This window comes from Hylobates moloch, unplaced genomic scaffold, assembly GCF_009828535.3.
Source record: "Hylobates moloch isolate HMO894 unplaced genomic scaffold, HMol_V3 SCAFFOLD_7, whole genome shotgun sequence".
Taxonomy (NCBI): domain Eukaryota; kingdom Metazoa; phylum Chordata; class Mammalia; order Primates; family Hylobatidae; genus Hylobates; species Hylobates moloch.
This window is the reverse complement of record NW_026652282.1, coordinates 117,745,478-117,809,850: the sequence shown is the minus strand read 5'-3', so window position 1 is coordinate 117,809,850 and position 64,373 is coordinate 117,745,478. Positions and strand designations below refer to the sequence as shown.

The window sequence follows — 64,373 nt, the reverse complement described above, 5'->3', positions numbered from 1 at the left end:
GTCTCGCTCTGTCACCCAGGCTGGAGTGCAGTGGCGCAATCTCGGCTCACTGCAAGCTCCGCCTCCCGGGTTCACGCCATTCTCCTGCCTCAGCCTCTCCGAGTAGCTGGGACTACAGGCGCCCGCCACCACGCCCGGCTAATTTTTTTGTATTTTTAGTAGAGACGGGGTTTCACCGTGGTCTTGATCTCCTGACCTCATGATCCGCCCGCCTCGGCCTCCCAAAGTGCTGGGATTACAAGCGTGAGCCACCGCGCCCGGCCATGACTGAAGTTTTGGATTCAATTAGATATAACTACCCTCTGAGTTTTAGAATGCCTAATGAAGTCAAAGAGGAATGCAGTGAAAACCTTGCCTGAGAATATTCTTCAAAGCTTAAACTAAAGAAGTTCCTGGAATAGTCTTCAGGTTGTGCCCTGAATTTAATCATTTAAGACACAGGGAAACTCCATGACATCAGAAAAGAAAAAATAGGCCTACACACCATGCAAGCTTGAGGCTAAAGTTCAACTTGAGGATCAGTGAGGATCTCTGCTTCTTTCATTCTAGACAATACATTTTTAGATCAGACATAAATACTGGAGTCACTCAATATACACTTAGCATGGCAATTGTAGTATTTTTCTAGCACTGAAGAAATGGGTTTTATTGTCTGCTTTAGCTCAGGAATCCTCTCTCCTGATTCTACCAGAGACTCCAGTTTTGAATGCCAGACTGTGGTTAACATGTACTTTTTTGGGGGGAGCGGGGGTGCGGGGAACGAAGTCTCACTCCATTGCCCAGGCTGGAGTGCAATGGCGCAGTCTCAGCTCACTGCAACCTCTGCCTACCAGGTTCAAGCGATTCTCCTGTCTCAGCCTCCCGAGTAGCTGGGATTACAGGCATGCACCACCACGCCCAGCTTATTTTGTATTTTTTAGTAGAGACAGGGTTTCACTATGTTGGTCAGGCTGATCTCCATCTCCTGACCTCAGGTGATCCACCCACCTCGGCCTCCCAAAGTGCTGGAATTACAGGCATGAGCCACCACGCCCTGCCTAACACGTACTTTTAATCTAAACTAATGTATATTTGTGCACACATAGCCGCAGGTCCTTTATAGAACACTATGTATGCACCAAATAAGTTTCAATTAGAGCAAGCTACAGAATCAACTCTCTCCCAATCCCAACAAAAAATGCCAGAGGCCATACATTGAAAGAAATGAATGAAAATTAAAAACAGCTGCACACGGCTGGGCGCCGTGGCTCACGCCTGTAGTGCTAGCACTTTGGGAGGCCAAGGCGGGTGGATCACCTGAGGTCAGGGGCTCGAGACCAGCCTGGCCAACATGGTGAAACCCTGTCTCTACTAAAAAATACAAAAATTAGTCTGGCATGGTGGTGCATGCCTGTAATCCCAACTACTTGGGAGGCTGAGGTGGGAGAATCGCGTGAAGCCAGGAGGCGGAGGCTGCAGTGAGCTGAGATTGCGCCACTGCACTCCAGCCTGGGCGATAGAGTGAGACTCTGACTCAAAAACAAAACAAAACAAAAACTGCACAATTACCTTTCCAAAGTGATTTTATTTTATTTATTATTATTATTTTTTTGAGACGGAGTCTTCTCTGTCACCCAGGCTGGAGTGCAGTGGTGCAATCTCGGCTCACAGCAAGCTCCGCCGCCCGGGTTCAGGCCATTCCCTTGCCTCAGCCTCCCGAGCAGCTGGGACTACAGGTGCCCGCCACCACACCTGGCTAATTTTTTGTATTTTTAGTAGAGACGGAGTTTCACCGTGTTAGCCAAGATGGTCTTGATCTCCTGACCTTGTGATCTGCCCGCCTCGGCCTCCCAAAGTGCTGTGATTACAGGTGTGAGCCACCGGGCCCAGCCAGTGATTTGATTTTAATTAACCTATTTATACTATATATGGATGCTCAATTTATAACACTTGAAGTGTTAAAGAAGGAAGTATAGATTTGATAAAATATTCATTGGGTGTCAAGATTTAGAATTTATCAATTACAATTTATTTTCTGATTTAGTGTTTCCCCAATATAAAACTATATTGGTTTATTTATGAATTCAAAGGTATGCCTAGACTTTTCTTTAAAAAAAAAAATTGGGAAGTGAGGGCCGGATGCAGTGGCTCACATCTTGAATCCCAGCATTTTGGGAGGCCAAGGCAGGAGGATAGCTTGAGGCCAGGACTTTGAGACCAGCCTGGGCAATACAGCAAGACCCCATTCTCTACAAAAAATTAGAAATGTAGCTAGGCATAGTGGTACACGCCTATAGTCCCAGCTGCTTGGGAGGCTGAGGTAGAAGGATCACTTGAACCCAGGAGTTTGAAGCTGCAGTGAGCTATGATGAGGCCGCTGCACTCCAGCCTGAGCAACAGAGCAAGAGCCCATATCTTAAAAAAATTAAAAATAAATAAAAATAAAATAGGGAAGTAGTTACTGTCCTGCATTCTGATTTTGAAGCATTATATTTCAACTCTTCACTTAATCAAAGTGATTACACCGTTAATAGCAGTATTTGGGCTTAAATTCAGTGTTAAAATAGCTGTATCACACTATCAGTCAATATGCAATTACAACGAATCTAGTGCAGCCAGATGCGTGCAATCCAGATATATGCAAACTAGAGATGAAGACTTCCTCAATTTAATGCATATGAGCAAATTATATAGTTAAGCAGGGCTCACTAAAGAATGAATTGCATCCATTTTTACCAGTTGGACCATGTGATTTTTCATTTCAATGTTTCAGAGATGCCTTAAAACTCAGAAGCTTTACAACGCTGAAAGTGGTGTGAAGTTTCAAGAACCCATACCAAAACCAAACAAAAAAAATTATGTCCTTAATGTTATTCCTAAATTAAGACTTTGTTCTCCTCCCCAACTCAATTTCTTTCACAACATTGTCTTATCAGAAAGCCTGTGATAATGCTTCCCTGCAGTCTCATCCACAAGATTAAATCTAAAACCTTGGACATAAAGATTGTGTTTCAGTGTTCAATAACGTAATATTCAATGGAAGAAGCTTCATTTCTCATTCCTGAGATACCAGCAAATCAGGCTCAAAAATCATGGAAGGCTCAGAAATGATCAAGGAATAGACGCCTGATGGAACAGATGCACAGATGCTGTGCTAGAAGAAAAGACAAATGCTAAAGTGCATAATGATTTTGAAAAGACTTCTTTATCAAACATGTCATTTGTTTGAAGGACCTGAGTTGTTGGCATCAGATGTGGGATATCAGCTTGTTAGCAAAGTGAAACATGATGGCAGCTAGATACTGGCGATTGATGAGTCAATTGAAATCACTGATGTTGCTCAACTGAGCATCTTCATTTAATATGTCATTGGCCATAAGTTAATGAAACACCTTCTGTTTTCGGTTATCACCACAGCCAATAAGACATCACATCTCAGAGTAGCTAAATATTTTTTGTAAAGAATAGTGAGGTCTCCAAAGAAATATCAGCTGGCCAACCAATTACACTCTCTTGGTGCTTCACAAGAAAGATATGAGTGTAGTTTTTCTGTGTAAGTTCTGGCTGGGTAACATTAGTGAATCATTTGTAAACAATTCATTTGCACTGGATTTATATCAAAATATTAAAATGCACTGATTTATTTGTACCACAAATAGCCTTCTATGGTTGACTCTGGGACATTACAGAGGGAATTGTTAGCACAATCATTTTGCTCATTTCACCAGTGAAGTTTCTGATGACCTGATTTTTTTTTTTTTTAAAGGACTTTTGGCTGGGAGTGGTGGCTCGTGCCTGTAATCCCAGCACTTTGGGAGGCTGAGGCAGGCAGATCACCTGAGGTCGGGAGTTCAAGACCAGCCTGACCAACACGGAGAAACCCTGTCTCAACTAAAAATACAAAATTAGACAGCCGTGGTGGCGCATGCCTGTAATCCCAGCTACTCGGGAGGCCGAAGCAGGAGAATTGCTTGAAACCGGGAGGAAGAGGTTGCAGTGAGCCGAAATTGCCCCATTGCACTCTAGCCTGGGGAACAAGAGCAAAACTCCATCTCAAAAAGTAAAAAAAATAAAAATAAATGAATAAAAATTTAAAAAGGACTTTTTTTTTTTTTTTTTTTTTTGACAGAGTCTTGCTCTGTCGCCATGCTGGACTGCAGTGGTGCGACCTTGGCTCCATCTCCCAGATTCAATCGATTCTCCTGCCTCAGCCTCCTGAATAGCTGGGATTAAAGGCATGCACTACCACACCCAGCTAAGTTTTTGCATTTTTCGTAGATACAGCGTTTCACCATGTTGCCCAGGCTGGTCTCGAACTCCTGACCTCAGATGATCCACCCGCCTCGGCCTCCCAAAGTGCTGGGATTACAGGCGTGAGTCACCACACCTAGCCTCAAAAGAAATTTTACAAGGCTGACCTCCATGTTTAATTGGGCAGGGTAAATATGAAAGAATCAGGAAGAAAGAGTTAGACAAAGCTGATAAACCAGTGAAGAAAAGCCTCCCAGGCCTCTATAAAACAGCCCATGTTATTTAGCAGTACAGCTTCTCTGGGAAGCCCCAAGTTCCCAAAATCAGTGGGAAGGAAAGAAACACTTCCCACTCAGACAGCTCACTCAGGAAGAGCTGTGTGTTGGTGGTTTTGTTTCACTTTTCTGTATAAATAGACATAATTGAAAACAAAATTCTATAATGCTGTAGTAGAGCATTTCTATGCTGTCTTTCAGTCAAGCCTCAGTTTATTAACATAATATAAAATCAGAGTAACCTTTACAACATAATAAAACCAAAAGTATGGCTGTAAAGTAGTAAGACTAGTGGCTGTTGTCTGTTTTGTTGTTGTTGTTGTTATCTTAAGTGAATCCATCACCTATGGAGTCCATAAATTTATTCGAAGGATGAAGACATTGGTCAAAACATTTCAGGACTCCTCACTTGGAACTGCATTCAGGGCTAGCTTCCAAGCTCCAAAGAAAATCGGTCTCATTACTCTATAGTCACAACTACATAATATGATCATAAATTTGGTAGGGGGAAACTGAATAATTTAAGACATAGATTTAATCTTTTTGTTATATGTGAATATCAACTTTCACATTGTAAAACTGTCACTGAATTCTAATATAAGAATCAAGCTGTTGACTAAAGTAAAAATTTTATTCAATTAAAACCAAACCATTAAATTACCATGTTTACAGATTTTAAGTACACAACTTATTTTTATCTAAGAATAAGTGTTTTCATTGGAAGATAATGAACAACAGGCATTTAATAACATTTTAATTTTATGTGTTTAAATATTCATAGCTATGTTCATAAACCCACATGCCTGATCTAGTGATTATGCTTATGAAATGCAGTATTTCTTACATGCCACAAATCTCCATCCACTTTCTGAAAACTGTATTAAATTTGCAACGCAGTACAAACCACTATATATTTTTAGTAAAATATTCTATGATAGTAAAAATAGGAAACTACCCACAAGCAACAAAACAATAACTACCTGCAGGGGGAAAAGAAGACAACATTTGTTCAGGGACTACTCCGTGACAGGCTCTTTAGGAGACATTTTCTTGTTTAGTCCACAGAACAACCCTAGGAGGTATTATCACAGTGCAGCTGGCTCATGAACAACTCTGTAGCTTACCTTTCCTAGGGCTTTTTCAACAATTCCATTATTATACTCCACTGCCTGTCTGAAAGAACACAGTTCTTGTTCTTAAAAACAAAACAAAACACAAAAATTTTACCAACATTGTTATGGGGCATACAAAAATGTCAGGTGTTAGAAAGCTGAGAGTCAAAGAATCATAGGCTTCCTTGACCTGGCCCTTTCTATTATTCTTGATGTAAATGAACAATTGGAATCACAGGGACATGAGCATGTTTCCTACTACTAAAAAATTATACTATCATCAGTCTACTTACCAAAAATTTCAATAAAATTGGATCTAAAGAACCAATAGTAATATACTCTATCAGGCTGCAATTTTACAATACTTCATCATCACATAATCACGCCAAATAAATAGAATGACAGTCATTCACAGATTACATTAGATTATAGATGTTAAATTTAAAATGAGAAATCAAGTATCTGGAGTTCCAATAATTTTTCTGTAGTGTCTTCATCTTCTCTAACATTACAGTTAATTAATGACAACTTGTGTTTTAATAACACCTATATTCCATGATTCTCTAAGTGTTCTAATCAATGGTTGTGCCAAGTTGTCTGCCCCAAAAACCACTTCAGGGCTTCTGAATAATATACATGTAATGTTGCAATGTCTCCTCCCTGGATGCCACAGAGGCACTCTTTTCACCTTTCAGGTTATCTTCAGCTTTATCTTTCCCTCTCTTTCTCACCCATATATTGGTGTTCAAATACTCTTTTTTCCCTCCAAACTCCTGCATCCTTTCATTTCTTCTAATCACTCCAATCAATCCTTGACTCTGAATTCTTCCCCTGGCCTTCCCAGCACCTGGCCTTGAACCCCTCTGGGAAAACACTGTGAGTTCAAAACAGTTGTTTGGGGTTTGTTCGGCCGGTTCCCCTCCACTCCCATTTATTGCCTAGTGAAAGTGAAAAATGTGAATTGAATATAAATTGTCCCAAGTCAACAGGTTAATCAAAGTTACTTAGGGGCTACTGTCATTTTAATAAAACAATAATCACAAAAATAATTTAAATGGTTTTATTTAAGTCAAACAAAAATTGAAGGGATCCTGGGTATTGCTTTCAGAGCACAAACATGAAATTAACAAAACAACAATTCATGTTTCTAGTTTTAAACACTTTAGTTCTACATATAGAATGGTGGTATTTGAAAAAGATTTTCACCAAGGTCAACACAATGCATGAGATAATGCATACTGGGTTATGAATTAGGCCAGTCTTCACCTCCATCTTCCCATTTATAAATCCTAAATTGGGGGGAGTTTTTTTGCTTTTTCATTTCACAAATGATTGCTCAACACAGGATGAAATACACCAAAAGAAGAAAATAGTCTTTTTATACCTAGGGAAGAAGCTACTACTCTTAAAATGATCACTTCAAGGTAACAGACATCCAAATTGATGTGGTTTTCTTTGAAACCTCATCAGTAAATCATTTCTTGCACAGTAGGTTCGGCATTAACCCTGCATTTAGGATAGGTAGTGTTATGGAGGGCTGGCTGCTGCATACCAACGTCAGTATCAAGTTCTTCGTCAGGAATTAGAGACTGTCCCGGATACCAAGCAGGACAACACTGGCAAAAAAACAAAAAGTGAACTGCAGATAGGTCAAAACAGGCCACATTTCCTCTTAGAAAAAAATGTCATAAAATGTTACATGAATATGTTGTTTTAAACTCTGGTTTATAATAAAACACGATGGAATGTTTTATTTTTAACACCTCAAATTCAAATGGTCTTGACGCAGGTTGTATTTTAATAAAACATATGACACAAGACACACACCCTATTAGAGATCAAATATTATAAATTTGCCATCCGGTGAAAGCTATTGTTATAGTTACTATAAAGCTTACATTTCTCTCCATTCATCAGATGTGTAAATAGGTTGAACTGTCATCAGATTAAAAATATACAAAACTGCTTGGCTTGTTAAATGTTAATGAAAGAGATTTTCTTCAGTTTCAACAGACTTTTTGAAACAAGTTTCTCTAATATTCAAAGGATGTATGTTCCTCTGTTAAAAGTTACCATTAGTCCAAGTGCTCTGAACATTCCCCGGTTTAAATGCTTCCAGCAAACTTAGTGTTTTCCAAGCTGTAAATTTCAATGGTTATGACAGAACCAAACCTCGGTAAAAAACCAGTGCCCTTTGGAGTCGTCATCCAAACAAATACAAGAGCTCTACCAATTTATCACTTGCCCGGTTTTGCAGAAATTCCACTCACATAACTCCTATGAAAATCAACCAGTTTTACCATATCAAATGACCCAAAGAACACCGCAGGTATCCAGGGGAAACAGTCCACCAATGCATCTTAGCTCGACTTTAAAGTCAATTTAAGAAACGATCTGGGCTCTGTAGCTCTTAAAGGGACAAACCCCTGTCTAACCATTGGCTAAAGCTTTTTTAAGTTAATGAACTTTTTATTTTCCACACTTTTGGTACCAAGAGATTTAACCAGAAAAAAGCTCAAACCTCAGGGTTCACACTACAGAATGGAAAAATAGAGTATACAGCAAGCACCATTTACTTCCTTTGATCTCTCAAAGATGTCAATACTCTATTCCAGCGAGGGGGTGGGGAATGGGGGAGTGAGTGAACCGGGGAAGGAAACTTTACCCACAGGAAAAAAAAAATCGGCTTGGTGGCAATTTCAAAACAAGTTTCCAAACTACTGAAGAGGCTCCGGCCTCCTTTGACTTGCAGGAATCACACATAAGAAAAGGACAGAAAATACTACAGGGCATGCTTATTTTAATTGCCCATGGGTTTCCAATGCAAAGCACGACAACTTAAATGCATATTCCAAATTCTTGCTCCAAAGCCGTCCTCTTTGTGCACTGAAAAGGAGGAAAGACAACCCCATCAATTGTTCTCTGCAGATAAAGGCACTGTTTTGCAGATTTCCCCCCAGATCTGGGCCAGCCTTGCTAATGACCTGCCCACCCACCTGGGACCCTTCCCAAGGTGGCCCACGGGAACTGCCCCACACCTTCAGGAGCCCAAATGCGTGACACTGGACAACCCCAAGAGGGCTGACTTTTCCATTTGGCCGTTGGTCTCCACGAAGACCCAACCTGGAAGAGTTCGTGCCGCTTATTTTCCTAGAGGAGCTGAGGTTCAATTACTACACTTTTTAAAATCTTACATTTTTTTTTTCCTCACAAAAGACACATCTGAAGGTGAATCCGAAGCATTTTTCTACGGAGAAAACACGGGCTCGAGATCCCAGAGCTACCAGGGGTTCTTTCAACGCCAGCATTAAGGCAGTTAAGCAAAAGCTGAATTAAAGTTTTCGGAATTCTGGCCTTTTTTCCCCTTAACATAAGATCACCAGCTGTTAGGGCACACACCAAAGCTACAGTGCCAATTTTCATAGGCTCACGTTTAAATGAGATATACAGAAAACGGAGCCTGGGCAATGTGTAGGAGTCGAACTCGCAATGGCACACTTGTCTAACAGCCGGGACATTTTCTTGGAAAATGGTGCCTACGTGTTCATAGGCTTCGCCACTGTCCTGGAAGAGAACATACTGTCCACTCTTGGGGCATTTTTAGGGACTCAAAGGTTCTGTGGAATCCCGACCGGGGCCTGATAACTCGAAATGGCATCCACTACTCATGGGAGCTCCGGGAGGGGGCGTTTTAAGTCGGGCCAGGTGGGTGGGGAGGCCTCTGGCGGGTTTTTTGTCCAAGTCCCATGGGAACCCCAAACCCAAAAAGCTCACGCCAACTTCCCAGGAGAATGCCCAGGAAGAACTTCTTCGCTTCTGCTTTTTTAACAATTTTGCGCTCAACCGCCACGACCTACATTCCCCCGCGAGGCGCCCAGAGCTGAGGAATAACAAGGGAGTTTAAACTACACAACAGTTCTGCAGCCTTTGCTGCGCTTTGCTGCGCTCCGCGGGGGTTCGCATCCGGCCGCCATGTTCACGACTCGAGAGCCGCCCCAAAACCAGCCCCCCTTCCCACATCCCTCTCCTCTCCTCCCCTCCCTCCCAGCTCAACCGAGGCCGCGGCACTGCAAAGCCGCTTTCAACTCTATCCCCAACCCCCTCACTGCAAAATCCGACTCGACGGCTGCGAGGTGTGCGCCTGCGCGCGGCGCGGGGAGGGCGCGGGAGTGGGGGTGGGTGTGGGAGGCCTACGGGCCCCCGGCCGCGGCTTGAAAAGGCCGGAGCCACGGGGAAGCGGGGGAGGGGTTGGGGCCCGGGCCGGAGCCTCCTCTTTCCTCCCAGCGGGTCCCCGCTCTGGCCCTGGCCCGGCTCTCACACGTGCGCGCTAAAAACCCACTTCAAAGTCTGTTCCCGGCACGGGGGCGGCCCCTTTTGCGCCGGCCCCTGGGCACCCGCGCGGGCCGACAACCAGTCCCCGGGCCTCGCCGCCCCCTCTATCCCAGGCGCTGCGAAGAGGCTGGAGGGGCCGAGCGAGAGAGGACGTTCGCTGATGAGCCCCGGGAGCCGCAAGCGGCCTTCGGGTGGACGAATACTTCCCTGCCCCCAACCCCACCGCTTTAGAAAATTGAATTGAACACAAAGTTTGCGGCCAGCGCTAGGCAGTGGCCTTCGGAGCTCACCATTGTTTGGGCTCGTATTGACCCCAGGTCCGGATTAGGCAGAGGCTGATTCCTGCTTTACAGCCCCGCCGGCCTAATGAGGCCGGGAGGCGATGGGGCGCGAAGCGTCCTCGGAGCCCGGGCGACCGCCGGCTTACGGCCGCCAAGGGCCCTGTAGGTGGAGGTCAAAGGGTCAGCGGGCAGAGACCGCGAGAGAATTGACCCTAGGAAATGAGGTCCGTTCCCCCCCGCCCGAGACTCGACAGAGACTTGCAAGAACTTGGTGTGTGGACAGGGACCCCGGGAGCCCCGACGAGGGGCCCGAGGACAGCTGAGCTGGAGCCCCGACTTCCGAAACGCCTGGCCTCGCCGCCTCCGCCCCGGCCCCGGCCAAGGATTCACTGGAGGCTTGGGACTCGAGGGACAGAAACCTGTGAGAGGAAACCAGTCTAGGTGCCAGGATAACCTCTCTCTTCAGGCGATGGGCACGCTGCTGGCGATTCTTCCACAAACTTACATGTTAAGAGGCCCTTCGACTTTGCTCCTCTGTTTTAGGGAGTTTTTTTAAGAAGGGGGAGAGAGAGCCAGGGCGAAGAGGCAGAGACATCAGGCGGGGAGAAGGGAGAAGGGGGAGGAGCGAGGAAGTCCTGAACACTCCAACTTTCCTGGGTTGCTTTGTGAGCAGAGGTCTCTGCTCACTCATGTCCAACTTTAGTAATTTAGATCGACCGGCCTGCTTAGCGTGGACCCTGTCCTGATCTTTAACCTTCCAAAGCTGGATGAAGGGCAAACTTCTGTCTTGCGTGGAAATAGCCACCTCCCTTTGCCTAACAGTGGGAATCTTATGCAAAAATCACTCATTTTGAAAAAGGGACTTTGAACAAAGATCTTACAAGGTGCAAGAGGGAAAGTAACAAGTTGATTACTGAGAGCCTGGCCCATGCCTCAGGCTTGAGCATTTATGATTTTGTTTTGTTTTTTTTTTTTTGTGGGGGGGGGTACTTACTCTCTAAGGTTGTTTACTGAATATTCAAGAATGTAAATGTGCACTCCCAGAGCCAGATTATAGGGGGGAAATCTGTGAAAAGCTTTCTATCAAAATAAGGAGTTTTCTTTACCACAAATGACAAGGGTGGAGGACATGATTTTGAGAAATACGATGCTACACCCAAATTAGAGGTAATCATGTACAGGGGCAAAACTTTTATATTCTCCTAATATTGGTTATCATAATTGTTTTTCATTTAATTGATATCTTCCCCTCTTAGGACCCTCAAGTACTTTCCTGTAAAATTTTATGGTAGAATAATTTCAGGTAACTAAGAAAAGATCAAACTGCTCTTTGTCTCCTGAGGAGATATTTAATACATTTAATTGAAAGGGAGGCAGGTTTTTGGTTGAATCCTGTACCCATGGCTCTACTTCCATGTAAAGTTAGGTTAGATTGAGGGTGGGGGAGGGAACTCATGGAGAAAGTGGTAAATTATGGAAGTTCATTGTACAGTTCAGAAGAAAAATACACTATTTAGATTTCACAATGGAACACACTTAGAGCCAGTCTTATGAATATATATTTTCTGAGAACTTGCTGAGCATTTAAAATGGTCTCTGGTTTGAGGTGAAGGAAAAAGCCTGAAATAGGAATCTGGTCCAGCACCCTCAATGTCAAGGTCAAGATCGGAATGTCTGGGTTGGGAGTGATAGACTGACCAGGTTACCTGCTCATCACATGTGTAGTCATCCCAATCTCTGTTCGTAGCATTCAGGCTTGGATATTGGTGGAAGAAAATGCAAAAGACCCCATTATTCTCCACTAACAAAAAATAGCCTCCAAAGCAATTTGCAATTAGAAACTGTCAATAATTAATTGTCTGTTGACAAAGATCAGTAGATAACTTAAATAGATTGCTTCAACTGCATTCACAGAATCAAAGTTTCTTTTAATCATCAGAAGTTCTGTAAGCATTTCAATTTTAGATTGATTTATTTGAACATGAAAAAAAATCAGGCACCAAATACAAAAATGTTATAACATAAATAAGATGTGCCAAGACTTTATTTCTTCAAAAAGAACAATAAACAAAATTCTAGAATTGAAAATGATCATATATAATACCAAATTGACTGCCACCAAAAACCTAGAGCATTGCCCCTTAAAGGAGGTACTTAAGCCTATTCAATACATTTCTAAATACTTTACAATTTCTTATATCCACCTTTCTGTTATTCATGCAGAGATTGGGCTCTCAATAACAAACAGCACCCTAATAAAAAAGGTCTCAATACTCTACCCACTCCAGCCCCCCAAAATAGCAATCAATTTCTTTTCCATATAACCATTGTAAAAGAACTGTTTGTCCAAACGAGTTGCTTCACTGAAGATTAAATGGATTGTTAACATTTTATCACAAAGCAAACAACCGTTTTTCATTGTTATTGATTTTAATGGAAACAATGCTCTTAACATGTTTGCCTACAAATCATGAACTTTAAAAATACATATTTTGCAATTTTTTTCCCATAGCATCATTTCAGAACTGCTGGTTATTACACCGCTATATAAATGTTATGGATAATTATGAATTGAACTATATACAGCAAACAAATCAGCCTTTGCCTTCCAAAATTGTAAATGGACTATGGTTCTTTTAAGAAGCACTTTAACCATAAGTAAGCAATGCTCAACTGGCCTTACTCATCACCACTGTTTCAGACATAAGCTATCTTTTGAAAATATATAGATAGCTACTAGATAGATTGATAGGCAGATTAGATAAGTCATAGATACAAACATATAAAGGTATATGGGTGATCTCTAGATAGAACAGACAGACATGCATCCTGCCGCAATTTTCATTTTTATGTAAGGTAATAAAGAACTAAGGGACATAAAATTCAGTAGGTTACCTTATGTTTATATATGTAGGGCAGGGATGATTAAATCCAGCTTCTCAGTCTTTGAAGTACAAGATTGAGATGTCATGGCCACTAACTGAATTGATCAGTAATATTTGATTTGCATGCCGAAAATCCAGGACAAACACATTTAAACTCGCAGTTAAACAACCATCTGAGATAGAGATAAAGAAAGGAGAGTCTTCCCAGATGGAAACTGACACTGTAAGGAATTTATACTGTAATAGAAAAATAATTTAACAATTAAAAAAGGGATCTGAGTGAGTTATAAATACCAACAAACAAGATTTAATTTGCTCACATCTCCTCTTTGTAGAAGAAGGCTGTTACAAAACAAGAGAAAGGAGTCAGTGGTTCCAAAATTGTAAATTGTGTTCTTCTTTCAAAACAATAAATTTTTAATGCTAAAGCAGTTATAATCAAAAGCTGTACAGAATTTGTTAGAAAACATTTATCCATAAATATTGTTCAGTTCCCGGCACTTGTAGCAATAATTAAATTACAAACGATAAATATGGCATCAATGGATATGTATTTACAAAAAAAAAAGTTATTACAAAAGGCAACTGTATACTAAACGTCACAATCTGTGTAGAGTAACATCACATCCTCAGCCTGAAAAAATACTGAACAACAGTTTCGACCCTATTAGACAAAAATACATTCACAAGTGTAATGCTTTGAGGAAAAGTTCAAGACATAACAGGACTTTGGCACGGTTTAAGACTGTGAGAGTTTAAACAATCACCACTAAGGCGAAAAAGAATTTCCATCAGTTTAACATCACCACCACCAACAAGCCTTCTATAACTTCCTCTCAAGAAACAGGACAAGTGTTAAAATGAATTGCAGGAGTTTAAGAATGGGGTGTGCAGAGAGCAAGAGGAAGGGGAAGAAAAAGTAGTGTAAAGATTTTGTAAAAAATGCTTCAAATGCCAAAACATTTTCTATCCTGAGAAAAGGGCATGGCTACTTTTGGATCTTGCCCAAAACCTTCCTGGACAATTGCAATTAACAAGATGTAGCCCTATATATGGCCTCTTGCCTTAAAACTCCATTTCCATCTGATTGGTCTCAGTTTTCTTTTAAAAATGCATTTGGTCCATTCTATAGTTAACAGGGTTTGTGTTTGTCCTCAGACGTACCATTCGTTAAAATTAGGAGGAAGTCCAGGGTTGTGGCTGGTGCTAGTGTGAACTGCAGAAGGGGTTTTAGTGGTATCTTTACTGTTTGCAGAAGCTATAGCGGGTGGAGTGGAAGATTCATAGCCTGAACTGGCGGCAGGGGAGGAATCTGACCCTTGAGATTCATGAACCTAAAATTAACATGTATATATTATAATGAATATAATTCCAACTGGCAATGTGCAAGCAAAAACAAGAGAATTCGAGCACTGTAACAACAAGACCGCCCAGTGACCCACTTAAAAGAAAAATGCTGCTTTAAAAAAAAAAAAAAATCCATATTACCGATGTCTAGAAAACCCGGAGATGTTCGCCAAAAACCAGTTTTGCGCCTAAGACTGGTATGGAAAAGGAATAAAGCATTCCGTTTTGGTCATGCCACTTCAAAAATGCTTTCTCCGCGGATGGAGTGAGGTAAGCAGTTTACACTGTGAGGTCCTATAAAATACTAACTCCGGGCCCAGGTTTCACCAAGCCCGTTTCGGCTTGGGAAAGCAGGTACAGAGAAGGTGGCACAGGGGCCCTGAGCGCTGCGAAGTCGCAGACAAATGTGTGGGAATCAGATTGCGCTCCTCGGCCCTATTGTTTTATCCGAAGCCAAAGAGCGAATGAACCACCCACCCTCGGGTTCGGCGCGGCTACTCTCGGTTCCCACCGCGGGCTGAGTCGGGAAGAGGCGGCCACTGCAGCCCCGCAAGCCCAGGCGAGCTCGGCTAGAGCTTTCCAGTAAACAACCGATTGTTCCCTCCGCTTCCTCCCCCTCCCAACTTTGCTCACTCCCGCCCACCCCCCACCCCCACCCCACCCCCACCCCCGCCCGGTCCCCAAAATGGGTTCAAGGTGTCACTGCTGGAGCAAATCGGATTTAACGTGGAGGACAGAGGGTTGGCAGCGCGGGCGCTTCCGTTCCGCGGCCCGGCGTCGGGCCGAGTGTTTACAAACCGCCGACCGCTAATAAAGAGGTAATTACCTTCATGTGTTTGCGCAGGGAGCTCGGGTGCGTGTAGGACTTGTCGCACACTTTGCAGATATAGGGCTTGTCCGAGGTATGCACATGCATGTGCTTCTTACGGTCGCTGCTGTTGGCAAAGCGTCTGTCACAGCCTTCAAATTCACATTTGAAAGGTTTCTCACCTGCAAAAGGCAAAAACCCAAGGGGGGTAAAATACGGTCAGCGCCGAAGTTTCCCAGAGGCAAGCAGCCGGAAACTGAGCTCCCGGCGGTCTTCCCGGAAAGGGAGCGCGGACTGGGGGCTGCTGCTGCCTCTGTTTTCCCTGGAGAGAAATGAAGAGCGTAGGTTGAGCCCGCTGGGTTTGGGAGTGGTGGTCGGGGCGGGGGTGGGGCAGGGCCGGCCCGAAACCTGACCATGTCTTTGTTCTTGCAAGGAGGGAAAGCCCCTGGCTCCTCCGAAGTTTCCCCTAAGTTGTGTTTCCACCCTACCCGACCCAGGGCTCCCAATGCGCGGCCACGTTCCGCCACCATCTCGGCGATGTCACCGAGCCGGGCGGGACAATGGGCCCCAGACAGGACAATCCCGTTCAGCCTCTTTGTATCTTTTAATTTGCCTCTTTCAAATGCAGCGGTTTGGCTAAGCCCGATATTAAAAAGCCTGGGTAGTCGTAGTTAATGTTTGAGGAAAAAAATTAGATAGATAGATAGATAGATAGATAGATCCATCCATCCATCCATCCATCCATCCATCCATCCAGGGGGCTCCAGACAGTTTTACAAGATGTTCTGAACAACCCACGAAACTGCTTTAGCTTTCCTCCCGGAGGACTGAATTGAACCTGGAACTCCAAATAAAAATAGTTTGACAAAAGTATCAGTCATTTAATTAGGAGATGTGCCAATCAAGTGTAAAAAAAAGCGGAAGTAACCGAAAGTTAGTTTTCATTAGCATTTCTATGGTTGCCTTCCACGAATGTGTGCCGAGAGCTAAGTCGCTTGTAAGCAATATGCTCTCAACACATTTGGAGTCCCTTCACGGTAACCCAGAAAGGGAGACAAAAAGAGGCGGCGCCAGTTTGTTCCTGGGCGCGAGAAGGTCCCAATTAGTTCCTGAGACCGCAGAGCAGTCTGCCCGGGAAGTTAGAACTCGGCAAAGGCGCCACGGGACGGGGAGGGCTGGGTTGGATGGTCACTGACAGCGCTTCTTTTTCGAGCGGCCGTTGCGGGGCGTCGCCCCTTTCCCTGGCCGCCACCTCTCTCCCTCGCGCTGTAAGTCCGCTGCGTGACGGGGTATCGCCAGTGGAACCCACGCCCGCCTGCTCTTTTCCCTTACCTGTGTGGGTCCTCTTGTGGATCTTGAGGTTCTCAGAACGGGCAAAGATCTTCCCGCAGCCCGGGAAGGGGCATGGGAAGGGCTTCTCGCCCGTGTGCACTCGGATGTGGTTGACCAGTTTGTACTTCGCTTTGAAAGACTTGCCCTCCCGGGGGCACTCCTCCCAGTAGCAGACGTGGTTGTTCTGCTCCGGGCCCCCCACATGCTCCATGGTGACATGTGTCACCAGCTCATGCATGGTGCTGAAGGTCCGGTCGCAGCTCTTCTTGGGCCGGCTCAGCTGAGCCTCGTCGATCCACTTGCACGACAGCTCCTGCTTGATGGGCTGCCGCATATAACGGAAGAAGGCGCCGGGCCCGTGGTGGGCCGCCACGTTCACGCCCATGTTCATGTTCATGGGGCTGTAGTTAGGAAACTGCGCGCCGGCCGCGTAGGGGTCCGTGCGCGGGCTGGCCACTGGGCGGTATGGGTCAGCACGGCCGAACAGCTCCCCACGCAGCCCCAGGTGGACCTGGTTGTTGTCCACGTGCCCTGTGGGCGACGGGTGCCCAGCGCCCTGCTCATGCAGCCCGGGAAAGAGCAAGTAGCTAGGGGGCTCGGGGATGCCAGCTGGAGCATGCAGGCTGCTCGCCGAGCCGGCGAAGAGCCCGTGCTGCCCGCCACTCGAGGCCGCCTCACTGAGCCCGGAGCTGCGCTGGCGGAACAGAAAGTCGCGCGTTGAGTTGAAGGCGGCAGAGGCAGCGCCACCGTAGCTGGGCACCTGGCTGGCGTGGTGATGATGGTGATGGTGGTGGTGATGGTGGCCCAGGGCGTTGGCGTAGCCCGAACCCTGCGGCGTGAAAGCCGAGCTCTGGCCTGAAGACAGATCGTGCGCCGCGGCAGGGCTCAGCTTGAAGGCGGCGGCGGCGGCGGCGGCGGCGGCAGCGTGGGTTGAGTCCCCGAAGGGATTCAGCCCCATGCCTGCCGGCTCTCGGTTGGGCATCTCGTGGTGGCGCGGCGCGCCGAAGCTGCCCACTCCCAGCCCAGGGAACTGCGGGCCTCCGTCCAGGAGCATCGTCATGGATGGGACGTTCTGGGCACAGGCGATCCGGCCGAAGTGAGAGAGGGTACCGGCGAAGGAGGAGATCTCCGAAGTGCCGTAGTCGGAAAGGGGTGGCGGCGGTTGGACACTGCGGGGAGACCCCCAAGGCGCTACCAGGGGCTGCAACTTTCCGTCACTGCAAGAGTCTCCTGCAGAGGGATAGGAGGGAGGAGGGGAAGAAAGAGCAGGGAGGGGGTGTTGGCGGGGGGAGAAGGAGGGAAGAGAAGGGAGGAGAAAAGACTCTGGGACTAGATCTGGTTTAACAAACTAACAGGCGCGCACAAAGAAAAATAAGCAAAATAGTAAGTGGAGGGCGGAGTTTGCCAATCCTGTCCCGGGCACCCCTCCTCTCCCCGAGTGCAGAGAACCGCGGGGCCAGGAGGCTCCCTGGGTACCGGCCTCCGGGCTGGGCTGCGCCAAGTGGCGGAGCCGGCTAGCGGCCGGCAGGCGGGCAGCGGGCAGTAGGCAGGCTCGTTACTCGCCGCTTGCCGCTCGCCGCGCGAGTCCCAGCCTCTTCGCCTCCAGAGTAATGTCCTTGGACTGATAAAGTCAATCACTCACTCCTAGCACATAAACCGAGCGGGAGGCCGTGAGGCGCGCGCCAATGGGGAGCCAGCTGGCCCGCGGTCACCTGACCTCCGGCCGGACCTCTCATTGGTCGCCGCGAGGCTGATTGGCAGCGCGGAGCGGAGAACATGGCAGCCGCGGCCGAGCGACCCCCGCTGATTGGGCAGCCGCCGGGTGCCTGGCAGGTGAGGCGGCGGCTGCCGGGCGGCCGCGAGTGGGCTCCACCCGGCTTGAGTGGCTGCGGGGAACTGGGGCCAGGCTCCAGCCGGCAAACGGCGGGACGCCGCCGAGCCTCTCGCGGGCCTTCCCCCACCCCTCGCGCGCTCTTTACCCGCTTTGGCCAAAGAAACTCTTTGCCCCGCGAGGATCGGTCCCACTGCTGCGCCGACGGAGGAGACGCGGCGCTCAACGTCCAGTCCCGCTTGGGCCCCTGCTGCTTCACCACCTTGAGAACATGTCCCCTCTGTAGCTGCAGGGCGCAGATCCTGGGGAGAGCGCAGCAGTTTCGCGTTCCCGGTCCAGCCGCTGCGTCCACCCCCAATCACTGCGAGTTCTGATGGCCTCAAGGCCGGGACCCAGGCCAGGATAGTTCGCCGTTTGTGCCCCCAACCTGTCGGCAGCTGTCCGAGACCCAAAGGAGAAGAAACGATTACAATTAGAGCTGATCTCGGTTACTTCCGTCTGCGCTAAGCGTTGAACCTTTAGTTTGTGAGCAGCGGCTGTACTCGCCGCTGCCCACTTCCCGAATTACACACTGGGCACGACACAGCAAACATATACAACGCAGTAAACACAAGCACACAGTAGGAAACAAGCACACAACACAGTAAACACAAGCGCACCACAGGAAACAAACACAACACATGAAATACGCACACAACACAACAAAGTAAGCACATACAACACAGTAACATAAACTACGCACAACACAGTAAACACAGGCACACAACTAAACACAATAGAGCAAATACACATAACAGCAAACATACCCACAAATACAAAACATGCAAAGAATACCTTTAGCCCGTGTACGCAAAACATGCATACAACACACTAAACACATAATAAACACACTAGACACACACAGTATCAGGGTGGTTTCCAAATCACTAGGCTAATCAGCTTTGAATTCTCAACATTTTCAAATGCAAAAGTCGTGTTGGGGGGTGCTGATGCTGAATGGGGACTGTGACATGGAATTTTCTTTCCTCTGAACAGCCAAGGCTTTACTCTCTTCTACTCCTACCCGGAGAAGGTAAAGCATGTAGTGACCTTAGGGACTGCTTACCCCTTAAGGATTTACTTCCAGGAGTGTGTGTGTGAAAGTCCCCTCGCCTTCTGTCTGTTGCGAGGTCTTTCTAGACATAATGACCAGGTTCGGGCAAGGCTATAAATTCACTCATTTTTGTGTCCTGCAAGGCATTTGCAAAGAATGCAGGAGAGTGAGAGTGGAAAGAAAAGGCAGAGAGAAAGATGGCTGTGATTGTCACATCCCTAACCGGACCAAGCCCCAAAGTCTGCGCCTTGAGGCAGCCTCACAGCCTGGCCACCATCTCTCTGTAGGAAACAGAACATCTGATCAAGTTCAGAGGCGCCAGGAGAGACCGCCTCAAGCAGCGCTTTATAACTGCAGCCTTTCACTTCCTGCTCCCCAATCTGCCTGGCCCAGCCAACCCTTCACCTTCTTTCTTAGCCAGTTCGCTGGGAGAAAACCCTACCGGTAGCACATCTTACCGTATTCACCCCCTCCCATCAAACTCGCCCCAATTCTCTCTCCACATCCAGAGCTCTCTCCCCAGGTTGGAAGGTGAGTTCACTGCTGACTTAAATTATTGCGTCTGCCGAACATAGGCTCTCCAAGAATGGTTTCAGTGCCTCTCAGCAGAGGGTTTCTTTGGGGGGTAGGGGGGCGCTGGTGTGTTCAGAGAACAAATATGCTTAAATCATGCAAATGAATCCCCTGGAGTCAGGTTTACAAAAAAGGAGGATTGCCTTTCTCCCCCCCCCCCCTTTCTTTTCACTTTCTCCTTTATTTCCTCTCTTCCTTCTACCTCTGTTCACCTCCCACCAACCCCAACCGCCCTTGGCCAAGTAGTTGCTTTGAAAAAGTTTGGATTTCCTCACTGAGCTGGTCCCGCGGACAGCGGTTCTCGAGACTAGGGGACCGGGAAGGGGCGGCTGTCGAGCTCTGGCCGGGCCAGCGCTGATGCGAGAGTTTCCGGGGAGTCCCACCAGGTACCCCGAGAATCGAGAGCCTGGCGCGATTGCAACTGGGTGAAGGGCTCAGAAGGGGGGCAGCCAAGGGAGCTCATGATGCCCCTATTTGGGAAGGGGTCTCGATCTCAAGGCAGGGGGAAGTTGCCGCCGCTGACCTACCCGGTGCCCAGTGTCCGTTTTGATACGGCCACATTCCGATAATTAATTGCCTCCAGCACGTGCTCTGTAGTCCCTGGAACAAAAAGGCATAATTCAATTAGATCATCAACCGAGAAGTGGGGAGGTGGGGGCCGGGGGATGGATGCTTGTTAAGGGGGCAGACCTGAGGCGACTCAGCCAGGCCAAAATCCCGGGCAATGGAGCCCTTCACGGGACAGCCGGGCCCATCCTGAGAGTGCGGTTCTGAGGGGGTGTCGTTGCTCTGTGGGACGCAGGGGTCCCAGATGCGCGCAAAAGGACGAGGCTGGGGGCTTTGTGAACAGCAGGTCAGAGGCAGGCCATTTCTAATTCGGTTTCAGTTGGTTTGAGTGGGAGTTTCCTTATTTGGGGAGGGGGACCCCTGACCCTTAAAAGAGGGTAGAAAGCAAAATCCCTCCAGATAAAGCTAGTTACTCCACATGAAAACAAAGTCCCCACCCCCAACAAAGCAAATCACTGCTGTTGGGGGGGAAACATCGCGAAGTTTTTCTTATGACTTAGAGCTTGTCTCCTCCCCAAACTTGATTTTCAAGGGGAGACTCTGGGAACAACTTCGGGGAACAGGGCGCTTTGGGGAGCTGAGTCTGAGAACAGAGTGGTGGCGGAAGAGGGAAAGCTAAGAGGAGAAAAGTTTTTCCTACCCACAGGCAGAGGTGAGGGGATGGAGACAACTCTCGTGTTTTCGTTTTTCAGGTGGAGACAGGAGTCACAGCTCTAGTCAGGGAGGACAACTCGAACCCAGGGGTCGTGGTTCTATAGCTGAGGCTCCCTCAGCAGCTTTGGCTTACTAGGGTTTACATGTGTAGTAGGCAACGTAAATTAACCAATAAATCTCTTTTATGTGTCCCCCAGTTGTATGTGGTCGGGTCTAAATATCCACATGTTTGTATGGATAGGAAATATAATGGGATCCTTTCCCTCACACTGAGTTCAAACGATAAATAGGAAAAAGATTTATTTTTATGCCCAAATCTAAAGCAGTAAATAAAATCAGAAAAACTGATCACTTCTAAACCAGCAAAGATTTTGAGCCCGATTTTTAGAATCCATCTTGAAGAAGCAGTAGGGAAACAGAACGTCCTGAGGGGCAGTAGGGTAGAACCGGGTTCTTCGTACAACCCAGAGCCCAACTCCACAGCCCTTTTCTCTTCCGTCGAGCCTCCAAAAAAGCAGAACATATACAGCACATTCTTTCTAAACACATTTTATGTGGTGGACATGAAATTATCCTGATTCGGTGACCTAGTAATTTTCTTTAAGTTCAAGGGAAACGCTGTGATCTTTTCTTCTGTTTTGTATTTAGAAAAGACTTGCAATCTAACACTCGCAACATTTTAAAGACCCTTTAAACCCAGCAAGCGGATTTCCGTTCTGCCAAGGCTTCCTGATTTATTTCAATAAATGAATCTTTGAATCCAGGAAGGGAATTATTCCAAGACCCTGAATTTGGTGCCCCTGTCTCTCCCTAGTGGAGCACAAAGTGTTTCTCATTGCAACATGTCCTTGAAACTCACCATTATTCGCCTTTTTTCCTGGTAAATGACACTTTCTTTACATAAATCCCCACCCTCTCTTCAGAGTCCCAGATCTTTTTAAAAGAAAAACTGCAAGTGGCAATAAAAAATGAAGGGGGAAGAAAGCTGGGAAAAGAATGCATTTTTAACTTCTCTTTATTTTTATGCTAAGATAAAGCACTTAATTGGCATCAGGGGCCAAGCTGAACTATCGATCTCCAGGACCTGCTGACACACTTGCCAACCGAGTGTGTCTGCAGGTTGGCGAGCATAAAATCACACAGTTCCAGATTTTATTGGCCACATCAAAATTTTCACTATGGTCCTATCATTTGACACATATTTTATAAGCCCTAAATACCTTTAAAATTCAATCGAGAATAAACAAATAGATATTGTTAATTAACCCCCCCCCTTTTTTTTTGCCTTTGTCCTCTGAAATACAAGGCATATTGTTGTCCAATGTAATGAAATGCAAACCAGACAGGAATGAGACATTTTCATTGTACTTGTCAATCAGGGCTGTGCAGACAGATATGTATATACTTGAACTTCAGAGACATAGGCTGAAGTAAATAGGGCTGAACTTGAAGGAGGCAGGCAGGGAGTTGAACTAGAAGTATCAGAATCCAGTTTGGAATTATAAAGGGAGTCCCTGAAATATGGAAAATGCAGTGAACCGCCCCACCCAGGTAGTAGGCTGTGGTCCTCAGGCAAATCTGAGTGAAAGGCTTATGATGAGCTGTGGCCTGCTAGGTCCTGCTGCCATGGAATACCTTTACCGCTCTGGGGGTGACCAGGTGTTAGCCCCCAGCTGCACTAGCAGTGGCTCCAGGTGCCAGGAGAGCAAGACACATTGAAAGAGAACTTCTTCCTTGCTTCTAGATCAGAACACCTTGTAGGTGGGGAGTGCCCAGGCAAGAGGAGAGGGGGATGCAGGCAGAGGCTGAGATACACAATGACACATTTGATTTATGTTTACAGGTCCTTCCCCAGACACCTGAAGAGATGGGGGAAGGAGAATCAATTTGGAGAGCCAAGTTTGTCTGACATTTTGGAGGACACATTTACCCAGGACCCCAAGTTCCTTGTAGCTGCTAAATGCTGTACTAGTTCTAAAATGTAAATTAGCTTCAAGGCAATTGGAGAGAAGCCTTAGACTATTCTGAGATATTTGTTCATTCATTTCTTTGCTTTGAGAAAGAATCCTGCCAACGTGATAGGAAAGATATCTCTGGGCCACATTATGGCTTCTGGCAGCAACTCTCATCCTTAGTGCCTAGATCTGGAGCCCCCAGCAACCATTTGTCCCCAAGTTACATTTCCTTAGTCCAGGCCTATTCCACCATTTCATCTTCTTTCTGCCTTCCTCGCTGAGGGGCAGAGGCCGCCTTTCTTTTGCCCAAGCTGAGAGGGAGAATTCCTGATCCCTAGGAAAAATGCTGTCTTCACTCCCAAGGAACTTTGTGTAGTTTAGGAATTGCATTTTGTAAAATCAAATTGCCTGTTGCAATTTGCACTTGGTTTGTGGTTATTCATCTAGTTCTTTCCTAGTGAGGGGATGGGAGGAAAGGGCTTTGACATTAAAACAAAGCATAGGGCCTCCCTTTCCTCCCTTTTTTCTTTCCCCACCAACAAGATAGAGTGGGGGTGAATTAGACTAACTGCTGGTTTGGACGTGAATGGCAGACTATGGTCTGCAAACTGGAGGCCAAATCTGGCCCATAGCCTGTTGTATTTGTATGGCCCCAGGAGCCAAGAATGGTTTTATTTTATTTTATTTTTAAAACATTTTTAAAGGGTTAGAGAGCAGATGTAGAAAAAGAAAGACAAAAAAGGGTGGGAGGGGGGAATTATGCTACAGATACTGAATGTGGTTTGAAAACCCTAAAATATTTTATATCTGGCCCTTTACAGAAAAAGTTTGCTGACCCCTGGACTAGGGGTTGGACTGTAGTGTCAGCAGAGGCTAGGTATTCTTGACCGGTAGATTTTATCCACCATCACCCTCGTAGATTTCCAGCTTCATTTTGCATATGACTTGATTTTTTTTTCCTCAGCCCCACACTTCAGTTATTTTGGGGGATACTTTTGGCTTTGGAGAAAGGGAAAAAGTAGCCAAGGGAGGAGGATCCTCAGGAGAAAGAGGGGATGAGAAGAGAGGAAAAAGAGTGGTGAATATCTCAATCAGTGACTAGGCGACCTCTGACCCTGAGGGTGGTTTTATTGTCTTTCTTCTTTGGCTAGAGATACATAGTTTATTGACCCTTTCTGCGTGACTGAGCCCTCAGGGGCAACGACAGCTCCAAACCAAGCCAGGCATGTGAGGCCAGGAAGCCTGAGGGAAGTGACCCCAATTCCCTAGGCCTGAGGGGGTTGGAGGGACAGAGAGATCGACTCCCTCCCAACTCCACTGCCCCTCCTCTGTGAGGGCCTAGAGTTCACCCAGCTCCCCTTCTCGCCCAGAAACGCTCCCCTCCCTTTCTTCCCAGGACAAATGCCATCAGCTGGTAGACTTGGGCAAAGCATTTATGCTCCTTCTCTGCACTCTTCCCCTTTAAACTATAAAGATATGTTATTATAAAGATTCCACGGTGGGCCGGGCACGGTGGCTCACGCCTGTAATCCCAGCACATTGGGAGGCCTAGGTGAGTGGATCACTTGAGGTCAGGAGTTCGAGACCAGCCTGGCCAACATGGTGAAACCCCATCTCTACTAAAATACAAAAATTAGCTGGGCATGGTGGCAGGCATCTGTAATCCCAGCTACTCAGGAGGCTGAGGCAGGAGAATCACTTGAACCCAGGAGGCGGAGGTTGCAGTGAGCTGAGATGGCGCCACTACACTCCAGCCTGGGCAACAGAGCAAGACTCCCTCTAAAATAAAAAAAGATTCCAGGGTGCTCCCAACAACCCAGCTTACTAGCTACTACCTTAGCTCATCCCCTTAGGTATGTTTCCCCTCTCCTTCATCTTTCCTCCCACTCCGGCCCTATCAGGAATTTCTCTTTAAGGCTGCATAATCCTCAACCCTTGCCCCTCAGACTCAGCTTTGGTAGATTACACTTCACCTTTTGAACCTGGTCCAGACTGGCAAACAATTCTTTCAGACCCAAATAGCCACTCACACAAGTAATGTTGCCAAATTTAGCACATCAAAAACTCAGGACACTCAGTTACATTTGAATTTCAAATAAACAATTTTTTCTTAGTTTAAGTATGTCCCAGTTATTGCCTGGGAGATACTTATACTAAAATATTCTTTATTGGCAATTCAGATTTAATAGGACATCATGTATCTTATCTGGCACTCCTACTTTCAGGAGTATGGTCTAGACAGGCTAAATTGTCACACCCAATGGAGCTCTCACCAAAGTGTAGCCTGACCTTGTGCCACTTGCCAAAGTGTTTTCCAAAGGCTCCATTTGTGGGAAAATCAACTTAGGGACAGGGTGGCCCTGAAGGCCCAAGAAAAGCCCCTGATGAAATTTCTCTTCTGGCTCAGCGGGCCTGTCCTTTCTCATCAAGAGGCCCAGGAGCTACCCTGGCTAGATTGTTACCACAGGACTGGCAGCGGGGCGCTGTTCCCAAACAGTGACTAATTGTGCCTGCTCCTGTCCTAGCCCCTGAAGGAAAGCCCCTTGCGCCACTCACCATGAGGTCTGGTACACTGCAGACATTGAGTACTAGCGTGCTAGGGACCTTAAGATCCCATGCACTGCAGGCCTCAAAGTCCCATTCATTGACCTGATCCTCCTGCCACCCCTGCAAGACCTGAGACGGGTGTTTGCCTTGCATATTCTTTCCTATTTTGCTCAGGTTGTGTGAGCCTGAGGCCCCCTTCTCTTTGCTCTCTAGGGTTCAAGTTTCACCAAGCCTAAAAAATCCTCCTCGCCTTGCCGCCCCTTGGTCCTTCTTTCTCTCATTTTAATGGGTCTGTCTTCAAGAACAGAAGAGCCTGATTTCAGCAAGAATGCCCCCTATGGGCCCTTGAGGGCTATAAACAGGTGGCATCCTCAGAGCTGGAGCCTGTGGTCCCTCTGCTTAGCCCTGCCCTCCCAACCTCGATGCACAAACTTCAGTCCACACTGGGCTGTGCAGAGGCCTCTCTCGAGCCATCCAGGGCTAAAGGTCAAGTTTTCCTGAGGACCAAGGACAGAGTGAAGCAGGTTTTATCAGCAGACATCCGTTCTCCTCTTCTCCTGTTCCCCACCCTCATCACACATTCCTGCATGGAAGTTCCTATCTATCTACCTATTAAATGAAAGAGGAAAAACACATGGCCTACAGTGTCCTTTTCCTCACTCCTATCAGTACAAGTTCCAAAAGCTGAACCTGTCAGCAGCTCAGTGGCCTCAAAAACATTCCAGGAGACTCCTCTCCCCCATCACTTAAATACTCCTTTCCCACTTTAGAAAAGCTCATTAGTTCTTACCTCTTAATTCTTTCTCCTTTTGAAGGTGGTTTTAGGCTCTAAGTTTGTTTGGAGCCAAGGGAGCCTCCACTGTCTACGTATGCAAACTGAAGTTTTTGGTAGTGTTGGCAGCCCGTAACCACTAGTTGTAGTGCACATCTGTACACACTTGCCTGTTTTCCTGAGCTTGCTTGCTTGCTTGCTTTCTTTCTTTCTTTCTTTCTTTCTTTCTTTCTTTCTTTCTTTCTTTCTTTTTGAGACAGAGTTTCGCTCTTGTCACCCAGGCTGGAGCGCAATGGCACAATCTTGGCTCACTGCAACCTCCGCCTCCTGGGTTGAAGCGATTCTCCTGCCTCAGCCTCCTAAGTTGCTGGGAATATAGGCGCCCACCACCACACCCAGCTAATTTTTGTATTTTTAGTAGAGATGAGGTTTCACTATGTTGGCCAGGCTGGTCTCCAACTCCTAGCCTCAGGTGATCCACCTGCCTCGGCATCCCAAAGTGCTGGGATTACAGGCATGAGCCACTGTGCCCAGCTCCTGAGTTTCTAATATGCCCCTGGGTATGGAAGGGGGCCCATTTGCTTTTATTCTCTTTGTTTTTATTTTGTTTGTTTGTTTTGTGTGTGTGTGTGTGTGTGTGTGTGTGTGTGTGTGTGTGTGTGTTTTAAGGATGGAGTTTTGCTCTTGTCACCCAGGCTGGAGTGCAATGGTGCTATCTCAACTCACTACAACCTCCGCCTCCCAGGTTCAAGCGATTCTCCTGCCTTAGCCTCTGGAGTAGCTGGGATTACAGGCATCTGCCACCACACCCGGCTATGTTTTTTTTTTTATTTTTAGTAGAGACGGGGTTTCACCACATATGCCAGGCTGGTCTCAAACTCCTGACCTCAGGTGATCTGCCTGCCTTGGCCTCCCAACGTGCTGGGATTACAGGCGTGAGCCACTGCGCCTGGCAGAAGGGGACCCATTTTCTTAATGCACACACTTAAAAGCTCTAGCTCCCACATGATATGTTGTTTTTGTGATTCTCAATTAGAGAGTTATATTGCAATATTTAGTTTCTGCTATTAAATTTCACATCCCCTCCCTCAATTTGAGAGGGGCGAGAGGTTGCCTGTCCTCTGCTCCAGAAGCAATTGAGTAGAACCAGAAACTCTAGCTCCACATTGGAGTTTCCTGGGAATCTTTGAAATATTCAGATGGCCAGACCAACTCCAGAGCTTCTGACTCACTTGGTCTAGGGAAGGGTGCCATGGCCCTATGTTTGAAACTCCCCAGGTGATTCTAATGAGGGAGCCACTGTGTTCAAGTTAGTCAATATCTAGAGCCTCTTTGCTCCCACCCTGCAGCCTTCCCAGGCTTACATTCTTGGCCCTGGGAATACCACTAAGGTCTGAGAAATGCTTCAACTAGAAATGCTCTAAGAATAAACTTGGGGTTCCCACTCCAGACTGCTATCTCTCTCTATTTATTTTGCCTACCAGATGTTTCCATGAAGAAAAATCCCACCTTCAACTTCTACATTATTCATCCTGCTTTTTAGAAATGACCCTTGTCCTGATCTGAGGTGGAAGAAATAAAGGTGTGGTAAAGAAATGATATGCTTATGGACCTGGAACCATTTATTTTATTTCAACTAAAGGGCTACACTTTTGCTGTTGCAGAACGAAATTTCCCCTGTAAGACAGCAAGGGATGGAGCTACTTGATGAAAAGGGCTGTTCTAATTCTACTACTCCCCCATTTCAACAGATCCACTCCTGACCTCCTTCTAGAAGAAAGAAGGGGAGTGGGGATGGGGAGCATGCCATCTCATTAAGAATTGTTCCCCAGTGATATTTCCTTTGCTGTTTCTCCCCCCACCCTAGGTGGAATCCCAAGAACTGGTGAGGGGAACCTTATGCCTCTCAATTTCTAGATGATTGCAAAAACCAGAACTGTCCAGGTATCATGCAGTTTGGTTCAGGCTTTGAGGACAGCTCCCAGAAGTTGTGGAAGGTGGAGAGAGATGGGAGCAAGCAAGTTGCAGAGTGACTTGAAACTGAACCATTTTTTCCCCTGTGGAAAAACTTTTTATTCACACAAGCAATACATTAGCTGCTTCACTCTTCAAATTATTTCATTTTATTTTTAGAGACAGGGTTCTCATTCTGTCACCCAGGCTGGAGTGCAGTGGCATGATCACATCTCACTGCAGCCTTGACCTACCAGGCTCAAGCAATCCTCCTGCCTCCTGCCACCCAAGTAGCTGGGATCACAGGTGCATGCCACTACGCCTGGCTATTTTTTTTTTTTTTTAATTTTTCATGGAGACAGTATCTCCCTATGTTGCCCAGGCTGGTCTCGAATTCCTGGGCTCCAGCGATCCCCACCTTGGCCTCCCTAAGTGCTAGAATTTTAGGTACAAGCCACCATGCCTGCCCCTTCAAAATGTTTATAGCTTGCCTACTACGTATAAGACATCCTGGGGGTACTGTGGGGGAAGATACCAGTAAATGATGTCAAGATTCAGTCTTGCACCTGGACTAGCAAAACATTGTAGCAGTTTTAGAAGGAATATTTCATAATCCTATGCAGATTACCTGAAACTTTAGGGTAACTGTCAGAGGTTTTCTTTGTCTTTCTTTCTTTCTTTCTTTCTTTTCTTTCTTTCTTTCTTTCTTCTTTCTTTCTTTCTTCTTTCTTTCTTTTCTTTCTTTCTTTTTCTCTCTCTCTTTCTCCCTTCCTTCCTCCCTCCCTCCCTTTCTTTCTTTCTTTTTCTCTTTCTCCCTTCCTTCCTCCCTCCCTCCTTCCCACTCTCTCTCTTTCTTTCTTTCTTTCTTTCCTTACTTTCTTTTCGACAGAGTCTTGCTCTGTTGCCCAGGCAGTGGTGCAATCTCAGCTCACTGCAACCTCTGCCTCCCAGGTTCAAGCGATTCTCCTGCTTCAGCCTCCCAAGCAGCTGGGACTACAGGCACGTGCCACCACGCCCGGCTAATTTTTTGTATTTTTAGTAGAGACAGGATTTCACCATGTTAGCCAGGATGGTCTCGATCTCCTGACCTCGTGATCCACCCTCCTGGGCCTTCCAAAGTGCTGGGATTACAGGCATAAGCCACTGCGCCCAGCCTTTCTTTCTTTCTTTCTTTCTTAGGGTCTTTGTCACTCATTTGGAATGTAGTGGTGCAATCATGGCACACTGCAGCCTCGACCTTCTGGGCTCAGGTGATCTTCCTGCCTCAGCCTCCCAAGTAGCTGGAGACTACAGGCACACACCACCATGCCCAGCTAATTTTTGTATTTTTTGTAGAGACAGAGTTTTGCCATGTTGTCCGGGTTGGTCTCAAACTCCTGGGCTCAAGCGATCCACCCACCTCAGCCTCCCAAAATGCTAGGATTACAAGCATGAGCCACTGTGCCTGGCCCTAGAGCTTCTTTCTTTTTATTCACACATGCCTCTCTTGGTTATGCCTTTTCCTACTCAGATGTGTTACTGGGGTTTGCAGGGACAAATACCCAAATGGAACTGTTATAAAAAGAGTCCGCCGGGTGTGGTGGCTCATGCCTATAATCCCAGCACTTTGAGAGGCTGAGGCAGGTGGATCACTTTAGGCCAGGAGTTCAAGACCAGCCTGGCCAACATGATGAAACCCCATCTCTACTAAAACAATACAAAATTAGCCCAGGTGTGGTGGCTCACACCTGTAATCTCAGCACTTTGGGAGGTCGAGGTGGGTGGATCACCTGAGGTCAGGGGTTCGAGACTAGCCTGACCAACATAGTGAAACCCCATCTGTACTAAAAACACAAAATTAGCTGGGCGTGGTGGCACAAGTCTGTAATCCCAGCTACTTGGGAGGCTGAGGTAGGAGAATCGCTTGAACCTGGGAGGTGGAGGTTGCAGTGAGTGAAGATCACACTATTGCACTCCAGCCTGGGCAATAAGAGTGAAACTCCGTCTCAAAAAAACACAACAAAACAAACAACAACAACAAAAATTAGTCCAGTATGGTGGCACATGCCTGTAATCCCAGCTATTCGGGAGGCTGAGGCACAAGAATCGCTTGAACCCAGGAGGTGAAGGTTGCAGTGAGCCAAGATTGTGCCACCACTGCACTCCAGCCAGGGCAACAGAGTGAGACTCTGTCTCAAAAAAAAAAAAAAAAAGTCCATGTTTTCATGAGGAAAAAAGAAATAAACTTGAATCATTATCTTGGGGAGTGCCTTCTTTTATATTCTATTTGTGTCCTTTCCTGCTGCAACATATAGTCTCTAAGATCAGAAAGTCCATTTAATATTCCTTATATTCCTCATTAAAACAGACTAAAATTACATGGTAAAAATTTGAGGCTCATTATTATTATTTTTAACTTCACGATTCCATAACTCCCCCACAACACACACACACACACACACACACACACACACACACACACACACACAACACACACACACACACACACACACACACACACACACACACACACACAGAGGGCTAGCTATGGAAAAGCATTCTGTAGCTCAATGCCGTACATGAGCTTTACTTCTTGAACTATGGTTTAATTCTGTGGCCATGGTGGGTTTAAGTCATTATTTTGAATGTAATGTTCAAATGAATTGGGAGGCAAACTGCTCTAGGAGTTGGCTTGGCATTACTTTGCCATCACACATGTCACTTAATTTTTGCTGATTGCTTTTATAATATATGTACATCACAAATAATGTAAAGAAAAAGGTCCCTCCAAGGATAATACAATGGAAAGCCTATATTGTGCATATGCCCCGTAATACTGACTTTTGTGATTCATAGAAACCACATATTAAATGAATTATTTTGATTATTATCAAGTGATCTTTGCAGTTGTTTTAAAAGGTCCATCCAGTTATAATCATATGCTTCTTATGTGTGCTATTGCTATTACATGGGGAGGGTGTATATGATTTAAAATGGAGTCTGGCTGAGCATGGTGGCTCACGCCTGTAATCCCACCACTTTGGAAGGCCAAGGCGTGCAGATCACTTGCGGTCAGGAGTTCGAGACAAGCCTGGCCAACATGGTGAAACCCTGCCTCTACCAAAAATATATAAAAAATTAGCTGTGTATTGTGGTGTGCTCCTGAAATGCCAGCTACTCGGGAGGCTGAGGCAGGAGAATTGCTTGAAACCAGGAGACAGAGGTTGCAGTGAGCCAAAATCGTGCCACTGCACTCCAGCCTGGGTGACAGAGTGAGGCTCCATCTCAAAAATGAAAATAAAAAAAATAAATAAAATAAAATGGAATCTGTTCACTTGAAGTCAGGAGTTCAGACCAGCCTGGACAAAATGATGAAACTCCATCTCTACTAAAAACACAAAAATTAGCCAGACGTGGTGGCGCACACTTGTAATCCCAGCTGCTTTGGTGGCTGAGGCAGGAGAACTGCTTGAACCTGGGAGGCAGAGGTTGCAGTGAGCTGAGATCTCACCACTGCACTCCAGCCTGGGCAACAAAGAGAGTCCCTGTCTCCAAAACACTAAATAAATAAATAAATAAATAAATAAATAAATAAATAAAATGGAGTCCGTTACCCTGAGGAACATAATTTCAAACATTTACACAAATCTCAATGTTTAAACAAAAATGTTAAAAAATATTAGGTTGGGCATGGTGGCTCACGCCTATAATCCCAGCACTTTGGGAGGCTGAGGCAGGCGGATCACGAGGTCAGGAGTTCGAGACCAGCCTGGCCAACATGTTGAAACCCGTCTCTACTAAAAATACAAAAAATTAGCCAGGCATGGTGGTGCATGCCTCTAATCCCAGCTACATGGGAGGCTGAGGCAGGAGAATTGCTTGAACCCGGGAGGCAGAGGTTGCAGTGAGCGGAGATCGCGCCACTGCACTCCAGCCTGGGTGACAGTGTGAGGCTCCGTCTTGAAAAAAAAAAAAAATTTGGTGGGAGAAGCAACATTGCAGAACTCTTCAGTTAGTCAAACAGGCCATAGAGGCATCCCATGGCTCAACCTGCTTTCTGTTTCATTGCCTTGAAAGGAAAGACATCTGGAGAAAATTTTCCTGAGCAAAAGGTGGAAAGGAGGCACCCCAGCCACATGGTGGTTGTCCTCATCTCCCTCCCTACTCTCCCCACCACCTGCCCCAAACACACTAGGCAAAAATCCTTGACTCAGTCTCTTCCATTCCCAGTTTTAGTAGAAGAAATACATTTGGACAGGAGAGAAAGCCTTATGTCCAGTCCATGAATTTACTGGGTTGTGTTCTGTGGTTCATTTAGGAGGTCATATCTGCATCTCTTATCTACACCTCCACTCCACCTTCTCACCAGACTGCAGGTTTGTATTGTCTTCAGATCTCACCAGCAGAATTAACAAAACGATGCCCTCTGATTTTAAGGCCACAGACTGCCTACCATCACTACCTACCGGCCTGGGCAGTAGATATTGTTGAGAGAGTACTGCATGAGCTGACTCTATGCCAGGCTCAAGCGCTGGGTTAAGGCTGAGGCCGGGTCTTTGGGGTGTGTGGAGCAGAGAGGGTGGTTGTTGGTAGAACCGAAATCTGCAGAGATTTCCATGAAGTAATCGTGTAGTAAGTACGAGTGAGAGTGTGGGGGGTGTGTGTGTAAGAACAGGCTTAGGTCCACAACACATTCCACCATTAGCTTAACTCTCGTCTTTCTTGAGGCGCCACTTTTGACAGCGCCTGCGGCGCCCGCGCTTTCGGCGAGCGGATGCTTGCGTAGTCTCTTCCTGTGGGTCAGGAATCAGAGAATCCGCTACTTTGGGATCCAAAGAGGGCTAAGTAGCTGGAAATCGGAGCCTGAAAGCCGAGGAGACGGCCAGAACCGCAGGGCTCATCCTGGTGCCTATCGCTCCCCACCACCCTGGCGACCAGAGAGGGCTTGAAAAGGTGGTGCGGGTTGGAGGGGGGGATGGGGGGACACCGGCTGCTGGCTGGAGCTCGCGGGGAGGGGATTAGAGGTTGGCGCCATGCCCAAACTACTCGCACTGCCTTGGTCCCATTCGGTTCCCCAGGGGAGAACCTCCTCCCCTTCCTTTCCTCCTCGTCCCCTCCTTCTCCGCCTCCGTGGGGCGCTCGGGTCCCGCCGCTTTCCGAAGCCCCAACGCCTCAGTCTGCCTATCCTGGCCGCGAGGGCACAGGAGCCTGCAAGCTGGGCTCTGGGGCCAGCCAACCTTCTCGTTTTTCCAAAAGGGAACGAAAGGGCGCAGCGCCTCGCCTTCCTCGCCTGCCACCGCTCGAGAGGGACTGTTTAATTAAAGGAAAACCCGCAATGTATACGACAGATAAAAGCAACGTGCAGAATAAACTAATTAAAACATTGTGTTTGCAACACATTTTATTTCTCTCTCTCCTTTTTTTGATCTTCGCTGTGTCTTAAAGAAATGTCATCGCACCATAAAGCAAGCCGTGAAACGCTATTTCCTTATAGTGTGCGGCGCTTTTCAAAGGCTAGTGTGATATATTTTAGAAAAGGGATCCTGCTGTGAAAGCTTGCGTGTCTTCCCTTTACCAAACTAAGCTCTTGTCAATCACGCCGAGCTCGGTCCAATCACCGAGATCCTTTTTGGAAAGCAGCTCATCCCGCTGTGCTTTTATACCGCGCTCCGCAGCCTGTTTTGATGCATTTTTACCAGCACGTCCAGGGGAATGAATGATGAGGCCGCGGACACTGCTGGCCTGGCTCCCCGAGCGCCCGCCCGGCCCTAACGAGGCGCCGGCGCATTGTGAGCGGCCCAGACTTTCTCACGTGGCGGCCGCTTAGCGGGGTTACCCCGACGTCAACGAGGGTCACTGCTGGTGATCCGGCTGATCAAGGCCGCGCGATCTCCTCTTCCTGGCCTCTAGGGCCTGGATCCGCGAGGCTCAATAGCAGCCCTCCTGGCCCGCTCGCCGGGAAAGGCAAGACCAGGTGCAACCTGACGCTGCACCTCAACTACCAGCAGCCGAGGATCATCTTTAAGATGCACCTCCTCTCCAGAGCTATGGCGGGGAGGAGTCAGGGCCGGTCACTCCCATGTAAGAGGTGTCTCTGTCTTGCCTGGCCCTGGCTTAGGTTAGGGCTTGGTTTTGAACAAGCAGTGGGTCTCTTCTCTCTTCTCTCTCCCTGCCCACAGTTTCGAGGGACTTCCCCACCCTTCCGAGAGAGGCGGTCCCAGCCCCAGAGGGGCCACGAAATGACATGGGCCTCGGCAGAGCTCAGAGCCCTGAACCGGAGGCCCAGCTAGAGACGCCCACAGGCAGGAAGGAACGGGTGCCCCCAGGCCAGGCCAACCATACATTTCCCCAATTGGGACGATTACTGGCCTAATGGACCTCGGAGCCTTAGGGCAGGCGCAGGTGGCACTGAATGGCCAAATACAAACTTGGTTCTCCCGGCGGTGAACCCACGGGAGAAAGGGCCCTATAACCCGCGCCTTCCTCTGATCCAAGGAAAAATTGGCAGGAGCCTCCAGACCCAGATTTCTGCAGATTCCCCACCTCCCCGACAGGGCTGAGGGCGCGCCCCGCCGGGGTGATGTGGAAGCTTTTGATCGTTACATTGGCTTCCCGGCTCCCGGAGGAGAGACGAGGGAGAAGGCTTTGTGGTCCGTCTTTCAGGCAGCGCTGGAATTGTTGCCTGCTTTTGTTTCCCGTTCCACTTCGAACTTGAACCAGGAGAGTGCAAACCGCTAAGGTCTGCAGGGGATGAACAAGTGAAAGCTGTGTGAGATTTATTCGTTTGCATAATAAGCCAAACTGCATTTTGAAATTGTCGTCCAGTGCGACTTACACGTCCATTCAGCTTCTTGGTCTCGTGTGTCTCTCTGTCTCTTTCTCATGCACACTAATACAAGCACTCCTTGGCCTCCAGTTACACAAGCCTTCCGAGCACATGTACGATTTCCACGGGACAAGGACCACTAACCCTTCCCCACCCTCCCACTCCATCCCCAGCGCCCAGGCGCACCTTTATCTCTGACCTGCCAGTTTATTTCTCTAGCATTCCGCAAAGGACTTACCATTTGTTGACAGGGATGGGTCCTTATGGGAGCCGAAGGCGAGGGAGTGCTCACCTCTCCGAATTTTTGCACGCCCCCGCCTACCCTCAGGCTGGCTCTCGCTCTCTCTTCCCCACCCCACTCCCCTCGGAAATTGCTGCCCATCCCGATTTATTCCCAAAAGGTGGCTTCCGTAATGACTACATCTTTAGGCTAGCCCTATAAGGAGGAGAAGAAACCTTAGCTCCGCTTACAGCCCAGCTTCCGGGTCCAGGTTCACACCGTAGTTGGGTCATGGACTAGCTGCAATCCCCACCCCAACCCTGCCAGGTGTTCTTCCGTTCCCAGGGGCTCCCCTCATCTTCTCCCTACGGCCTTGTTCCGTGGAGAGCAGGCCCTGCGGATTAGTAGCTTTTTTAGAGTCTCCTCCGCACACCCCTGCGCACAGGACCACCGAGTGGAAGAGAGGCGCACCCCAATCCCAGTAAGGAGAAAACTTGCTCCTGCCTGGTGCACCCAAGACTCGCCGGTATCTCCAGGGAGGGCTGAGGAGCCTGCAGAAAAGCCTGCCTCTGGCTATGTGGCTCTTTGTAGTTTTAGGAGACAAAGGGTGGGTTTTTGCAATAGCCTTTGGCGAAATCTGCGGGTAGGGAAGTGGCCCCAGAGCTAGCAGTTCCAGAGCAAGCGACGGGGGCCGCAGGAGCTTATGCGCCAGCGGATGCAGGCGCGAGGGGTTTCATTTGTCTCAGTGTTGCAAGTTTACAGGTGCTGAGACTTTGCTGTGACTCTCGGACCACGCCGGTGTCTGTCTCTGAGCTACAGATCACTCGGAAATTTCTAAAATGCTGGGTGCAATGGGGATCGGCGTGAATTCGTTTTATATATTTATGTAAAAAATAAATTTCTGAAAATAATCAGTTATTTTAATGTGGGGAATTATTTGTTGCCTCCAGCGAATACGTTATTACCCTTCTTATATATTGCTTAGCGGCTCCGTAGGATGGGGTGAGAGCGTTTAGGTTTCTGTTTCCAGACGTAAACGAGTTCAAGTGTGAACTCGACGGCTGTAGTAGGCGGTTTGCCAACAGTTGTGACTAGGAGATGAGCACTCACGCGCATATGGGCTACCAGCTCTGGGCCTCTGGGAAGCCTGTGGCTACCCGAACACAGGCGGAAGAGCAGAAAGAAACGCCAGCGCCAGGTCTGACCCCCGAGCAGCCTCTGCCGCGGGTCAGGTGTGAGATCCTAGCACGTGCCCTTCCTGGGCTTTCTCCACGGCTTAGGTACTCGACTCCTTGCTGAGGGTTCCAGGGCCAAGCCAGAAAGCCTAGACCAAATCCAGGACCGTGCGGGAGAGGCCGCCATTAGCATATTTCCCGGCAGCCGCGCTCTCCCCGGCTCGCCGCAGAGCCCGCCTGCGACACTGCGGTCCAGGAGCCGGCTGCTCTTAGGCCCAACCCAGAGGAGCGGCTGGCAATCATGGCCGAGGCCAGGGAGCTCGGAAGGTGTATGCTGTCTACCTGGGGGAAGAGACGGCGTCACACATCATTCCAATCAGAATCCGGAGCTGGCTTCCTGTCTCACCTAGGCTCCTACAAGTTGGTTCTGCACATTCTGCACAGTAACTGGTCTCCTGCCGTAGACTTGGACTCACCCTACTTTTGTTGGGAAATGCATGGACTTCTGCTTGTCCTCTTTACCCCCATTCCACAGGTTTGTCTGAAAACTTCTTTTGAGCCCATCTGTTCCTCTAAACGGACTTTCTCTCCTACCACCTCCTCTGTCCCCAGAGCCTTGCCCATGCAGTAAGTTGTCCCCAGCAGCAGTTGGAAGTTGCTGGGATCCTGGCAGTGCAGCCTCCCCACCTACCCCACCTCTCGTCCGTAAGCCCAACGATCCCAAAGGCCAGGGGTGGCCTTTTTGCAGGAGTGGGGTGGGGACCCAGAGGCTCCCCCCGAAGGTCTACCTGGCCTTCCCTGGGCTTTCACTTAAAGGGGCCAACCACACCCCCTCTTTGGGCGCACTAAAGGGTCACTTTACTCTTGGACTGCTTCTTCAAAAAGTGGGGGCGTTAAAATGTTCAAAAATAAGGCGATCCAAGGTCTTGCCAAAAAGCAGAGGCTGACTCCAGGGTGGACACAGCCAGCTCCAGGGGTCCAAGGGCGAGAGGGCACAGCTCTCAGGCTGCCTTTCCAGTGTTGAGCTAAGCTCGCTCTCCGGTTGTGAAACCTTGACAGTCGAGACCACCAGACACAAGTAGCTTCTTTCCTGAGCCGCGTGATCATTTCTTCAGTTGGGCCCCTTCTGCTCTGCATGCCAGAAAGAGGCGGGAGGTGACGATTCCAGCAACCTGCTAAGTCCTTGCCGGGCGGGACGCTTCTCTGGCGCTGTAGTGCTCCCAACTACCCGGCAGTTGCGCGGCAGTCCCCGCCGCTGCCTCCTACCACGCACCTATTTCTCGGGTCGCTTTCTCCTGCCTCGGCACTGCCCATCCCATCCCAAGCCAAGAGGTGGGTGGGAGAAACGGGTCCTCTTCCCTCCTTGGGGTCGAGGATCCAGGATCGAGGATCCAGGAGCAAGCTTGGTGCAAACACTTAGTGCTATGCACAGGAGGCCTTCCGATTCTCAAGAGCTCCAGCACGTCCCCCTGCCCCATCTATATCTTCAAATCTGGCCTCAAAAAGTCAATCCACTCACTCTCTCAGTTCTCTTTGCCCAGTGGACCAACTGGCCCTTCTGCCCTTTGTGCTTGTAATTTTTCTAGACTTCCATGTTCAACTAGTTGTACACCATTAACATCTACTTCCAGCCAGATCGAAGTCGCTTCCTCACCCAGCTTGTCCCCGGGGTGCTACAAGCCTACGTGGTGAGAGGCAAGCTTGCTGGGAAGTCCCCTGACCTCTTGCGAGCGGCCTCTAGAGCATGACTCTGGCACTGTACGGGAGCCCGCTGCGGCCCAGCCGGGGAACGCGCATAGTCTGAGGGAAAGTTACAGGACGCACCCGGCAGCTTGCGAGTCGCTGGCCCGAGAGACCGAGGCTGTTCAGAAAATGCCTTTTGTTCCAGAGCTCCCGGCGATGATTATTGGTATTTCGAGGGCGCTTGGGTCCACATCTAGCTTGGGTCTTCAAAGGGCGAGGTCAAGTGTAAATAAGGTAGTACCTAGACTGGGTTCCCCGGAGCCATTCCGGAAGACTTGGGCACAAGGAACGTTTGGGAAAGAATTACGATGTGCCTGCTAGCACCACCTCCACCGTCTCTTCGCGGAAGCAGCCTGCATTCAGTCTGGACTCGAGGGTCCCTAGCTCCAGGAGAAGGAATGAGCACACCTTTTTTGCTTTGGAAAGGTTAAAGCAGGAAAAGCCCAGCGCTGGAGCATCTCAAGGCAAGGTGCTGAAGAGAAAGTGAGTGAGTGAGTGAATAAGTACTGCTCTAGTACTTATGCATGTCTGGCGCTGGTCTGGGATGTCCTGAGGGGCTTTGTGACAAGAACCCAAGGATACCCTGGGGAAAACTGTAGCTTCAGCTGTTAGTCTACCTGGGCATGGGGAACAGTGGCCCATCCTGTCCCCACCTCAAAATGCCCCATTCCTACAAAGTTTTAGCTGACTCTCACCCTCTGTGCCAGGCTGAGCTTATAAGGACTCCAGTTTGGCCTCTCCAGCTTACCACAAACACCCTCTCTCTCTCTCTCTCTCTCTCTCACACACACACACACACACACACACACTTCATTCACTCACTTACTCATTCTCTCACTTTCTCAAAAGTCTTGTGGTCAATGTACAGGCTTTTGTGTCAAACAATTTTAGGAGAGTTTGAATCCCTACTTCTTGCCACTAACCAGCTTCCTGACCTGGGACAAATTACTTAAGAGCTCTAAACCTCAGTTTCCACATCTTCAAAAGAAAGTGAATAAAGGTGGCTGTCTTTGCAGTTTTCAAGTGAATTAAATTAAATAGAGCAAGCAGCACAAAACAGTAGCAACTCAGTGGTAGTTACTAACATGAATAAAGCAATTTCTGGTAAAGTGGCTTCCTCTGTAATGTGTCAAAGCAAGCAGAGTGGCTCAAAGTGGTTAATGTGCTTCACTGTATTTGTGGAGTCTTGGAGAGAAATATATTAGATGAAGTTACTTTTTAAATCCCTTTCAAACATGAGTTCATGATGATGGCATCTTATCCCACCTGCCATCATACCAACTGATGACAGATGCTTTTATTCCCTCAGGTCCCCAAAAAGCAATTCCAATGCCACCTGGAGATGCCCTAACTGAGCTCCTGTAAGTCCCGTCTTAGCCAGGGCCAAATTAGCACCCCCTCTCTATAATAGGGCCAATCCTCCTTGATCCAGTGGCTCATCTTTACATGGGGCATCCAAAGACTGCCCCAAGGGGATGTGGGCCAACAAGAAGATTCTGTTCTTCCCTTCATTTCCTTTCCAATGTGTTCTCTGGTGGGTAAAGTGAAGGTAAGAGGATTATGGGTAGCAGCCCAGAATGTGTGGGAAAAATTTTAAAAAAAGATGCAACCTAAAGAATTGGAAGTAGAAGGTAGGAATCCAGGACCCATTGGTCTGGCCTTGAACTACATGCATGGTGCAGGTTGGGAAAATATGTGGAATTCCTGCAACTTCATCAGTTTTTCCTTTCCTGAACACTGCCAAATTTTCAACAGCTCAACCCAACTCTCTCCTCTAACAAGGCAGCCAGAATCATAGCAATGACTCTTAATGCCTAGAGTCAGCCCTGGGCCTGAGTCCTGCCAGTAAGTAACAGAGTCCTGGAAATGTGATCTCAAGACAAAGAGGGCAAGAGAATGAACACAACACTGGGCACCCTAACTACCCAAGTGACCTTGGACAAGTCACTTATGCTATCTGAGTTTCTACTGAACTCATGTGTAAATCAGAGACAGCTGGACTGGCTGATCCCTATAAGCCCTTTCATTTCTAAACATCTATACATCTATAACCTCAGTCCTATGTAAAATGTCGAGATGCAGTTTGACAGCATTGAGAGAATAGTTTGGAGTAGAGGTGAAGAGAGTGGAAAGTCCTGGCACAAATCTCTGTCCTGCCACTTAATAGCTGCGTAAAATTGGCAGGTTATTTAAATTCCTTAAGACTCAGTTTTCTCATTTGTAAAAAGAATTATGTTGACGATTAATGGGTTAATACAGGGAAATTTCTGGTACTGTGTCTAGCGCCTACTTAGCGCTGAGTAAATGCTTAAAACTCTTTTAAAAAATATCTCTTCGTGTCTATAAAATAACTCCTCAAACATTTAAGATTAGGAACTAAAAACACAAGGAAGGCTTTGGTTTAAATTGTTACTGGGTTGGGTTCTACCTGTATTCAACCCCACTTTTAAGAAATAGTGCAAAAGTAGATACAGGAAGCAAAAGAAAAACTATAGATTTGGCTTTGTGTTGTTATTGGCTTGGTTATGTATCTGGAAATGAATCAATTAGTAATTTCAAGTATCTACTGTTTCAAGTATCTACTTGTGTGCCCCTCTCTGCACCACAAATCACAACAGATCACAGCTCCTTAGTTCTCTTTCTCATTAGCCTGTGAGTTCCTAAGAAAGGACAAGAACTGTGTCCTTCTGATTGGATCTTCAAAATGTAGCCCAGTGTTTATCTTGCACTCATGATATAAGAACTATTATTATTGGGACAGTAGATTATGTTTAGGTGCCAAGTTGCATATAGCAAAGATGAGATCTAATATACTATGGGAATTCTGAAAAGAATAACAATAGGTTCAAGCAGTCCTGAAAGACTTTTTGGATGTGGTACACTTGGATGTGTGTGGAAAAATTTCAAACTGTCCTCAAAAATGCAAAGGGAATTGGAAAGGGGTGTCTACAGATAAGATGAGGCTGCATGATGAGACACAAAGGCATGCCATGTGTACAATTTCTTTGTAAATCTTCTAAATTTGTTTAAGTTCTTTGTAGATTCTGGATATTAGCACTTTGTCAGATGGGTAGAATGTAAAAATTTTCTCCCATTCTGTAGGTTGCCTGTTCACTCTGATGGTAGTTTCTTTTGCCGTGCAGAAGCTCTTTAGTTTAATTAGATCCCATTTGTCAATTTTGGTTTTTGTTGCTATTGCTTTTGGTGTTTTAATCATGAAGTCCTTGCCCGTGCCTATGGCCTGAATGGTATTGCCTAGATTTTCCTCTAGGGTTTTTATGGTTTTAGGTCTAATATTTAAGTCTTTAATCCATCTTGAATTTAAAAATTACTGTTTTTTTTCTATTGAAAGAACCAATTTTATTTTAGACTACCTTTCAAATGAAGTATAAAGGAAATATAATATAGAAACTGATACAAGTGGTGGGGTGCGGTGGCTCATGCCTGTAATCCCAGCACTTTGGGAGGCCCAGGTGGGCCAATTGCTTGAGCCCAGGAGTTGAAGACCAGCCTGGGCAGCATGGTGAAACCCCGTCACTACAAAAAAATAAAAAATTAGCTGGGCGTGGTGGTGCGCACCTGTAGTCCCAGCTACTTAGGATGCTGAGATGGGCAGATCACCTGAGCCCGGGAAGTTGAGGCTGCAGTCAGCTGAGATTGCCCAACTGCACTCCAGCCAGAGAGACAGGCGTGAGACCCTGTCTCAACAACAACAACAAAAAACCCAGTAATTCTAAACCAAAATCTCCATCTATATACAACGAAACTAAAAAAGAGGAAGACAAACTAGAAATACTTTCTCTAAACAAGAGTAACATCTCACTCTCAATATAAAGATTTCAGTCTCTGATCCCTCTCCCCAAATAAAAGTCTTCAAAAAGGTTTCTTTAAAATTATAAGACAAGATATATGATTATTTGAAGATGAAAGAGTTAGAGGAAAATGTTTCAATTGTCGTAACACTATTTCCTTAACACTCTACTTACAAGCAAAGAATGATAATTTCTAACTGAAGCTTAAAATATTTTACACAAAAGAACTGACATCTTAATGCATGCATGCTGTTGCACATTGTCTTTTAAGATTGCATTTTTAAAAATAGCTGAAGTAATGTCTCATCTTAAAATGTTTACTATTTTTACAGTCTTTATTTTATGTTTACCTCGCTATTTTTGATAATATTTTATTCTATAAATTTTATCATCTAATATTTAAATCAGAATTAGAATGTGTGTTCAATATTTAAATTTGTTTTAAATTTTACACATAATAATTGTACATATTTATGTGGTACACACTGATGTTTCCATACATACAATGTATAGTGATCAAATCAAGGTAATTAGTATATCCATCACCTCCAACACTTATCATTTCTCATATCGGGAACATTCAAAACCCTCTCTTCTGGCTATTTGATAATATATAATAAATCGTTGTTAGTTGTAGTCACCCTACAGTGCTATAGAACACAAGAATTTATTCCTCCTGTCTAGCTGTAATTTTGTATCTGTTAACCAATCTCTAGCTGTGTCCTCCCCACCTCCTCTTCCCAGGCTCTGGTAACCACTATTCTACTCTCTATTTCTCTAAAGATCAACTTTTTTAGCTTCCAATATGAGTGAGGAGATGTAGTATTTATCTTTCTTTTTCTGGCTTATTTCACTTTCTGTGTCAGGCATGGGGCATAATAATTATAATTATAATATAAATCATTATATTTATTAAAGTTCATTTTTTAACATTAAAAACATTTAATATTTATTATTAAGATTATGATTTATCTTATAACTAAGATTTTTTTTAGTGCTTATGATTCTGAACACTTTATATGTATCACCTCATTTAAAACATTCTTTAGTTTGCAGGTAAGGAAACAGAGTTGTAGAGAGATGCAATCACTTGCTTAAGGTCCCCTGGCTAGTTAGTGGCAGATTTGGAGTTGGTCTCTAAGGCCAACTAAATCCAAAGCTTGCATTCCCATCTATTCCGCTGTCATAAACAAAAGACAGCCTCTGTCCTCACGATGCTCACAGCAGTGGGGGAGATGGAAGGAAACAGAAAATAGTAACACTGTGTGATGCTAAGATGAAAGTAGAGAAATAAGTCTTCAATGAGAGTGTTAATTAGAAAAGAGAGTGATAGTAGATAATTCTGGTTCTGTGTGTGTGTGTTTTTTTCTTAGAATCAGAGAGAGAAAACCTACCTGGAGGTGAGATCTTAAGGGCTTATATCTTTAAAGGTAGAAAGAGAAAGGTACGGCCAAGTGCGGTGGGTCACGCCTGCAATCCCAGCACTTTGGGAGGCTGAGGCGGGCGGATCACGAGGTCAGGAGTTCGAGACTAGCCTGGCCAATATGGTGAAACCCCGTTTCTACTAAAAATGTAAAAGTTAGCCAGGCGTGGTGGTGCATGCCTGTAGTCCCAACTGCTCAGGAGGCCGAGGCACGAGAATCGCTTGAACCTGGGAAGTGGAGGTTGCAGTGAGCCAAGATCATGCCACTGCACTCCAGCCTGGGTGACAAGAGTGAGGCTCTGTCTCAAAAAATAAATAAATGAATAAATAAATAAAATAAAAAAGAAAAAAGGAAAAGAAAAAAGAATCAGGAAATCTTTCAACTTTACTTTTGTATTGGGGTAAAATTTGCTTACAAAATATTTATTATTTTAGCTATTTTTAAGTGTATAGTTCACTGGCATTAACTACATTCACATTGTTGTGTAACCATCACCATCATCTATCTCCAGAATTTTTTCATCATCTGAAAGAGAAACTCTGTACCCACTAAAAAATAATTCCCCATTCCCCCCTCCCCAAAGCCCCTGGTAACCACTATTCTACTTTCTGTCTCTAACCAGTATTCTGACTCTTCTAGGTATCTCATATAAGCAGAATCATACAATATTTGTTTTTTTGCCTTATTTCTCTTATCATAATGTTTCAAGTGTCGTCTATGTGGTAGCATATGTCAAATTTGTTTCCTTTTTAGGACAATAATATTTCATTGTAATATCTATAGATGTATATAAAATATAATATTTTGTTTATTCGTTGGTTGATGGACACTTGAGTTGTTTCCACCTTTTGGCTATTGTCAATAATGCTGCTATGTACAAAGATTATTTTGAGCCTCTGCTTTCAAATCTTTTAAATATATATTAATATCTAGGAGTAGAATTGCCAGGCCATATGGACTTCTATGTTTAACATTTGTGAAATCACCAAACTGTCTTCTACGGTGGCCACACCATTTTAACACTCCCACCAGCAATACATGAAAGGTCCAATTTTTTCACAACCTTGCCAACACTTGTTATTTTCTGGGTTGTTTGTTGTTGTTGTTGTTTTATTTTGTTTTTAAATTGTAGCCATCCTAGTGTGTGAGTAGTGGTATCTCATTGTATTTTTGATTTGCATTTCTAGAGAAGTAATGATATTGATATCTTTTCATGTGCCTATTGGCTATTTGTGTATCTTCGTTGCAGAAAAAGTCCTTTGCCCAGTTATAAATTGGATTAATTGTTTTTTATTATTGAACTGTAGGAATTCTTTATATATTCTGAATATTAATACCTTATCAGATATATGATTTACAAATATTTTCTCCCATTCAGTAGATTGTCTTTTTACTTTCTTTCTTTTTTTTGAGATAGGGTCTCACTCTGTCATCCAGGCTGGAGTTCAGTGGCGTGATCTTGGCTTACTGTAACCTCTGTCTCCCGGGTTCAAGTGATTCTCCTGCCTCAGCCTCCTGAGTAGCTGGGATTACAGGCATGCGCCACCACGCCTGGCTCATTGTTTATTTTTAGTAGAGACAGGGTTTCACCATGTTGCTCAGGCTGGTCTCGAACTCCTGGCCTCAAGTGATCCACCTGCCTTGGTCTCCCAAAGTGCTGGGATTACATGTCTTTTTACTTTCTTGATAGTATCCTTTGGTGCACAAACATTCTTAATTTTGGTGAAGTCCAGTTTATCTTTTTTTTTTTGCTTTTGTTGCCTGTGCTTTTGATGTCATATTCATGAAGTCATTGCAAAGTCAGATATCATGAAGATTTTTTCCAATGTTTTCTTCTAAGAGCTTTATAGTTTTAGGTTTTTTTTTTTTGAGACGGAATCTCGCTCTCGCCCAGTCTGGAGTGCAGTGGCGCGATCTCGGCTCACTGCAAGCTCCGCCTCCCAGGTTCACGCCATTCTCCTGCCTCAGCCTCCTGAGTAGCTGGGACTACAGGCGCCCGTCACCACGCCTGGCTAATTTTTTGTATTTTTAGTAGAGACGGGGTTTCACCGTGTTAGCCAGGATGGTCTCCATCTCCTGACTTCGTGATCCGCCCGCCTCAGCCTCCCAAAGTGCTGGGATTACAGGCGTGAGCCACCGCGCCCGGCTAGTTTTAGGTTTTACATTTAGGCCTTTGATCTATTTTTTAGTTATTAAACTCATGTTTCATAATAATGTTATATTAATAATAATAATGATGTGTTTAAATGTTTAAAATATATTGTTAAATGGAAAATGTAAGTTATAAAACAGCATTTGCAAAATGCCCAGTTTTATTTTATTTACATTTTTAATGTGTCTTTTTGAAAATTTGTTTTTATTATATATATAACATTTGAGGCCAGGTGCGGTGGCTCACACCTGTAATCCCAGCACTTTGGGAGGCTGAGGCGGGTGGATCACGAGGTCAGGAGTTCAAGACCAGCCTGGCCAAGACAGTGAAACCTCATCTCTACTAAAAATACAAAAAATTAGCCAGGCGTCGTGGTGAGCACCTGTAATCCCAGCTACTCCGGAGGCTGAAGCAGAGAATTGCTTGAACTCAGGAGGCAGAGGTTACAGTGAGCTGAGATCGCACCACTGCACTCCAGCCTGGGTGACAGTGGTAGCCATGGGCAAGAAGAGGAGGAAAATGGACAAGTATGGGTCAAAGAGTACAAAGGGTACAAAGCTATATAAAATGTTTAAGCCTAGAGATCTAATGTAGAGTGTCAGAACTATAATTAATAATGTTTTATTATGTACTGGATATTTGCTAAAAGAGTAGTGTTTGAGTGCTCTCACAACAAAAAAAAAAGGAAGGTTACTATATGAGGTGATGAATATGTTAATTTGCCTGACTGTAGTAATCCCTTTACTATGTATATGTATATCAAAACATCATATTGTATAATTTTGATTCATTTTGAGTTAATTTTTATATATGGATTTAAGTAAGGATCCACTTTTATTCTTTTACTGTGAGTATACAGTTTTCTCAGCACGATTTGTTGAAAAGACTATCCTTTCCCCCATTGAATGGTTTTGGCACCCTTGTCAAAAATTAATAAACTATAGATGTGAGGGCTGGTTCCATCTGAGAGTGGGCCCCTCATGACCTCGAGTCCAGTTGACAAGGGAGGAAGAAATCATGTCCAAGAGGCTTCAAGTTTACTAGACAAGGCTTAACACAGGATGACTTTATCTTTGATCACAATACATAGGGCAGTATGATTTTAAAACAACTGTTGTGCATGTAGCAGTTATATTCATGAGCTTTGCCTTCTGCATTATAGGCGTTCAAATAGTATTTGTTGAGTAAATGTTAAAAGCACTCTATTCACTTGGTAACAATGCAGTGAAATGTAATTTCTACATTTAAAGATGTCTCAGCTCCTATAAAAGCAAATGGAATTCCTCAAATTAGAATCTGTGACATTTTCAAATATTCTGATAACTTCTTAACTTTAAAGGAGTTTTCAGAGTTTCAAAAAGTTCAAAGGGTTCTTTGATTATTATTCTCTCTCTCTTTTTTCCCCTGGCCTTTATGTTATACAACACAGTACAGACCCAGATCTCTCTTTGATAATGCTGCTATTAATCTTTCTCACACCTAAAAAGTGAGTACATAATGACACAGAATAAACAGATTTCTTTGCATTTATATTTCGTAAACATGAAACAGTAATAAATTAAGCCGTTCATTCTCTCTTCATGGCTATAATATGCTATGCACTGCATAAGCAGAATGCAATGTATTTCAATAATGTTGCATTCCATATCCAGCTATGTGTCAAGATTCTCAGGTGTTCAATGGAATAGATGTGTCCCACACAATTGTGAGTCAGAGTCTTTGCTGCAAACACATGTAGCCCAGTTCTCTCCACTGTGAACCTGAAGTCATTTTCAGGAACTCATTTGAGGTTGGCAACCCAGTGATTTCCTATGGGCAGACTGCAGGGCCTGCCTAACAGGGCCCATTTTGTGACTGACTGCGGAGCCTCCATCAGGGAAGATCGATAGTTGGCATGGCAACGAGCTTGTTTCTCCAGAAATGAGCTCCTTCTATTAAATTTTGCCAGCTGTTGATCAATTCCTGATCCACATATCAAAACATGACAAGCAGTTAATGAATCACAGGTCTGGTTGCATTAAACAATAAAAATATTCAACAGAGTTAGGGTTGAATCTTTTTCTATGAATTTGGTCCAAGGATTCTAACATAAACAGTAACTGGTGAAGCACAAATCCATGTGTAAGGATGAGATGTATCAAGGCAGGAAAATGGAATGAATAAAACACTTTCACAGTAAGTTTAACATTGTGATTTGGTCTTTTTTTCTCTTTAGATACTTTAAGACAAAGCTATTTTTCATACCATGCATGTTCTTATTTTCCAAGTTTTATGCTGAAAGAGACAGTACCTGGCTAATCTGGGGGCAGGCCTAGATATTTCTTTCCTTTAGCTGTTAATGGTATCACCACTCTTCTTCCTGCAATTTTAGGCTCTCAGGCTCTATGCGTGAAAGAAGGAGTTTGGAGAAGAAAAAGGATCCCATTGTGAAGAAGAATGGTGAAGAACATGGGGATGGCTTTGACTCATTCTCTTCCTATTTTCCTTTCTTCAACTTCCTTTCCATTTCCTGGCCACTCAGCACCTCTCTTCAGCTGATTTTTGCCAACCCAAATAGAAGACTGATTTTTCCCATAAGTAATGCTTTTAGTTGAGGATCCTCGGGGGTTCATTTTCTTTCTTCCATTAACCAAACTCATGTCACTTTAAAGAGTGAAAATAGCTCAACACCTCGAGTGTCCAAACTGCAGATTAAAACCACAAAAAGGCACTTAAATATGTCAGACAAGCCACATGGTCCATCAAGAAAAATCATGCCTTAAAAAATGATGTGCTCCCACTCTTATTTACATGAGAGATAATAACAGTTCTGCCCTCAGTTTCTTTAGATCTGATTTAATAAGATTCCATTCAATCTAAAATGTTATTGCAATGACAGATTTTCAGGGATCCTGGAGTTACCTTCATAACCCCCATCAGTAAACTTGGTGTAGTTTAGAAACTGCTTCTTATTTAGTCATGCAATATAGAGTATGATAGCATTTCATGACAACTGGTGGGAGAGTCTAGCTGGGATTCTGTGCTATTGTGTGAGATCTATTTATATAAGAATGTATTATCATAAAAATAAAGTTCCTTTAATAATGACCCTGTAGAAGGAGCAGTCTTGAGAGCTCTGGCAGGGATTCCAAACTTGAATTAAAATAGACTATTTTGCATAAGGGGAATTAGACCCCACATTACTGATAAGTGATTTCATTATGTCTGATATTATCAAAATGACTGCTGGAAGAATTAAAAGTGATTGGCTGCAGAGTGTAAGTGGTGCCTATTTGCTTCTTGGAGTGTCTGGGAACTTTAAAAAATGCAATTGGCTAAAATAAAACTAAAATAATTTAGGACTAATAGCTATGTTATATATGTATTTTAGTATGTGTGTATATACATATATATATGTACATAAATACATATTTGTGTGTATCTATGTGTATTTGGAGGCCTACCGGGTGTTATTTTTTATAGTAGTATTCTAAGTATCATGTGTAGTAAAACAACATTTCCTTAACATTCAAAAAATCACTGAGTAAATTCAATTCAACATGAAAATAAATGTGTCTTTGCCACCTATTATGAGCAAGGCAAATGGTACCAGGTCCCACAGGGTAAAGGTAGCTAGCTTATAGTTTTAGAATCCAAAAATGTTGATCTAAACAATGAAGCCACATATGGTAACAGCTTCATGTTCTTACAAAAATTACGCCTTGTTAGACTAATCAAATGCCCTTTTGTGACCAAGGGCTCAGCCTGTTAGGTCAAGTGGCTATTGTGGCTGTCATCTAGCCTGGATGTCTTTAGGATTTTGATTTGGTTTGTGAGGCCACCTCATGGCAGCTCGAAGATAGGTTCCAACCCCCCTTCTTTGTTGGCTGCACTGTGAAATCCTCAAGGATCAAAATCATTGCTATTTGTTCCGAGGTTCCCAGAACACAGCATAGTGCCTAGTACCTGGTAGTCATACAATCTATATATGCGAAATTGGAAGAGAGTTTCTAAATCAAGTGATGTTTATAAGTGAGGCTAGGACGGGGAGAGAGAGTGTGTGCAGTGGCAGGTGAAGTTTTGATGTCTGAGGACTCTGCTTATTGCTGCAGGCAGTCTGTCTTCTCCCATGAACCAGAGGGCAAGATTAGAGTGCCCAGGCCACCTCTGTTTTCTTGAAACAACAGGGTTGGTGAGTGAGGTAATAGGAAAATATTCACATCAGTGCATATTTCTCTCCCCTTGCATCTGGGCTGGGAATTGATTTAACCAGTAAAATGCAGCAGAAATGACACTGTGTCCATTCTGGGTCTTAAGCCTTAATACGGCTTGTGCTCTTGAGAGCTTTGAGCAACCATGTGAGAAGTCCAGTTACTCTGCTGCAGTGAGCATGTGAAGAGTCCACACAGAGAGGGAGAAGCTTTGAGATTACATGGAGAGAGAGTGTCCCAGCTATGCCAACATCTGAGCTGAGCCTGGTCCTAGCTGCACTAACAGCTGAATGCCACCACTCAAAAGACAAGCAGAAGAACCACCTAAATGAACCCAGCTGAAATTGAAAAATCATGAGCAAATAAGGCAGTTGCTGTTGTAAGCCACCAAGTATTGGGTGGTTTGTTACACAGCAATAGGTAACCGAAACATTTCACAAACCATATTGGGAAGACTGGGTTGTGTACAGTTGGGACCCTTTTGGAGTAGATTATAACTTCCAATCTCCAACCAAGGCAGAAGAGAAAACTAGTGGAAATTATAAGATGAGGGACTTAGTTTAGTTAGCTCTAAGAGACAAGCTTCCTTAGCCCAGCTCAACAGAGTGAATATAAAGGAGGGAAGCTGCAGGATAAGGTAAGAATGCATAAAGCAGGCTTAGGTGTCTGGAGATTTATGTAGCCACCAGATGATATTTACAAATTTAAAGGCCATGGTGGGAGGCGAAGGGGTGTATGTGTGTGGGTTACGGTGGTAGGGAATTGATACTTAAAGAGCGCTTGCTAGGTACCAAACACTGTGCTGAAAATTTTAAACCCATTACCTCATTTAAACCTTACAGCAATACTGTGAGATAGGTGTTTTTTGAACTTAAATACTTTAGACCTTTAGATAATAGCATAATTCACAATTGTGTATCCATCTTCCAGCTGAAGAAATATAACAGAAGAAATGTAGTTGAAGCCCGTATGTACTCCGCCATGATCACATTGATCTCCTTTCCCCCTACACCACAGAGGTAACCACTTTCTAGAATTTGGTGTTTATCATTCCCATTCAGGTCTTTAAAATTTTATTGCAGGCATGTATTTGTACAACATATTTGTATGGGTCTCTAAAAAAGAAATAATTTTGTTTAACACGTTTTTAACTTTACAGAGATGCTTACATACTATGTGCCTCCTATTGCAGGTAGGTTTTGGGTCAATGATAGATTTCTGAGATGCATTCATGTTACAGCGTGTTGCTTTAGTTTGTTTATATTCACTGCTATGTAGTATTCCATTGTGTACATATACTACAATTTATTTAGTCATCTCCCTCTTGGTGGGCATTTTGCCTTCAGTTCTTTGCTATTATAAACAATGTTATAGTGGACATGCTTGCACATGTCTTCTTGTAGATATCAAGAAGTGGGATTGTTGGATCATGAAGTATGAACATCCTCAACTTCACTAGATACTGCTAAAACAGACTTCATATTTACACCCCCATCTGTAATGTATGAAAGAGTCTATTTTTCTATCTCTTTGTCATATTTTAGTGATTGATTTTTAAGAAAGCATGTTTGGATTTGCCTTTTACAAAATTTGTGAAGATTGATGGGGTACATAAAAATTTTTTTTTACATGTATGTAATGTGTAGTGATCAAGTCAGGGTATTTAGGGTGTCTATCACCTGAATACAATACATTGGTAAGTATAGTCACCCTACTCTGCTATCAAACATTAAATTTATTCCTTCTATCTTGCTTTATGTTTGTATCCTTTAGCCCACTTTTCATTCTCCCCATTCCCCTCACCCTGTCACTCACCCTTCCCAGTCTCTGTTACTCACTTTTCCACTTTCTACCTCCAAGTGTCCAAATTTTTTAGCTCCCACATATAAGCGAGAGCATGAGAAGTTTGTCTTTCTGTGCCTGGCTTATTTCATTTAACATAATGACCTCCAATTCCATCCATGTTGTTGCAAATGACAGGATTTCATTCTTTCTTATGGCTGAATAGTACTCCATTGTGTATTATGTACCCCATTTTCTTTATTCATTCATCTGTTGATGAACAGTTAGGTTGATTCTGTATCTTGGCTATTGTGAATAGTATTGCAATAAAAATGTAAGTGCAAGTACTCCTTCAGTATATCGACTTCTTCTTATTTTTTTTTTTTTATTGACTTCTTATTCTTTGAGTAGATACCCAGGAGTGGGATTGCTGGGTCAGTTGGTAATTCTATTTTTAATGTTTTCAGAAATCTCCACGGTGTTTTCCATAGTTTCTTGCCATATTTTACATTGCTGGACTTTAATATTTTTGCCAATTGGATCATGGGCAATCATATATTTTTCACGGTCATAATTCTTATTTCCATAGTAACTAGGGAGAGTGTCTTAGTCTGTTCAGGCTGCTATAACAAAATACCTTAGACTGGGCAATTTATAAACAACAGAAATTTATTTTTCTCAGTTCTGGAGGCTGGAAATTCATCATTAAGGTGCTGGCAGTTTTAGCATCTGGTGAGGGCTTGCTCTCTACTTCGGAGATGGTGCCTTCTTGCTGCTGCATACTCGTGTGAAGCAAGGGAGTAGCTAGCTCCCTCTGGTCTCTTTTATAAGGTTCCTAGTTTCATTCATGACCCGGCAGGTCAAGAGTTCAAGACCAGCCGGGCCAACATGGTGAAACCTCGGGGAGAATGAAAAGTGGGCTAAAGGGTACAAACCTAAAGCAAGATAGAAGGAATAAATTTAATGTTTGATAGCAGAGTAGGGTGACTATACTTACCAATGTATTGTATTCAGGTGGTGGGCACACTAAATACCCTGACTTGATCACTACACATTACATTCATGACCAAAGCTCTCATGACCTAGTCACCTCCCAAAGTCTCCACCTTCTAATACCAACACATTGGGGATTAGGATTTAACATTTGAATTTTGGAGGGACACAAACATTCAGACCATAGCAGAGAGTTAACGTTGTTTCATGTGTTTATTTACCATTCAGGTTTCCTTTTCTCTGAGTTGCTTCATCATATACTTTGCCCATATTCCTTCTGGGTTGTTAGTTTTCTTTTAGTTGATTTTAAGATCTTTGTATAGTCCAGATACTAATGTGTGTCAGTTATGTGCACTGATACATATAACATAAACAAGTTTGTTTATCCTGTTTTTTCTTTTTTTAGGTTTTTTTTTTCTTATTTATTTATTTATTTCTGAAACAGGGTCTTGCTCTATCGCCCAGGCTGGAGTGCAGTGGCACCATCTTGGCTCACTGCAACCTCCGCCTCCCGGATTCAAGTGATCCTCCCACCTCAGCCTCCCTAGTAGCTGGGACTACAGGCATGCACCACCATGCCTGGCTCATTTTTGTATTTTATTTATTTATTGATTGATTGATTGAGACAGAGTCTCACTCTGTCACCCAGGCTGGAGTGCAATGGCGTGACCTCTGCTCACTGCAACCTCTGCCTCCCAGGTTTAAGAGGTTTTCCTGCCTCAGCCTCCTGAGTAGTTGGGATTATAGGCACCCGCCATCATGCCTGGCTATTTTTTTGTTGTTGTAGTTGTATTTTTGTAGAGACGAGGTTTCACCATGTTGGCCCAGCTGGCCTTGAACTCTTGACCTCAGGTGATCCACCTGCCTCGACCTCCCAAAGTACTGGGATTACAGGCGTGAGCCACCGAGCCTGGCCTTAATTTTTGTATTTTTAGTAGAGATGGGGTTTCACCATTTGGCCAGGCTGCTTTTGAACTCCTGAGCTCAGGTGATCTGCTTGCCTCAGCCTCCCAAAGTGCTGGGATTACAAAGAGCGAGCCCGCACCCCGGCCGGGATTTTTTCTTTTCTTTTTTTTTAAGATGGAACTTCACTATGTTGCTAAGACTGGTCTCAAACTCCTAGGTTCAAGCGACTCAGCAGCCTCCTGAGTAGTAGCTGGGATTACAGGAGCACGCCACCACATCCGGCTCTGTTTATCCTGTTTTACAGATGAGAAAATAGAGAGAATTAGAGGTGCGGACAGGTAAAGTAAATTTCCCAATCTCATACAGCTAACGATTAGCAGAGCTGGCATTTTAATCCAGGTCTGACTATATTTGAACATAAAATGCGATGGTTGCCTTCCATTCATCTACACTTAAAGTTTTTATTATTCGGAAGCCTTCGAAATAGATGCTTTTGAGATCAGAATTGCTCTTATTGGAATCTCTCATTCTTGGAAGGTTCAACTTAATATCTTAAAACAAGACAGAGTGAGAGAGAAATTCAAATATCTTTTACTGCCAGGTCCATACAGCTCCTTGAATTTGCTTGTATTTTTCATAATTTTTAAATGCAACTCACACATATAAGCACTAACATACCTACACACACTTAAATATTTTCTGCCACCAGGTAACAGTACGTACAAGGTCACTGACACTACTAAAAAGTATTTAATATTGATTAGTTTTTATAAAGAATGTTTTACATTGTAGTTTGGGCGATGCAAATTAAAGCCTGATGAAAAAAATTTCCCATGAAAACAAAAATCCACTGATCTCCTAAAACTGTAGATTTAAGAAGCCATGTACAGACAAATACATATATAATATAATATTATGTATACATTAGAGAGAGAGATATTTGAGAGATATTATATATAATATATAAGATTATACATATTATATATTATATATAAGATTACATATAATATATAACATATAAAATTATATATATTATACATAATATAAAATTATATATTATATATTATATAAGATTATATATATTATATAAGATTATATATAATATATATAATCTTATATAATATATATAATATATATAAGATTATATATTATATATAATATAAGATTATATAATATATAAGATTATATATTATATATTATGTAAGATTATATATATTATATATTATATATAAGATTATATATAATATATAATATATAAGATTATATATAATATAAGATTATATATAATATATAATATATAAGATTATATATAATATAAGATTATATATAATATATAAGATTATATATATTATATAAGATTATACATATTAATATATAATATATAAGATTATATATAACATATAAGATTATATATAATATATAAGATTATATATAACATAGATTATATATAATATATAAGATTATATATAACATAGATTATATATAACATATAAGATTATATATAACATATAAGGTTATATATAACATATAAGATTATATATAACATATAATATATAAGATTATACATATAATATATATAATATATAAGATTATATATATATCATATACATATTAGCTTTAAAAAAGTGTCTGGCTTGAAATATATAGAATTGTGGAGCAAGAAGAGTTTTTCCCAAGGAACAATTGATTTGGTTTGTAATAATTAAAAAAGCAAACTGAAAGAGAGTAAAAGGAGACCATATTTTAGAAGCCATAAAAGAAATGCCATCAGAAATTCATTCAGGAATATTCATTCAAGCCAGGCGTCGTGGCCTGTGCCTGAAGTACCAGCTACTTGGGAGGCTGAGGTGGGAGAATTGCTTGAGCCCAGGACTTGTAGTTTAGCCTGGCAATACAGTGAAATGCTGTGTCAAAAAATGAAAGTTCATTCATTCATTTCTTTCCTTTCTCATATTTATTGAGGGCTTACTATTGCCCAGTTGCCATCCCTGTCCTGGAATTTAGTAGTGAGGAAAAAGAGAATAGCTACTAAATATTTAATACTGCAGTCACTGAACAGATTGGATATATGTGCTGTGAAGGAGAACTGTGGAAAACATCAATGAAGTGGAAAAGGAGTGTTTTCTAGGAGAACTGTGTTTGATGTCAGTTTGGCCCAGTGAGTACAAAATCCATAAGAGAGATGGAAAACAAAGACTTCCTGGGAACTAAATAGGGTGAAATGGAGTGAGTACAGTGATATGCTACCTACGCCACAGAACCCGTCAGTGAAGTATCAAACAAGTCAGGAAAAGAGATTGGAAGGGTGATTATAGATTTGCTTACATCTCTTACTGTAAGAGAGATATTAATTACTGAAGAAGCCCAAAGGTCACTAAAAAGAAAGTGATTCCAGTGATGACTCCAAGAAAAAAGGGGGGAAAAATTCAGGCTTCCAAGTGGTGGCAATCACAGGACTAAAATGGGCAAGAATGGAACAATTAGCAGTAGGCTGTGAAAGGATAGACCTTTCTTTCTTTTCTTCTTCTTCTCCTTCTCCTTCTCCTTCTCCTTCTTCTTCTTCTTCTTCTTCTTCTCCTTCTTCTTCTTTTTTTTTGAGACGGAGTTTCGCTCTGTCACCCAAGCTGGAGTGCAGTGGTGTGAACTCTGCTCACTGCAACCTCTGCCTCCCGGGTTCAAACAATTCTCCTGCCTCAGCCTCCCGAGTAGCTGGGATTACAGGCACCCACCACCACACCCGGCTCATTTTTGGATTTTTAGTAGAGACGGGATTTCACCATGTTGGCCAGGCTGGTCTCAAACTCCTGACCTCAGTTGATCCGCCCACCTCAGCCTCCCAAAGTGCTGGGATTACAGGCGTGAGCCACTGCACCCAGCCAGATAGACGTTTCTTGAGAGGGCTTGGAGAAGCAGGGAGTGGCTTCAGGCAGTCGATCCTCTGTGTCAGTATTAAAGGTGAAGGCCATTCTCTGTCTTAGAAAAGGGGAGGAGCCTTAGTGTGAATAGGGGCCCACCATGAGGTGAGAAAGAGGAGTGCAAACTCATCCATGTGTTTAACGAGAGGAGTCAAAAATGCTCCCTACAAGAGGAGAAACTAAGAGGCCCTGAGACAATGAAGTGTTCGTTTGACTTGAGCTAGAATAAACTTGCAAAGTTTCTTGATTCACAGGGGGCACAGCTTTTTCATTTTCGTGCCAAAAGACCATCTCCTAGGATATGGAGACCATCTGTGTCAAGGAGCAAAGCCCTTAAAAATGATTTCAATGTAAAATGTGGCGTGACGGGGGCCATATTGTCTGACACTGTCCAACCCCTTTAGTATTTCAACAAGTTAAGCACAAAGGAAGTAAAAAACGGCCAGCAACAATGAACCAGAATTCCCAGACAGCTCCAGGGGAGAAAGAGAAGGCTTTGACAGAATTAAGACAAGTCAGTATGGATGTGCACAAAGGTGTCTAAAATCACTAAGTGCAGGGTTTGAAATGAGCAAAGAAAGATGGCCAGCGCTGTGAGAAGCCACGACCATGGGCCCCATGCTCCCCTAGCTCCTTGCCCCTGAGGATCACAGTGGGAAGGAGAAAGCCTGCCTTCCTGCTCACACACAGGCTACCAGTCTGCATGAGCATCTGTCCTGCAAGCCTCTGCAGCTGCTAGAAGTGATTCTGCTCCGATCATGTCAGTTTCCAGTGGTTGCTCAGCTGGGCTTAGTGATACCAAATTCTTGATAAACAAGCTCTTTCCTTTCTGTTCTTTTCTTTTTTAAAAAAATTGTTATTATTTTTTTGAGACGGAGTCTCTCTCTGCCGCCCAGGCTGGAGTGCAGTGGCATGATCTCGGCTCACTGCAACCTCTGCCTCCTGGGATCAAGGGATTCTCCTCCCTCAGCATCCCACGTAGCTTGGATTACAGGCACCCGCCACCATGCCCAGCTAATTTTTGTATTTTTAATAGAGACAGGGTTTCACCGTCTTGGCCAGGCTGGTCTCCAACTCCAGACCTCAGGTGATCCTCCCGCCTCAGCCCCCCAAAGTGTTGGGATTACAGGTGTGAGCCACTGCGCCCGGCCAAGCTCTTTCTTTTCATACTGAAATACTTACAGTTGAAATAATATGATGTTTCAGGCTTGCTTTGAAATAATCCAAGATTGAGATGGGGGAAGTGAGTGTGGGTAGAGATGAAACAAGATGGTCTATGAGTTCATTTGTCATTGCTGCAGCTGGAAAAAGGCCCATGGAAGTCCATCGCACTATTTTCTACCTTTTTATATGTTGGAAATTTTCCATGAGAAAAAGAAAACAACAACAAAAGGAAAAAACCTTATGAACTCACCGGATCCTATGTCAAGGATTTTTCTGATTGCTCTACATTCTTTCCGTTCTCCCCAAGAAATGCTGCCTCTCTTTTCTCCCTTCTCATATTTTCAATCAACAAACATCTTCAGACATGCATTTTGGGCAAGGCACTCTACTGGGCACTGAGGGGCAAGCAGATGGATGAGTCTCTGGTCTTAGGCCACAGTCTCATAGGGAAGACAGAGGGAAGCTTAGATAAGTGTGGCCAGGCAGGCCAGGAGAAAAGCTGCCACAAGAGAAGGAGAGAGGAAAAACAATTCTGGTGGGTGTCCTCTGGAAGAAATTTCTGGAAGAAGTGGGATTTGAGCTGATCCCTAAAGAAGCATGCAGTTGGGGGTGCAAGCCTGACCCTGACATCTGTAAAGCTAGGACAAGAGTTTGCTCAAACTGGCAGACTGACATATAAAATGTTCTTTTCACCTTTGAAATGCACATTCACAACAATTTGAAAAGCCAAGCTAAAATTTAAAGTTCTTGTACTTTTTGGACTTCTGGAACACGGCCACATGGGGAGAGGTGGTCCCTTGCTCCAATCCCCTGGACTGTACCTTCTATCTCTTCCCTTCTTACCCTGGATTTTATTCCTCATCACAGGAGGCTTCATGGACATGCCAGCCTCAGCTCTCACATCCAGAAATCATCAAAAAAAACAACAAACAGCCATCCCTTGGTCACCCTTCCGACCAAGGGATGCTCACAGTAGCAGTGTCACTGTTTGCCCTTGAGAGGATGGTTACAAGGAAGAGTTCCGCTCAGCCCTGGAAGTGTGTTTGGAGTCATCTGGGCAAGAAAATGTGGGGTCCCAGGTATTTATGCTCTAAAAGCGTATAGAAGGAGTCTCTGGGTGGACACCCATCAGTCTCTGGGTGGACACTTTTCCTTGGCCCTGCAGATTTCTTGCCCTATGGGAGGGTCACAGCTAGAGTGCAGCCAGAGCAAAGCCTTCTCAAGCACAAAACCAAGGACAAGAGCCCCCCTTGCTACTCTTTGTGTGGTTTCTAGTAAGTCACAACTTTTCAAATTTTTTTTTCAAAATGGAGACAATAATAGGACCTAACTTATTGGGGTGAATTGGGAATTAAAGGAGATGATGCATGTCAAGCTTTTAGAATAGCACCTGGCATGTTGTAATTGCTTGTTGAATGAAAATAAAGCCAACTTGATTTCTTTCCTGAATTAACTGAGCAGACTGGTTGCTTTTGGGGGAAAGTGCATGAGAAACAGCTTCAAAGAATCTCGTAAATACTTTAATGAGCAAGTCTTAATTAAGTGTGTAGATAAGAGTCATCTCTCATAGAAGCATTGCTTTTGTGTGTGCTGAGCTGGAGTCTACCGTTGATGCAAAGGGGGATTGGATAAGCCCAGCCACAGTGAATCAGGATAGAACAAACATTTCCCTTCTCATCAGTGGAAACAAATACATTTCTTGTCACTTTCTACCTCTAGTGGAAGCAGTTTGCCTGCAAGGATTTCACATGAATAATGTGCTAATTATAATTAATTAGCTCCCATTTGTTATAGGAGAAGATAGCGTAAGTGACTGGAAGGGTTACAACCCTAAGTTTGAGGTAATAAAGCTGCATTTCCATTCACATCATCAACAGTTAGTTATGTAAAGGCAATGTAGCAATGGGGTTAAGTACGTAGGCCCTGAAATCAGATGACTTGCAACCATGCCCCAACTTTTCCACTTAACTGTGTGACTGTGGATAAGTTTCTTAACCTCTTTGTTTCTGTAACATGGTGACAATAATAAGAGTAATAATGATGCCTACTTCATAGGGTTGATGTGGGAATTAATGTATGTAACATACTTATAATGGGTACATAGTAAGCCCTATATACGTCTGATTTTAATATCCTTGCAATGAATTATGGCAGGAATCTCTCTACCTCCCAAACATTACTCACTGACACCTTAATCAGAATTAGTGGGGCTTCACTGTACTTAGAAAACTTTATATTGTTAATAGTAGTGGTGATGGTATATATTTGTTGACGTATTATTATATGTGAGTTACTGTTCTAAATTTTTTATTACAAGCATCAGTTCATTGATTCCTTACATCCATCCTTTGAGGAAGGTGCCATTAATCATCCACATGTATAAAGAAAATATACATATACACTACAGAATACTACACACCCATAAAAAAGAATGAGATCATGCCCTTTGTATCAATATGGATGAAGCTGGAGACCATTATCCTAAGCAAACTATTAATAACACAGAAACAGAAAACCAAATACCATGTGTTCTCATTTATAAGTGGGAGAAAAACTTTGAGTACATATGGACACAAAGAAGGGAACAATAGCACCAGGGCCTACTTGAGGGTAGAGGTTGGGAGGAGGAAGAGGATCAAAAAACTACTTATGAAGTACTATGCTTATTACCTTGGTGACAAAATTTTTCACACAAAAAAACCCCATGACATGCAGTTTACCTTTATAACAAACCTGCACATGTACCCCTGAACCTACCTAAGCTAAAAGTTAAAAAAAAAATTTGGCTGGGCGTGGTGGTTCATGCCTGTAATCCTAGCACTTTGGGAGGCCGAGGCGGGCAGATCTCTTGAGGTCAGGAGTTCGAGACCAGCCTGGCCAACATGGTGACCCTGTCTCTACTAAAAATACAAAAATTAGCCAGGCATGGTGGCAGATGCCTGTAATCCCAGCTACTCGGGAGGCTGAGGCAGGAGAATCGCTTGAACCTGGGAGGCGGATGTTGCAGTGAGCTGAGATCACACCATTGCACTCCAGCCTGGGTGACAAGAGTGAAACTCCATCTCAAAAAAAAAAAAAGTTTTATTTGTCAACCATACTTCAATAAAATGGGTTTAAAATTTTTAATTAAAAAAGATCATCCACATTTGACATGTGAGGAAACTGAAGGTCAGAGAAGGAAAGTAACTTGATGAGGGTCACGCAGTTAGTTACTGATGAAACTAGGTTTCAGACCCATGTCTATTGGGTGCAGAGCCACGCCTGCTACATTGCTTGAACAGAAAGTTTACTATTTCTCTGGTGCCAATGATAGGAATAGATATAAGTTGCTGAGAACAAAGCTACTACTTCAGCCAGACTCACTGTGGGGCTTTCAGGCATGGTGCTCAGAGAATGGACTCCCTATACCTGTGTAGGGAAAGGAGATGCAAATGTAGGGAGGCAGCTTCACCCACTGAACAATGACAAACAACTGCCCGCAGATCCCTGGCACAGGCTCCAGGAGATAATGTTGTCCATGGATCATGGAATGTAGCAAGGTCTCTTGCTTCTGCAGTATGTGGTTGGGACAACCCAGTGATGAGTGTGGCAACAGGTACAGGCTGTGGCTAGTGCTCCCACATCTTTTAATCACTTGGATATTTGGGGGCAAGTGGTGTGACTTATCCAGTAGAATGGCTTGTGAACATGGCTCTTCTTTTGTAGACAGATCTCTAGTAAGGAATGTATCCTGCTGTGGAAATATATTTAGTGGGTCATTGGCAAGGGACAGGTTCAAAACTAGCTATGTCCCTCAGACCTAGCAGCATTATTACAAATGGGACCTCAATAAAGATTGGTACCAAATGTCATGTTCTTAAGGGGGGTAGCTATCTGAGACTGTCCAGTGGAAACTGGTATCCTGCTTAAAATCTGAAAGAACCATACATGGTTTGGGCTGGAGGGAAACTTGGAGATCATTGAAATGAAACTCCATTTACACACTGTAAAACTGAGAAATGGAGGCCCCAGGAGGGAGAGAGACTTTTCTAAGGTCACACAGCATGTCTCCCTTTTCTTCAGTTTGCCATGGTGAGTTTCTTCCTATTTGCATCTATTGCAAGGTACCCTGGGACAAACTCCTTCTGGCATATTTATCAGCTGTGAGAAGTCTACACAATGCGATGTTTTATTTCATTTAAAACTAATGTTGCCTCAACAGTTAAAATTGAAGTTCCCAAAAGGATCATTTCCTCACTAGGATAATTTTGCCATAAGCTTTTCATTAATGCAATAATAAATTCAGTAATGTTATTTGGCAGCTTACTGAAGTCTTCAGGAGCCACAGGGGACTGGATGCATTGTCTGTTTTTATGACCATAAAAAGGAAGAAACAAACAACAAGCTATATAAGCTCAACTAAAAAATTGGTTTTGTTTCATATAATGTAGAAAACTCATTCATTCACTCACCCATTCATTCATCCAACAAACAAATGTGTCTTGAGCACCTACTGGGTACAAGACATTGCACTAGGACTATTGGGGCTACAAAGATGAATCATTCACTCAGCAAACACTAGCTGCCCACTTGTTAAAAAGAAGCTTTCAGCCTAGTAAGATTAACAATTTACAAGCCAGTCTCCCTAATACAGAAAATGAGGAAGTATGGGTCATAGAAGACGTATGAACAAAGTTCAGAGGGGAAAAGTGTCATGTCTGATGAGACCAAAGAAAACTTCATAGAGGAGGTGATATTTGACTGGTGCCAACCTTGAGTCTAGGTAGGATTTGGACGTGCACAAATGGTCATGAAGGACGTTCAGGTTGGGTGACACAGGGTGTTCAGAGGCACTGGAAGACATAGAGTATTTCAGCTTGGCTAAAATATAATTTTCAAATTGAATTTGTTAGAGCTACTTCAGGGCATACTGCAGAGAAGGAGGGAAGTCAAATTGGAGGAAACCCAGGACACCTACCACAATTTCAACTAAAGTACCTCCGCCCTGATCTATTTTCTGCATTAGGGTCCCATATAAAATTTCATTTTGGGGAAAAAAGAAAGGTATTAAACTTATAAGCACAAAATTTTAAACAACAGGACCAGAGCACTGATAGGTTGCACGGTGAGGGAAAGTCAGAGATAAGAGTGGAAAACTTAGGCTGGGACCTGAGCATGAAGGACCTTGAATGTCAGCCTAGGAATGTGGGCCTTATTGTATAGGGCTGGCTATACATGGGACTGTATTTCAGGCCTACAGCACAGTAGGTTGCCTGAGATAGATAAGCGGGTTAAAGGATGGACACAGAAGTGGCTGGAGCTAAGTGAGCAAAGGAGAAAGTATTAAAAGATGAGTTTGGAAAGGCACCAAGTGCCAGAATATGGAATGCCTTTTATAGGCCATCCCAGGGGCTTTAGATTTTCTTTTGAGTGTTTTGAGAAGCCATTGGAGGACTTTGAGCACATGAGTGACATGATCTGATTTATAGTTTTAAATGGATCATTCTGGCTACTCTATAAAGCATAGACTAAGAGAGGGAAGGGTAGTTGGTTACATAGCAATACATAGCTGAAACTGTGTGTGTGTGTGTGTGTGCACGCATGTATGACTGTTTCTGAGTGCTCAATTTATTGGTCTGTTTTCTGGGTCAATACTAGACTGTTTTTTTATCACTCTGGCTTTGTAGTGTGCCTTAATAACTGACAGGGTGATACTGAAGTTTTTAGATTATATATACAACATTGGCATGGCTTTTTTTTACAGCATTGTACCAAAGCTGGGTGATATTTTAGTGGGTAATTTTTGTGGGTGTAATTTAGGATCCATATAAATCATTGTATTTCTCTTTAATAATAAGAGCATCCCTGTTGAAATGGGATATTTAGGGTTTTTTTTTTTTTTGAGACGGAGCTTCGCTGTTGTTGCCCAGGCTGGAGTGCAATGGCGTGATCTCAGCTCACTGCAACCTCCGCACCCCCGAGTTCAAGCAGTTCTCCTGCCTCAGCCTGTAGATGGGATTACAGGCGTTAGCCACTACGCCCGGCTAATTTTTGTGTTTTTAGTAGAGACGGGGTTTCACTATTTTGGTCAGGCTGGTCTCGGACTCCTGGCCTCAGGTGATCCACCTGCTTCGGCCTCCCAAAGTGCTGGGATTCCAGGCATGAGCCACCGCGCCCAGCCAGGGTCTTCTACAATTTAGCTTCCAACCACTCGCCAGGCGTTGTCTTGCCCTTTTACTATTTGTGCAGTAAGTGTGTCCTACATTCCAGCCAAACCAGAGTCCACTGAATATATTCTACACCTTCCTGTTTATATGCCTTGCCTCGCTTATGCTGTTTCTCCCTGGATACTTCCCACTTCGGGGCTACATATGGAAATTTGACCCATTCTACAAGGCTCATCTCAAACACCACTTTCTCCATTAAGCCTTTCCTGATACCCCCGACAGGATATGATCTCTCCCCTCTCCTGAATCTTGATACGACTTGCTTGGCACATTCTTTCTAGTCCTTACCTTACTGGACCTTGCTGGAGTCATTTGTGCACCTGCCTATGAGGGCCATGA

The 64,373-nt window shown here is 44.4% G+C and overlaps 1 protein-coding gene across 2 annotated transcripts; it reads right to left on the bottom strand.

Annotated features, from left to right (window-relative positions):
- Positions 1-6,713: 6,713 nt before the first annotated feature.
- On the bottom strand, positions 6,714-18,228 carry ZIC3 (Zic family member 3). Of its 2 annotated transcripts, none has more exons than XM_032757732.2 (3): positions 16,603-17,999; positions 15,289-15,452; positions 6,714-7,233 (listed from the first exon to the last, which is right to left on the bottom strand). In XM_032757732.2, exons 1-3 carry the CDS (start codon positions 17,660-17,662, stop codon positions 7,084-7,086), a joined length of 1,374 nt encoding a protein of 457 aa, XP_032613623.1. In that variant the 5' UTR covers positions 17,663-17,999; the 3' UTR covers positions 6,714-7,083. The 2 variants fall into 2 exon arrangements, with proteins under 2 accessions (XP_032613623.1, XP_032613622.1); XM_032757731.2 differs by lacking the exon at positions 6,714-7,233 and adding an exon at positions 12,243-14,449 and having other exon boundaries at positions 16,603-18,228.
- Positions 18,229-64,373: the final 46,145 nt, after the last annotated feature.

Excerpts from the sequence above, each read along its gene's own strand:
- ZIC3 (XM_032757731.2), bottom strand. The coding sequence starts at position 17,662 with ATGACGATGCTCCTGGACGGAGGCCCGCAGTTCCCTGGGCTGGGAGTG. Across the intron at positions 15,453-16,602 it reads CCACAAGAGGACCCACACAG|GTGAGAAACCTTTCAAATGT; the intron begins GTAAGGGAAAAG and ends TGCCTTTTGCAG. Across the intron at positions 14,450-15,288 it reads CCCTGCGCAAACACATGAAG|GTTCATGAATCTCAAGGGTC; the intron begins GTAATTACCTCT and ends TGTTAATTTTAG.